Here is a 72,089-nt window from a genome sequence, read left to right as displayed (position 1 = left end):
TGATAGGCAATGATAGGTGGCACTGATGGGCGGCACTGATAGACAGCACTGATAGTTGGTACTGATGAGCACTGGTGGGCACTGATTGGTAGCACTGGTGGGGCTGCAATGATAATCAGAACACTGATAAGCAGTGCCCTGATTGTCAGTGCAAACGTCCCCCGAGGAATGCTGCTTACCAGTTCTCCTCTCCTCATGCGCTGTCAGTGTTGGGAGAGGAATGCTGATAACCGACATTTCCTGTTTACACTGTGAACAGCTGTGATTGGACACAGCATAGTAGAGAACCTACATTATAGGCTCTTTACCGCAATAGGCTCTTTACCCAGGGACATGGCGCACCACTGATCGCCATGCTGCACCCCCCCAGTGGCGAGAATGGAGGACATCATATGACGTCCTCCCAGAACGAGAGTGCTCCCACCTGTCCATCATTTCACTATAGTTTTGGATAAAATGGCAAAGAGTTGCACCAGTGTTTATCAACTCCAGTTCTTAAGGCGCCCCAACAGGTCATGTTTTCAGGATTTCCCTCAGATGAAACAGCTGTGGTAATTACTAAGGCAGTAAAACTGATCAAATCACCTGTGCAAAATAATGGAAATCCTGAAAACATGACCTGTTGGGGCACCTGAGGACTGGATTCTAGAAACACTGGTCTAACTCTTTGCCATTTTATCCAAAACTAAGAAAAACTAAACTAGGCTTTAGATACAGTTTAAGATGCAAAATGTCAGGTGGTTAAACTGTTTTACGCCATAGTTTCATGTAGATAAACATTAAAAACAATTGTTAAGCAACGTGTAACCATGACAATATAAAAAAGAGGGCATTTTACTTTTAAATACATTCATGTTGCCTTCACCATTAATTGGGAGATCTTAAGGATCCGTCGTTTTACACAAAAAAACATAACTGAATTTAGACACCATAAACTGAAAACACTATTTAATTAATTTTTAATATTCAAACCAAACTCATCTGTCCACCCAAGTTTTCATGCTTTATTTTGTTGAGAAATCACTTCGAAACACACCTCCTAGCATTTTTAGCCATGTCATCTTGAGTAAGGGCAGATGATTCATGTATCATTTATTTCCTATAACCACTTCAGCTCCAGAAGGTTTGACCCCTTTCATGACCAGGCCATTTTTTGCTATTTGTCACTGCACTATTTTAACTGACAATTGCAGTCATGCAATCCTGTACCCAAACAAAATTTATAACATTTTTTTTACACACATACAGAGCTTTCTTTTGGTGGTATAGGCAGTCCCCGAGTTATGAACGGGTTAGGGACTGCCTGTTTGTTCTCAAGTCGGACTTGTTCGTAAGTCGGAAGCGCATGCACAGAACGGAGGAGATGTCGTTTTCCGATGTTTTCCAACGTCGTTTTCCAATGTTTTCCGACGTCGTTTTCCGATGTTTTCCGCTGTTTTCCAATGTTTTCCGACGTTGTTTTCCGATGTGCCCGCCGCCTCCCGTTCGTAAGTCCAAGGTTCGTAACTCGGGTACCTCCTGTACTTGATCATCCCTGGGCTTTATATAAATAAATGAAGAGCAACAATTTTGAAAAAAAAAAAAACATTTTTTTTACTGTCTGCTATAAAACAAATCCCATAAAAATAAATAAAAATAAAATAATCTCTTAATACATTTTGTCCAAAATGTATTCTGCTACATGTCTTTGGTAAAAAAAAAGTACCAATAAGCGTATATTGATTGGTTTGTGTAAAAGTTATAGCGTCTACAAACTATGGGGTATATAATGGAATTTTTGTTATACTAGTAATGACGGTGATCAGTGACTTGGTACTGCGATAGTGTCAGATTGCCAGCTGCACTAACTGATGCTGGGGGAACTAACTAACTGCCACTGAGATCGCCAGTGCCATTATTAGTGATCAGTGCTAAAAATATACACTGTCACTGTACTAATGACACTGGGCAGTGATCTAGGGTGATCAAGGGGTTAAATATGTGCTTAAAACGTGTTTATGTGTGTACTGTGTGCAGCTTTTAGTGGGGATTTAGTTGTTTTTATTCCTTGCTTAGCAGGGAATAAAAAAAAGCAATGAGATCCCCTACCATTGGACACAGCTCTGTGTTGTTTACAGAGCTGTGTTCGGGGAAGATCAGAGCCGATCTGGCGGTGGTCAATCATTGGCTGGGACCCGGTGATTGGCATGTGCTGTGAGGAATCACAACACAGCCAGGCCAGGGGGCAGGCCCTCTACCCGGAAAAGCAGAATCACGTATGTATATGTGATTCTGCGCAGCCAGCTCGCACTGTAGCAGTAATGCTACAGAGCGCAGTCAGCAAGCAGTTAATCGATCTGCCCTTACCTCAGGCATACAGGCAGGATGGTGTGCTTAGCTGAGAAAGCCCTCCTCCCTTTCTCCATATGGAAGAAAGAAATGCCCATGAAGACTCCTGGGATGTATGACATCATTTTGGCCTAGGCCAGAAACTACAAAGCAACTAAAGTAATGTAAAAAAACGTTTAAAACAAGTGAATATAATGTACCTTCCTATCTATCTACGAATGGTAGCAGCATAAGGATTAAAAATAGTAAATGTTGATTGAGAGAGTTTGGTTCCACTTTAAAAATAAACTATAACGACTTCAGTTCCATCTTGTAAATTTTTGTTTAGGTATCATTTTTAAACTAAAGCCTTTATTTTTTTTTTCCAATACATATTTTTTGTTTTACAAAGGTTATACAGGCTTCACCCTTGACATGTGATACCCAGAGTACTTCATTTTTTTAAAAAGATGATGAAACTATTTTATTCAGACAATCTGCCTTTGACAGAAGCCTCCTAGAAAAGGGAAGGAGACACTACTCTCACTTATTCAGTTTAAGTTTGAGCTATTTAGCTATATGAGCAGGCTTTTAAAACTTAGATAGAAAAAAACTCTGGAAAACTTGTACAAAAGAGCTTAAACCTGCTGGGTGTAGGTAAAACATAAATAATTCTATGCATTATTTGATATTTACCTGACTGGAAAAAAATATATTTACTCATATTTCAAAATGTTATATAGCTTAGCAATGGCCTGTCTTTCTACAAAGAGAACGACAAGGCAGTAGTATAGTGGTTCTTGCTAGTTATACATTTGTCTAGGAACAGTGAGTGAGATCTGAAGAGGCATTTACATGTAATCATTACAGGGAAGATGGCTGTGGGAACAAGAATGCAAATCATCAATCTCCTTCTGCATGCAATGTCTCTGTTTAATAGCTGATAGTGTCTCCAAAGGGTTTTCCATGCTCCTTGCTTTGTTTAAAATGACATAAAATGGGCCTGGCCTTATCAGTGCCTCTAAATGCATTTTCTGTACTATACCCCACTAGGGAATTTATTCCATTCTAATGAATATGTGCAGGATTGATTTTGAGCTTGGTGTAATTTAATCCATCAATTTAACATTAAATGAATATGCAAAAGGTTCTATTGTGGACATGAAAGAAAAACAGAGGGTGAACATTCCTATTAATTTAAATGTCTCTGAAAAATGGAAGGAACCACCTGCTATTAGTATCTGACAGTGGCCTTAGTGGCAAGATGTGCAACCACTGCCTTCACATATACAATTCACAACAGCCCTGGAAACTCAAACATGACAGTCTTAGAGCTTGTTTTATTATTCATCAAGGCTTAATTTAGTCATTATTCAAATTTTAAAAATTCACACCTTCAACAAAAATATTATTGCATAAAAAAAAAGCTAGAGTCATATATGCGTAACTACACAAAAGAATGTGTGTGTGTATGGAGATGAAGTATTGATTATAGGCAATTGTGTTCTGCCCCACACTGCCATCTGAGGTTTCATAAAATCCCTAACCGCACGTCTTCTGTATCTCCACTCTCTCTTTCCTTCTCATTTTCATTTTAATACTCGTTTTCATTATCTCATTTCTTCAACAGGTGTTGCTGCAAAAATAAAAAAATAAAGGAAAAATTTTACTGCATAAATTATCTTGGTGTTCAGCATTTAAAACAGTAAAAGGCATGGATTGCATGTTAGTATTGGTGCCAATGAACATACGGGACAAGAATATTTCCGCTACCATCTACCATCACCAGGAAAGATGACCTTCAGTAGAAATAAGTCAGGTGTTGACTGGTGTCAAGAGACAAGGTGATTCAGAAAAGTTCAATTAAAATTAAATATGCAGCTGGTGTTAGTAGCAAACATTGAGAGAAAATGTATTTTCAGTAGCCACTGTCTTTCAATTTTAATTAGATAAAAAAAAAAAAATTATATATATATATATATATATATATACAGTATCTCACAAAAGTGAATACACCCCTCACATTTTTGTAAATATTTTATTCTATCTTTTCATGTGACAACACTGAAGACACTTTGCTACAATGTAAAGTAGTACAGCTTGTATAACAGTGTAAATTTGCTGTCCCCTCAAAATAACTCAACACACAGCCATTAATGTCTAAACCGCTGGCAACAAAAGTGAGTACACCCCCAAGGCCCCTTTCACACTGGGGCTGTTTGCAGGCGTTATTGCGCTAAAAATACTGCCTGCAAACCGCCCCAAAACAGCCTCCGCTGTTTGTTCAGTGTGAAAGCCCGAGGGCTTTCACACTGAAGTGGTGCGCTGGCAGGAGAAGAAAAAATCTCCTGTCAGCCGCATCTTTGGAGCAGTGAAGGAGCGGTGTATTCACCTCTCCTAAACCGCTCCTGCCCATTGAAATCAATGGGACAGCGCGGCTATACCGCGGCACTACCACGGCTATAGACGCGCTATAGGAGTGGTTTTAGCCCTTTTTCGGCCGCCAGCGGGGGGTTAAAACCGCACCGCTAGCGGCCGAATACAGCGGTAAAACAGCGCTAGAAATAGCGCTGTTTTACCGCCGACGCCCCCTACCGCCCCAGTGTGAAAGGGGCCTAAGTGAGAATGTCCAAATTGGGCCCAATTAGCCATTTTTTCCTCCACGGTGTAATATGACTCGCTACTGTTACAAGGTCTCAGGTGTGAATGGGGAGCAGGTGTGTTAAATTTGGTGTTATCGCTCTCACTCTCTCATACTGGTCACTGGAAGTTCAACATGGCACCTCATGGCAAAGAACTTTCTGAGGATCTGAAAAAATGAATTGTTGCTCTACATAAGAAGATTGTCAAGACCCTGGCACTGAGCTGCAGCACGGTGGCTGAGATCATACAGCGGTTTAACAGGACAGGTTCCATTCAGAACAGGTCTCGCCATGGTTGACCAAAGTAGTTAAATGCACCTACTCAGTGTCATATCCAGAGGTTGTCTTTGGGAAATAGACGTATGAGTGTTGCCAGCATTGCTGCAAAGATTGAAGGGGTGAAGGATCAACCTGTCGGTGCTCAGACCATACGCTGCACACTTCATCAAATTGGTATGCATGGCTGTCATCCCAGAAGCAAGCCTCTTCTAAAGATGATGCACAAGAAAGCCCACAAACAGTTTGCTGAAGACAAGCAGACTAAGGACATGGATTACTGGAACCATGTCCTGTGGTCTGATGAGACCAAGATAAACTTATTTGGTTCAGATGGTGTCAACATGTGTGGCAGCAACCAGGTGAGGAGTACAAAGACAAGTGCATCTTGCCTACAGTCAAGCATGGTGGTGGGAGTGTCATGGTCTGCATGAGTGCTGCTGGCACTGGGGAACTACAGTTCATTAAGGGAACCATGAATGCCAACATGTACTGTGACATACTGAAGCCGAGCATGATCCCCTCCCTTCAGAGACTGGGCCGTAGGACTGTATTCCAACATAACAACCCCAAACACACCTCCAAGATGACCGCTGCCTTGCTAAAGAAGCTGAGGGTAAAGTCGATGGACTGGCCAAGAATGTCTCTAGACCTAAACCCTATTGAGCATCTGTGGGGCATCCTCAAATGGAAGGTGGAGGAGCTCAAGGTCTCTAAAATCCACCAGCTCCGTGATGTCATCATGGAGGAGTGGAAGAGGACTCGAGTGGCAACCTGTGAATCTCTGGTGAACTCCATGTCCAAGAGGGTTAAGGCAGTGCTGGAAAATAATGGTGGCCACACAAAATATTGATACTTTGGGCCCAATTTGGAAATTTTCACTTAGGGGTGTACTCATTTTTGTTGCCAGCGGTTTAAACATCAATGGCTGTGTGTTGAGTTATTTTGAGGGGACAGCAAATTTACACTGTTATACAAGCTGTACACTCACTACTTTACATTGTAGCAAAGTGAACTCTCTTTAGTGTTGTCACATGCAAAGATAGAATAAAATATTTACAAAAAAGGGAGGGGTGTACTCACTTTTGAGAGATACTTTAATAAAGATAGATAGATAGATAGATAGATAGATAGATAGATAGATAGATAGATAGATAGATAGATAGATAGATAGATAGATAGATAGATAGATAGATAGATATTACTGTATACTCGTCAACCAAGATGCCTGTAAAGATCTTCATTTATACTGATCATGGTATAGCTAGTATTAGTTAGTTGTATTAAACTGGATGTACTCTGCAATGCTTAAGACATTCCACCACTCATCCTCCAGTTCAAATGAGTGTTGGGAACAGGCACCAGCCTTTATGGCCATATGGGTAACTCAGTCACTTTACAGAAAACCTTTTACTACCCCCCTAACAGGCAAAGCACAGGTTTGTTTCAAAATAATATAATGCAAAATACAAAAAGGTTTACATAAATGATTTCCACCTGGACTTATTGCATAGTACCTCCTATGGAAGGTAGTTAATGTGAAATATTCAGCTTGTGATATAGCATATTACAATTCATGCCCTCCAACCCTTGGGAAATATTTCAGTATGATTAGTATCTAAAACCTTTGGTGAAAAGTAAGTGGAGCAAAGTGAAGAAGGAATGAAAGTTCTTGATATAGAACACAGCTGACTGGGTTTGAGTTTCACTTTGTTGATAACTGTACTTTCAACAGGCTGCTAAATAACAGACAGCTGAAATACTTCTTTCACAATATTTTTTTTTATTATGGCTGTTTTTCCTGTAGTAACTCTGATTTTCATTTTGATTGTTGCAGTGTCCAGGAAGTGATTATCAGAGTGCTTTGAGTGATTGCATTCAACTCTGGTTTTTATTAGAAAATATGTCTTTGGATAATGACAAAGAGGTAAAGAATGTACAATGGGTAACTAAAAAACGACAGAAAGAATCCATTACCTGCTAAATAAGTGAACTCATCACACTTTATATGAATCCAGAGGATATATGTCAGCTTTATCAAATAGCTTTACATTTTGGAGTTAAAAATGTACCTCTTGCTATAAATAAGAAATGCTGCTTCAAGGCCCTTCATATAACTTACAGCCTAGACAATGATGGTCTCTTGCTATAAGGTACATTGTAGGTGCTTAACGTCATTAGGGACTGCAGAGATTATTGTTTTCAAACAGACAGAGGCTACCAATAAGACAATATGGTCAACAAAAACTCCCTTGACAGAATGCTGCTGCTCCCATGTACATATAATGATAGATTTTGTGTAAAAAAATGTTTTTTTTGGCCAATAAATACATATATTAGATTTGTTAAATTTAGTATATTCAGAAGTCTAGTTTCTCTTTAACATAATGATAATGAGGTGCCAGGAAATATTTTAAGCATATTTTATAATGGCAATTACCATATTTATATTCATGTTATCATTATAATTAGTTTGAAACAATTATAAACATACATTTAAAACAGTACTATACAGATTATTTTTGAGGTATTTGTTAGTTATTTTTTCAAGAAAATATACATGTATTCTCAGAGTTTTCATAAATATCTTCTTTTTTTAATTTAACCACTTTGCGTCCAACTGTTGTAGATAAATGGCAAGACAGTTCACTCCTGAGAGCAGGAGGGCATTTTGAACCATTCTCCCACAGCCTGTGCGCATCCTCTAGGGTGTGCAGCAGCGCATTCTGTAATCGCTGTGTCCATTGGACACAGCAGATCACAGGTAGGGGTAAAGGGTCACTGAAATTGTCCCGGTACCATGTGATTGATATAACGAATCACATCGATCACACATAAACAAAGGCTGCATGTTGTAGCCAGCACTCTGCTTCCTCTCACAGTTATCAGTTGTGAGAGAAAACAGAGTGTTTTCACAGTGTCAACAAAGCTATCAGCCTGTATCCCTGATCACTACCTACCCCAGTACAGTGTCACTATAATGACACTGTACTGGGGTGGGTAGTGATCAGGGACACTGGCTGGCTGCTCTGATGACACTTTATGCCAGTGCAGCCAGCCAGTGTCCCTGATCACTAGCCACCCCAGTACAGTGACACCATATCAGTGCAGTCAGCCAGGGTCCTTGATCATTGCTAGACCAGTATAGTGCCACTAGACCAGTGCAAGCAGCCACAGTGTTACTGATTACTGCCACCCCAGTATAATGCCACCAGACCAGTGCACCCACCAACAGTGTTCTTGATCACCAACACACCAGTATGGTGTTGCCAGACCAGTGAAGCCAATCACAGTGGCTCTGAACGCTGCCATAGCAGTCATAGTGTCACAAGACCAGAGTAACTAATGTGTTCTTGATCACAGCCACACCACTCCCAGTGTCACCAGAGCAACCAGCAACAGTGTTTCTGATCCTCTCCTTGTAAGTCCCAGTGTCACTAGTAGGGATGAGCTGAACACCCCCGGTTCGGTTCGCACCAGAACATACCGAACAGGAAAAAAAATTAGTCAGAACACACGAACACCATTAACCACTTCAGCCCCGGAAGGTTTTACCCCCTTCCTGACCAGAGCACTTTTTACAATTCGGCACTGCGTCACTTTAACTGCTAATTGCGCGGTCATGCAATGCTGTACCCAAACGAAATTTGCGTCCTTTTCTTCCCACAAATAGAGCTTTCTTTTGATAGTATTTGATCACCTCTGCCGTTTTTATTTTTTGCGCTATACACGGAAAAAGACCGAAAATTTTGAAAAAAAATGATATTTTCTACTTTTTGTTCTAAAAAAAATCCAATAAACTCAATTTTAGTCATACATTTAGGCCAAAATGTATTCGGCCACATGTCTTTGGTAAAAAAAATGTCAATAAGTGTATATTTATTGGTTTGCGCAAAAGTTATAGCGTCTACAAACTAGGGTACATTTTCTGGAATTTACACAGCCTTTAATTTATGACTGCCTATGTCGTTTATTGAGGTGCTAAAATGGCAGGGCAGTACAAAACCCCCACAAATGACCCCATTTTGGAAAGTAGACACCCCAAGGAATTTGCTGAGAGGCATGTTGAGCCCATTGAATATTCATTTTTTTTGTCCCAAGTGATTGAACAATGACAAAAAAAAAAAAAAATTACAAAAAGTTGTCACTAAATGATATATTGCTCACACAGGCCATGGGCATATGTGGAATTGCACCCCAAAATACATTTAGCTGCTTCTCCTGAGTATGGGGATACCACATGTGTGAGACTTTTTGGGAGCCTAGCCGCGTACGGGGCCCCGAAAACCAATCACTGCCTTCAGGATTTCTAAGGGCGTACATTTTTGATTTTACTCCTCACTACCTATCACAGTTTTGAAGGCCATAAAATGCCCAGATGACATAAAACCCCCCCAAATGACCCCATTTTGGAAAGTAGACACCCCAAGCTATTTGCTTTGAGGCATGTTGAGTCCATGGAATGTTTTATATTTTGACACAAGTTGCGGGAAAGTGACAAATTTTTTTTTTTTTTTTTTTTTTTTTTTTGCACAAAGTTGTCACTAAATGATATATTGCTCACACAGGCCATGGGCATATGTGGAATTGCACCCCAAAATACATTTAGCTGCTTCTCCTGAGTATGGGGATACCACATGTGTGGGACTTTTTGGGAGCCTAGCCGCGTACGGGACCCCGAAAACCAATCACTGCCTTCAGGATTTCTAAGGGCGTACATTTTTGATTTTACTCCTCACTGCCTATCACAGTTTCGGAGGCCATGGAATGCCCAGGTGGCACAAACCCCCCCCAAATGACCCCATTTTGGAAAGTAGACACCCCAAGCTATTTGCTGAGAGGCATGGTGAGTATTTTGCAGCTCTCATTTGTTTTTGAAAATAAAGAAAGACGAGAAAAAAAAATTTTTTTTTTCTTTTTTCAATTTTCAAAACTTTGTGACAAAAAGTGAGGTCTGCAAAATACTCACTATACCTCTCATCAAATAGCTTGGGGTGTCTACTTTCCAAAATGGGGTCATTTGGGGGGTTTTTTTGCCACCTGGGCATTCCATGGCCTCCGAAACTGTGATAGGCAGTGAAGAGTGAAATCAAAAATTTACGGCCTTAGAAAGCCTGAAGGCGGTGCTTGGTTTTCGGGGTCCCGTACGCGGCTAGGCTCCCAAAAAGTCCCACACATGTGGTATCCCCGTACTCAGGAGAAGCAGCAGAATGTATTTTGGGGTGTAATTTCACATATTCCCATGGCATGTTTGAGCAATATATCATTTAGTGACAACTTTGCGCAAAAAAAAATAAAAAAAATAAAAAATTGTCTCTTTCCCGCAACTTGTGTCACAATATAAATTATTCCATGGACTCAACATGACTCTCAGCAAATAGCTTGGGGTGTCTACTTTCCAAAATGGGGTCATTTGGGGGGGTTTTGAACTGTCCTGGCATTTTATGCACAACATCTAGAAGCTTATGTCACACATCACCCACACTTCTAACCACTTGAAGACAAAGCCCTTTCTGACACTTATTGTTTACATAAAAAAATAATTTTTTTTTGCAAGAAAATTACTTTGAACCCCCAAACATTATATATTTTTTTTAAAGCAAATGCCCTACAGATTAAAATGGTGGGTGTTTCATTTCTTTTTTTCACACAGTATTTGCGCAGCGATTTTTCAAACGCATTTTTTGGGGAAAAAACACACTTTTTTACATTTTAATGCACTAAAACACACTATATTGCCCAAATGTTTGATGAAATAAAAAAGATGATCTTAGGCCGAGTACATGGATACCAAACATGACATGCTTTAAAATTGCGCACAAACGTGCAGTGGCGACAAACTAAATACATTTTTAAAAGCCTTTAAAAGCCTTTACAGGTTACCACTTTAGATTTACAGAGGAGGTCTACTGCTAAACTTACTGCCCTCGATCTGACCTTCGCGGCGATACCTCACATGCATGGTGCAATTGCTGTTTACATTTGACGCCAGACCGACGCTTGCGCCGTTCGCCTTAGCGCGAGAGCAGGGGGGACAGGGGTGCTTTTTTTTTTTTTTTTTTTTTTTCTTTATTATTATTATTTTTTTATCTTATTTTTAAACTGTTCCTTTCATTTTTTTTTTTTTTTTTAATCATTTTTATTGTTATCTCAGGGAATGTAAATATCCCCTATCATAGCAATAGGTAGTGACAGGTACTCTTTTTTGCAAAAATTGGGGTCTATTAGACCCTAGATTTCTCCTCTGCCCTCAAAGCATCTGACCACACCAAGATCGGTGTGATAAAATGCTTTCCCAATTTCCCAATGGCGCTGTTTACATCCGGCGAAATCTAAGTCATAAAATGCTCGTAGCTTCCGGTTTCTTAGGCCATAGAGATGTTTGGAGCCACTCTGGTCTCTGATCAGCTCTATGGTCAGCTGGCTGAATCACCGGCTGCATTTTCAGGTTCCCTGTTGAGACAGGAGAGCCAGAGAAAAACACGGAAGACGTTGGGGGGGGAGGGGCATTCCCTCCCACTGCTTGTAAAAGCAGTCTAGAGGCTAATTAGCCGCTAGGATTGCTTTTACATGAAAGCCGACCGCTGGCTGAAAAGAATGATACCAAGATGATACCTAAACCTGCAGGCATCATTGTGGTATAACCACTCAAAGTCGTGAATGGCGTACCTGAAGACAAAAAAATGGTTAACAATAAAGCACAGTAAACGGTAAGGTATAAAAAATTGCATACCTGAAAAGCAAACATGATAAAACATAATAACAATAAAACATTGCAGAATAGAATACAGTAAAAAAGAACAGAACAATAGAGAGAGAGAATAGAGAGAGAAAGAACAATAAAACGACAACTATTTTTTTTTTATTTTATATTTTTGTATGTGTTTTTTTTTTTTTTTACACTTTTTTTTGTAACTAACTATTATAACTGTAACCGGTTCCAGGTTCGGGTCTCTCAAAATGCGATGGCATCTTGGGAGACCCTGTGAAAGTGTGCCTAGTCTGTGGAATGCTGTACCCTACGCTAATACTCAACTAGTGCATGGTAGCGTTCAAAATATTCACCAATGCAAAGACCAGGATTGTCAGGACAGGAGGGACAATAATAGCGGGTGTCACGCCTATATCCGCGCTTGCTGCAGACACAACATCTTTTTTGGGGGGGTTCGTTGGGTAGGGGTACTCGGGAGGACATAAAGAAAATGCCTCTCATGCAGCCGACTGCATTTGGTTGGGGATGTGAATGGGGGAAGTACGGGTGCTGCAGAAGCGGTGGGTTCCCAATTAGGATTGGCGAATGCAGCAGGAAGGGCACTATGGGCACGACGGGCCTGTGTTCGTCTTCTTGGTGGCAGCGGGACACTACTTGTGCTTGCCACCTCACCAGCTTGAACTGCACTTATGGGACTCGCCACGTCACCAAGTGTTACTGCAGTGCTGGTTTGACTACGACCGGGGTGTACTAGGCCGCTGGTGCTTGCCAGTTCACCAAAACGCTACCAAAAAAACTGTTTGCGATCGCAAGGATCAGGCCTGACTCTGCGAACGCTGCAGTTATGCGTTTAGTGTTTTGTAAGTGACAGTGATCGATCGATACTGCACTTGGGTGGGCTGGGCTGGGCCGGGCGGAGGGGCAAAACGCAGGTGCTAGCAGGTATCTGGGCTGATCCCGCTAACACTGCGTTTGTGGGAACCCTAAACTGCTGGGGACGCTAGTATAGATCTGATCGGATCAGATATTGATCCGTTCAGATACTATACCACTAAGGGAGGCGTATGCTGCGTGCGTGGGTGTTAGCGGTACTGGCGCTAACCTGACGCTGCCTGGGGCTGGTGCTTGCCAGTTCACCAAAACGCTACCAGAAAAACTGTTAGCGATCGCAGGAATCAGGCCTGACTCTGCGAACGCTGCAGTTATGCGTTTAGTGTTTTGTAAGGGACAGTGATCGATCGATACTGCACTTGGGTGGGCTGGGCCGGGGCGGAGGGGCAAAACGCAGGTGCTAGCAGGTATCTGGGCTGATCCCGCTAACACTGCGTTTGTGGGAACCCTAAACTGCTGGGGACGCTAGTATAGATCTGATCAGATCAGATATTGATCCGATCAGATACTATACCACTAAGGGAGGTGTACGGTGCGTGCGTGGGTGTTAGCGGTACTGGCGCTAATCTGACGCTGCCTGGGGCTGGTGCTTGCCAGTTCACCAAAACGCTACCAAAAAAACTGTTAGCGATCGCAGGGATCAGGCCTGACTATGCGAACGCTGCAGTTATGCGTTTAGTGTTTTGTAAGTGACAGTGATCGATCGATACTGCACTTGGGTGGGCCGGGCAGAGGGGCAAAACGCAGGTGCTAGCGGGTATCTGGGCTGATCCCGCTAACACTGCGTTTTCGGGAACCCTAAACTGCTGGGGACGCTAGTATAGATCTGATTGGATCAGATATTGATCCGTACAGATACTATACCACTAAGGGAGGCGTATGCTGCGTGCGTGGGTGTTAGCGGTACTGGCGCTAATCTGACGCTGCCTGGGGCGACGCATATCACCGCCGGGCGATCAGGGGGCTAAACCTTTATTCGGTAATAAACGGCGGGTGCCCTGACACTATAAAAAATAAACGAACTAACCAGCGTCACTCGTAACAGTTATACGGTGATCAGTGGTGAAAGGGTTAACTAGGGGGCAATCAAGGGGTTAAAACCTTTATTAGATAGTATATGGGGGTCCCTGTCGCTATAAAACGCTGACGGCGAACCTAAATATTTACGTCTCTAACTAGCGTCACCAGCGACACTAATACAGCGATCAGAAAAATGATCGCTTAGTGACACTGGTGACAGGGGGTGATCAAGGGGTTAAAACTTTATTAGGGGGGGTTAGGGGGGTACCCTAGACCTAAAGGGGGGTAATACTCACTGCCCTAACACTGTAACTGTCACAAACTGACACTATGCAGTAATCAGAAAAAAAAAAAAAAAAAAATACTGCTAATGTCAGTTTGTGACAGGGGGGGGGTGATTGGGGGGGGATCGGGGGGCGATCGGGGGTGTAAAGTATGCCTGGCATGTTCTACTGTGTGTGTTTGTGTTGTGTGCACTTACATGTCTTCTCTCCTCGGCGCTGGACGGAAACTGCCAGACCGAGGAGAGATGACATCACATCCTCTGCCTGTGTGAAACTACACACAGGCAGAGGAGGATTCCCATTGGCTGGGAGCGATCGCGAGGGGGGGGCCACGATCGGATGGTCTCCCCCTCGCCTCCCGACGCTCCCAGTCAGATGCCGACCGCCGATGGCACCGGGGGGGGGTCCGATCGGACCCCCCGCCCGCGGGAGGCAGATCACGTACAGGTACGTGATTCTGCCTGCCCGTGCCATTCTGCCGACGTATATATACGTTAGGCAGTCGGCAAGTGGTTAAAGTCTATGGGACATGAACATGAATAATCAAAAGTGCTCATTTTAAAGGCTTATATGCAAGTTATTGTCATAAAAAGTGTTTGGGGACCTGGGTCCTGTCCCAGGGGACATGTATGCAAATTTTTTTTTTTTAAAGCGGACGTTTTTTCGGGAGCAGTGATTGTTTTAATGCTTAAAGTGAAACAATAAAAATGAAATATTCCTTTAAATATCATGCCTGGGAGGTGTCTATAGTATGCCTGTAAAGTGGAGCATTTTTCCCGTGTTTAGAACAGTACCACAGCAAAATGACATTTCTAAAGGAAAAATTGTCATCTAAAATTGTGGCTTCCTCGTGGCGTCATAGGGGGGTGGGGTCACCCGTTTATGTAACTGGGTGGCCCCTCCCCTTCTGCCACGGGGAAGCCATGGGAAAGTCCCGTGGCATCAGAGGGGGCGGGGTCACCCAGGTACGTCACCGGGTGGCCCCGCCCTCAGTTATATAAGAACTGTCATCAGCAAAGAGGCGTCACACGGCGGGAGCCTCCCATTGAGAAGGATAGGTGGTGGATTTTTTTTTCTTTTTCGATCCGTCGGCGGAGCGATACAAGAAGATGAATGGACATCGTGGGACATTTTTATTTTTTTATTTTTTAATAAAGGACTTGTCCCCAAGCTGTGTCTTGTCGTTGTTAACATTTTGACACTTTTTTTGTGAAATGGTAGGGGTACATTTGTACCCCGTTACCATTTCACACAGGGAGGGCCGGGATCTGGGGGTCCCCTTGCCAAAGGGGGCTTCCTGATTCCGATAAGCCCCCCCGCCCACAGACCCCCACAACCACTGGGCAAGGGTTGTGGGGATGAGGCCCTTGTCCCCATCAACATGGGGACAAGGTGCTTTTGGGGTCTACCCCAAAGCACCCTCCCCATGTTAAGGGCATGTGGCCTGGTATGGTTCAGGAGGGGGGGCGCTCTCTTGTCCCTCCCTCTTTTCCTGCGGCCCCTACGCCATTTTTTAAACATTTTTGGTGCAGGGTTCACCTTAAAATCCATACCAGACCCTCCAGGTCTGGTATGGATTTTGGGGGGCCCCTACGGCATTTTAAAAAAAAATTTGGCGCAGGGTTCCCCTAATATCCATATCCGACCCCGAAGGGGGACCCCCACGCAATTTTTTTAAAGATTTTGGTTCGGGGTTCCCCTTAATATTCATACCTGACTCAAAGGGCCTGGTAATGGACTGGAGGGGATCCCATGCTCTTTTTTTCAATTTCAGTTTCATCTATATTGTCAAGACCCGACAATTCATTACAGCCGCGATCAGTTTTAAATGACAATTTTTCCTTTAGAAATGTCATTTTGCTGTGGTACTGTTCTAAACACGGGAAAAATGCGCCACTTTACAGGCATACTATAGACACCCCCCAAGCACGATATTTAAAGGAATATGTCATTTTTATTGTATCACTTTAAGCATTAAAAAAATCATTGCGCCTGGAAAAACTTCCGCTTTTAAAAAAAAATTTAGCATTGATACATGTCCCCTGGGGCAGGACTCAGGTCTCCAAACATTTTTTATAACAATAACTTGCATATAAGCCTTTAAAATGAGTACTTTTGATTTTTCATGTTAGTGTCCCATAGACTTTAACGGTGTTCCGGCGGCTTTTGATTTTGCCCCGAAAAAGCGCATATTGTTCGGTGTTCGCAGAACATCCGAACAACCAAAGTTCCCCCGAACTTATGCTCGGGCCAAACCGTTCATCCATCCCTAGTCACTAGACAGGTGTAAGCCAGTAACAGTGTTCCTGATCGCCGTCACACCAGTATCATAGTTGCCAACAGTCCCGATTTTCCCGGGACAATCCCAATTTTGGGACCCTCATCCCGATTTAATCTTGTCGTGAGTGTTTTCCCGAAGGTTTGTCCAGAGAAAATCGTGAGTGTTTTTCTCAAAAAACAGCAATGGCTCCACAAAAATGGCCGCCATCTCCTCCACGAGTCAGTCAATGAGTTGTTTCCCCTTGTGTTCAGTGCAGGGGAGAGGGGCAGCCAATCCGCTTCTCTCTTCAGTGTAAAAATAGAAAATTCTATTGTACACTGAAGCCTATTGGCTACAGGGATTGGCGACTCCTCCCCCCTCTCCACTGAACACAAGGAAATGTTCAGTCACCGCCGCCGCCGCCAACCCTCTGCTCTGCCCCATGTGTGACAGTGTCCGAGAGCGGCACTGATGGGAGGAGCGGGGCTCGCTGGCTGGAGAAGAGAGGAGGGGCTGCCGGGGAGCAGCCGCGCGTGACATGAGAGAAAGAACTTACTACACACGCTTCCTGCGCTACTCTGCATACTGGCTAGTAATATGCTGGTGCTGTGTCCCTGATGTGCCCCGATCATGTTCCCCCTGAGGTGCCCTGTGCCCTAATGTGCCATGTGCCCTGATGTGCTATGTGCCCTGTGCCCTGTGCCCTAATGTACCATGTGCGATGTGCTATGTGCACCTGATGAGCCCCATAATATGCCATGTGCCATAATGTGCCCAAATGCCCTGATGTGCTATGTGCCCTGATGTGCCCCATAATGTGCCCTGACGTGCCCCGTGCCCTGACGTGCCATGTGCCCTGATGTGCCCCGTGCCCTGATGTGTTATATGCCCTGATGTGCCATGTGCCCTGATGTGCCCCATAATGTGCCATGTGCCCTGAAGTGCCATAATGTGCCCTGATGTGCTATGTGCCCTGATGTGCCATGTGCCCTATAATGTGCCATGTGCCATGTGCCCTGATGTGCCCCATAATGTGCCATGTGCCCTGAAGTGCCATAATGTGCCCTGATGTGCCCCGTGCCCTGATGTGCTATGTGCCCTGATGTGCCCCGTGCCTTGATGTGCTATATGCCCTGATGTGCTATGTGCCCCGATGTGCCCCATAATGTGCCATGTGCCCCGATGTGCAATGTGCCCTGTGCCCTGATGTGCTATGTGCCCTGATGTGCTATATGCCCTGATGTGCTGTGCCCCGATTTCCTATGCCGTGATGTGCCCCGTGACCTGATGTGCCTTGTGGCCCGGTGCCCCGTGTCCTGAGCCTCAATGTCGTGTGCCCTGATGTACTGTGACCTGTGCCCTGATGTGCTGTGCCCTGATGTGCTGTGTCCTCATGTGCTGTGCCCTGTACGCTGATGTGCTGGGCTCTGTACCCTGATGTGTTGTGCCCTGATGTGCCCTATACACTGATGTGCTGGGCTCTGTACCCTGATGTGTTGTGCCCTGATGTGCCCTATACGCTGATGTGCTGGGCTCTGTACCCTGATGTGTTGTGCCCTGTACCCTGATGTGGCCTGGTGTGCTGTACCCTGATATGCTGTGCACTGATGTGCCTTGTATTCTGATGTGCCTTGTGCCCTGATGTGCTGTGCCCTGATGTACCGTACCCTGATGTGTTGTGCCCTGGGCCGATCTGGATGAAGTCCATGGCCACATTTTTGTCCCAGTCCAGCCCTGGCCCCCTCCCCCCATATCACCACCATACCTGCCCCCCCTCCCCCATGTCATCACCATACCTGTTCCCCCCATGTCACCACTATACCTGCACCCCCTCCCCCCATATCACCACCATACCTGCCCCCCCTCCCCCATGTCATCACCATACCTGTTCCCCCCATGTCGCCACTATACCTGCACCCCCTTCCCCCATATCACCACCATACCTGTAGCCCCCTCCCCCCATGTCACCACTATACCCGCCTCCCTCCCCCATGTCATCACCATACCTGTTCTCCCTCATGTCACCACCATACCTGCACCCCCTCCCCCATGTCAACACCATGCCTGCATCCCGCTCCCCCCATGCCTGCACCCCCTCTGGCCTAGTCACCACCATGCCTGCACCCCCTCTGGCCTAGTCACCACCATGCCTGCACCCCCTCTGGCCTAGTCACCACCATGCCTGCACCCCCAAATCACCACCCTCTCTCCACCCAAGTCAGCCTGTAACACCCCAAGTCACCAAGCCTCCACCCACACACCCCTCTCCCCTTGTCACCACTCTTGAGGAGATGTAGCTAGACTGTAGCCAACACTCCATCTGCAGCCAACACTCCGCTGGGGACACCTGATGTAAGAGGCACTCCGCTGGGGACACCTGATGTAAGAGGTACTGTACTGGGGACACCTGATGTAAGAGGCACTCCACTGGGAATGCCTGATGGAAGGAGGCACTCTGCTGGGGCACCTGATGCAAGGACAGACTCTGCTGGGGGCACCTGATGTAAGGATGAACTCTGCTGGGGGCACCTGATGTAAGGACCGACTCTGCTGGGGGAACCTGATGGCATCTGGTGGCAGGCGACATAGCAGGTGACACGCTCAGTGGTCCCACTGATTCTGCATTATGGTGAGTTGAATGATTTCATTTTATATTACAATGTAATAATAGAAATAAAGCGCTTCAATCATCCTGACAACACCATAACAACCATGGTGCCGGGATGATTGAAGCGCTAACACCAGGTGTTTGGAGTATCTTTATCTGCTGATGGTTAAACTCTGGAATACACATTGCTATTGTGGTGTAGGATCTGGGTCTGCTGTCCCTCTATCCCTCTCCCTCTACCCCCCTTTCTCCCTTTCCCTCTGCATCCCTCATTCATCTCAGACTCTAATCACACCCCATTTAGCCACGCCCATGTAAGCAACGCCCACGATTTCACATAAACAACGCCAACTTTTTTGCGTGCACCGCATTTTTTCTTTTTTCTATGCCACGCCTACTAACACATGTCCCGCCCCCCAATTATAGGCTGACTCCGCCTACAGCCAAAAAAGTGTCCCGAAATTTTTTTTTCCAATGTTGGCAACTATGCAGTATCAGTGCCATAAACCAGTGCAAGCCAGCAATGTTCCCGATTGCTGCAACACCAGTAACTGTGACCAAGACTAATGCAGTCAGCAACTGTGTTCCTGATCGCAGCCACACCAGTACAGTGTCATCAGACCGGTTCAGGCAGACACAGTGTTTCTGATTGCTGACACTCCAGTACAGTGTCAAAAGACCAGTGCAGCCAGCAAAAATGTTCCTAATTGCTGCAACACCAGGCCCATTGTTGCCAGACCAGTGAAGTCAGCATCAGTGTTCCTGATCGCCACCACACAGGCACTAGTAAACAAGACTAGTGCAATCGGCCACAATGTTCCCGATTGCAGAAATACCAGTACAGTGTCACCAGACCAGCTCAGATAGCCACAGTGTTTCTGATTGCCACCGCACCAGTCCCAGTGTCACTAGACCAGTTCAGCCAGCAACAATGTTCCTGATAGTTGCAACATCAGTACCAGTGACCCAAGCTAGGGCAACCAGCAACAGTGTTCCTGATCAACACCACACCAGTAGAGTGTCACTGGACTAGTGCCACCAGCAACTGTGTTTATGATTGTCATCACACCAGTTGCTCTGTCACCAGATCAGTGTAAGCTATTAACAGTGTTCCTGATCACCACCACACCAGTGCAGTGTTGCCTCTGCCTGCCACCTGTACTGGCCCTGATCTGTTTATTTCCCACATTTCTGCTTGCTGTCTGAACCTGAATCTGTTGCATCCTATGTGGACAATTGCACTCCTGGAAGCACAGAGATTATTTTGTTTACCCTTTATTCAGCCTCCCATTCTTCTGGCTAGTAATCATAACATTCCTAGGGGCAGCTGTGTACCAGTAGGCTATTCTTACTTGGCTTATAGGAGTGTGGACTCCTTTAGGTGAAGCAACACTAAGCTATATTTCCTGACTACTCATATGGAGGCAAGTATTTCAATAATACACTGTTTTTGATACCGTTGGTTGATGTTTGTGATACACAAAGTACAATGTCCAGTACATATTGTATGCAGTCCAAACATTGAAAAAGTCTCACATGTGGTAAAACTCAAAAGGAGTAGCAAAATGTGTTTTGGGGTGTAATGCTAAGCATGCCCATGCTGTGTGTGAGAAGTATTTCATTAAATTGACAATTTTGTGCAAAAATACATTTTCATTTTCTTTCCTCAATTTCCAAAAACGTGTGGCAAAAAAAATAACTATTCAAAAAGCTCACATTGCCTCCTAAAAATACATTGAGGGGTTTATTCTCCAAAGAAATTTAACAGAATACATTTTAGTCTAAATTTATGGAGAAATATTTTTTATTTGCAGTTTTATAGCAGCAACTAAGGGAACAGTTTTTTTTTTCATTTTTTTTTCCCCTTAAATAGTAAAAAATAAAAAAAAACTCAGTGGTGATTAAATACCACTAACAGATAGTTCCATTTGTCAATATACTGTATCAAATTAATTTTGGTACAGTGTTGCAAGGATGAGTAATTGTCTGTCAAAGTATTACAGTGGTGAAAACTGAAAAATGGCCTGGACAGGAAGTAGGTTTAATATGCAGGCCTTCAAATGGTTAAAGTGAATCTTACACCCATGCAGATTAACCACTTGCTGACCAGCCAACACAGATATACTGCGGCAGGTTGCCTCAGCTGCGCAAATCGGCGTAGGTGTACGTTAGGCTCATACACAGCAAGGGAACACATTTAACCCCTTGATCACCCCTGATGTTAACCCCTTCCCTGCCAGTAGTAGCTTCCAATGGCATCTCATGCTCTCTCCACACTGACCCCGATAACTCGCTTAGGAAATTCCTCAAATGGCTGTGGTTTTCTGCCAACTCAGGCTCTGTCTTTCTTTGGCTGACAATCTTGGGCACAGTTGTTCTCTCCTCACTGTCTCTGCACTGTCATGTCAGAGCCTTTTCTTTTCCTGGGATCCTAGACTCCTCAGACCGCTCTCCTTATTCTCCTCACAGACTTTTTTTTTTTCGGGCTTCAGGATATCCCTCCTCCTCTGTTGGGGCACACAGTCCCTGGTGTCAGCGTGTGTCTCTCTCTCCTCACTCTGGCACCTCAGTTCCTTCCTCTCACACATTCCTCCTCTCCTCACTGTTAAGTGTCACTGTGTCCCAGCAAAGGACTTTTTGAGCCTTGGTATCTCCCCCTCTTTTAAGCAAACTCCTTTCCTCTGTCTCCTGTCAGCACTCTCTATCTCTCCTACCTCAATACTTTCCTCCCTCTCTCCTCTCAGCACTTCCTGAAACTCTCTTTTCTCCCAGTGTTCTCTCTCTCCTTCAGTTTTCTGGAAGGACCAGTCAGCATCTGTCTCCATCTTGTGGCCAAAAGGAGAAATTGCATTACAACAGTCTTTCATTGGTCCATGACAACATGCCTGCTACACTACCATTTGGCCATTAACCATTTAGGCACCACCACAGAGAGCTGGGGAGAGTCCTCGGTCCTATGTAGGCTGTAGGTCCTTACTTACACAGGTTTTCTTCTATTTATTCCTAGGAATTGGCATGGGAATGAAAAAAAGAAATGTAAGTAGATGTGGGGGCTCACATTAAATGAAACTGACTGCTTTACCAGTTTTTTTGGGGGGGAGAGGGAGGAGATACAGTACCAAATGCATTAGTTATGTGTAATATGGTATATCCCAGTACCTGCAGGTTGTTGCTTCTGGTGAAAACCTTCCCTGCAGTGCCTCCTTAGAGTCACCGGATACTGACCTGAGTGGCTGTTTTTTCAGTGTTGGGAGAGTTAACAGATGCCATTACTAGTTAGAAAATTTTCTCCCTCTCCCTTCTGCTTTATCTGCCATTCACAAAACTCGTATTACTATACTCTTCCATAATACATTGCATTCTTGACAGGACCTCCACCCATGGCCGGATTTAGGGGGGTGATGTGGTGCCCCAGATTTCAGCTGCACCCCCCCCCCCAGGCAACCCATGGACTTTGTCCAACAGGAGAAGCTGTCTGCAGTAGCGAACACAGCCCAGCCAACACACTCTCCCCCTCCCCCTTCCCTGCACAGACACAGATCGATGTGCACCGCCTACTCCCACCCCTCTCCTCCTGTCTGCCCCGCGCACACTCCAATTCCCTGCCTATGCTGTGTGTGAGAAGATATGTGGGCAGGAAATTTGCAGCACCGCAGCTGGCAACTACATATTGGCTTCCTGAATGATTCCTCTGCCTGAGCAACCATACACCAGCCTGGGGTGGGGCTGCTCTGCAAGCACCCCACAACTGCATGCAATGCATGCATTCAGCAGGCACTGTGCCCACAGAAAGCAACAGCAGATATAATTCATGCCACAACCACAAAACATCATAGTGGAAGTATGTGTACACCCCAACCCTGTATTGCCAACCATCTGTAAATTTACAGACAGTTTGTATAAAACAGACACTTTTCTCCAATCCGTAAATGTCAGTGGACAGGAAAAAAAGTGCCCGTATAAAAAACCTTTGTCATGGGCCTTGATTTGGGGGCTCATTGCCAGACTCTGATATAAGGGGGGACCTCTGCAGGTCTCTGATGTAAGGGGAGACCTCTGATAGACTCTGACTTAAGGGGAGACTTCTACCAGACTCTGATGTATAGGGGGCACTCTGCCAGACTCTGATGTAAGGGGGGACTCTGATGTAAGGCGGGACCTCTGCCAGGCTCTGATGTAAGGGGGCACTCTGCCAGACTCTGATTTAAGGGGGGCCTCTGCCTGACTCTGATGTAAGGGGGGCCTCTGCCTGACTCTGATGTAAGGGGGGACCTTTGCTTGACTCTGATGTAAGGGGGGACCTTTGTTTGACTCTGATGTAAGGGGGACCTCTACCTGACTGTTATGTAAGAAGGACCTTGATGTGGATGGGGGAATCACTCCCACTGAGATATTGTGTTCTGACAGCGAAGAGACTTTCATGCCACCAGAATACACTGATCAGTGCTGCCAGCTATAGTTGGCAATGCTAAGCGTGCAGAAATTTTCCTAGAGGCTGGTTGTACAGAAGAATTTAATCGTTAAATCCACTTCTATACAACCAGCCTGCCCATACATGGATCGAAATTGAACCGGTCTCTACTGAACCGAAAGAATTTTGATCCATGTATGGCAGCCTAAGACAAAAATATATTTTTTATACATTTTTGTTTACGGTGCATAAAAACATATGTAGTAAAAACGTTTAATAAAAAAAAGTTCCTTTGTCCTGAGGTCTATTTGTGTCTGTGAGACCGTCAGTTGTGCCACAGTATATAGTATTTTGTGGGTACAAGACTGTAGTATAGGTGTGCATTGTATACAGCAGTGTTTCTCAACTCCAGTCCTCAAGGTGCCCCAACAGGTCATGTTTTCTGGCTTTCCTTTATTTTGCACAGATGAGTTGATCAGTTTCACTGCCTTAGTAATTACCACAGCTGTTTCATCTGAGGGAAATCCTAAAAACATGACCTGTTGGGGCACCTTGAGGACTGGAGTTGAGAAACACTGGTATACAGCATGCACACATTCTGTTTAATCTCCCTTCAAGAGCCTCCCACTGGCTAGTTGCAGAACCTATTTCTCTGTTCTTTTCCAGGGCACCCCATATCTTTCATAATCCCAGTCTTGCTCACATTTTGTCATCCTGTTTTGACTTTTTAATTGTAAAGCCAGTCAGATTACTTGTTGAGTATTGTGAATATTGTCAATGTTTACATATTGTTATACTGTTTAAAGGCTAAGTTCACCTTTAAGAGCATAGTATGTCTTGTGCACTGCTGACCCCTGTACACTCCCCCGCTGACCACTCCACCTCTGCCCTGCTGACCACCAATCCTCTGCCCTACTGACTCCCTGTACTGGTCCACAAACTGCTGACCCCTGCCATACACTACCATACTGATCACTGTCCTCTGCCCTGCTGACCCCCTGTACACTGCCCTACAAACTGCTGAACCCTGTCCTCTGCCTTGCTGACTCCCACTACACTCTGGTACTGATTCCTGTTTTTGTACACTGCCCTGCTGACCTCCTATCCTCTGCCCCCTGACATTTTTTACTGCACATCAGACTGGGTAAATCCAGCCGTCCTCCACCATTCATTAACAAAACAAAATGCATTGTGCGATAATAGTAATACAAACAATATGAATGACAGAAAGGACAGAAGAGAGCAGCGAGTGGCACAACTTTCCTCTGTAGTAGTGGCAGCTTTTAATTTTCATAGCTCCAGAAGAAAGCCACTCAGGGTAGTATCCAGCAACTCTAAGAGCCCTTTCACACTGGGGCAGGGGCGGTGGCGGCGGTAAAACGCCGCTATTATTAGTCTTACCCCCCGCTAGCGGCCGAGAAAGGGTTAAATACCACCGCAAAGCGCCTCTGCAGAGGCGCTTTGCCAGCGGTATAGCTGCGCCGTCCCATTGATTTCAATGGGCAGGAGCGGTAAAGGAGCGGTATACACACCGCTCCTTCACCACTCCGAAGATGCTGCTGGCAGGACTTTTTTTACCGTTCTGCCAGCGCATCGCTCCAGTGTGAAAGCCCTCGGGGCTTTCACACTGGAATGAAAGTAGCGGCACTTTCGGGTCGGTTTGCAGGCGCATATTATTAGTGCAATAGCGCCTGCAAACCGCCCCAGTGTGAAAGGGCTCTAAGGAGGCACTACAGGAAAGATTTTTACCAGAAGCAACAGCTTGCAGGTACTGAGATATACAGTGCCTTGAAAAAGCATTCACCCTTTGAAATTTTACAGATTTTGTTATGTTACAACCAAAAACGTAAATGTATTTTATTGGGATTTCATGTGATAGACCAACACAAAATGGCACACAATTGTAAAGTGGAAGGAATATGATGAATGGTTTTAAAATTCTTACAAATAAATATCTGAAAAATGAGGCATGCATTTGTATTCAGCCCCCTTTACTCTGATACCCCTAACTAAAATCTAGTGGAACCAACTGCCTTCAGAAGTCACCTAATAAGTAAGTCCACCTGTGTGTAATTTAATCTCAGTACAAATACAGGTGTTCTGTGAAACCCTCAGAGGTTTGTTAGAGAACCTTAGTGAACAAACAGCATCATGAAGGCCAAGGAACACATCAGACAGGTGAGGGATAAAGCTGTGGGGAAGTTTAAAGCAGTGTTAGGTCATAAACATATCTCAAGCTTTGAACATCTCACGGAGCACTGTTCAATCCATCATCTGAAAATGGAAAGAGTATGGCACAACTGCAAACCTACCAAGACATGGCAGTCCACCTAAATTGACAGGCTGGGCAAGGAGAGCATTAATCAGAGAAGCAGCCAAAAGGCCCATGGTAACTCTGGAGGAGCTGCAGAGATCCATAGCTGAGGTGGGAGAATCTGTCCACAGGACGACTTTTAGGTGTGCATGCCACAAATCTGGCCTTTATGGAAGAGTGGCAAGAAGAAAGCCAGTGTTGAAAGAAAGGACGTAAGAAGTCCCATTTGCAGTTTGCGAGAAGCCAAGGGGGGGACACACAAACATGTGGAAGAAGGTGCTCTGGTCAGATGAGACCAGAATTTGAAAATGCTATGTGTGGCAGAAAACTAACACTGCACATCACCCTGAACACACCATCCCCACCGTGAAACATGATGGTGGCCGCATCATGTTGTGGGGATGCTTTTCCTCAGCAGGGACAGGAAAGCTGGTTAGAGTTGATGGGAAGATAGCTGGAGCTAAATACAGGGCAATCTTAGAAGAAAACCTGTTATGCCACGTACACATGACCGGTCTTGCCGTCGGAATAAGCTCCGAAGGTTTCTCCGACGGAACTCCGACGGAATTCCATTCAAGCAGTCTTGACTACACACGGTCAAACCAAAGTCCGACCAAAGTCCGACCGTCTAGAATGCGGTGATGTACAACACTTATGACGGGACTAGAAAAAGGAAGTTCAATAGGCAGTAGCCAATAGCTTCTGTCTCGTACTTGCTTCAGAGCATGCGTCGTTTTTGATCCGTTGGAACAGCATACAGACGATCGGTTTTTCCGATAGGAATTGGCTCCCTCGGAAATATTTAGAATATGTTCCATTTCTAGGTCCGTCAGAATTTTCGAAAAAAAAAAAAAAGTCAGATGAGGCCTACACACAATCGGAATAGACGATTAAAAGTTTCCGTCTGACTTTTTCTGTCGGACATTCCGCTCGTGTGCTTTAGAGTCTGCAAAAGACTTGACTGGGAAGGAGGTTCACCTTCCAGCAGGACAACGACCCTAAACATACAACCAGAGCTACAATGGAATGGTTTAGATCAAAGCATATTCATGTGTTAGAATGGTCCAGACAAAGTCCAGACCTAAATCCAATTGAGAATCTGTGGCAAGACTTGCAAATTGCTGTTCACAGACACTCTCCATCCAATCTGACAGAGCCTGAGCTATTTTGCAAAGAATAATGTGCAAAAATGTCACTCTCTAGATATGCAAAGCTGGTAGGGACATCCCCAAAAAGACTTGCGGCTGTAATTGCAGCGAAAGGTGGTTCTACAAAGTATTGACTCATTGGGGCTGAATACAAATGCACGCCACACTTTTCAGATATTTGTTTGTAAAAAATGTTGGAAACCATTTATAATTTTCCTTCCACTTCACAATTATATGCCAATTTCTGTTGGCCTATCACATAAAATCCCAATAAAGTACATTTACGTTTTTGGTTGTAACATGACAAAATGTGGAACATTTCAAGGGGTATGAATACTTTTTCAAGGCACTGTACCATATTACATATGGTTAAATAATAGCCTCAGTAGTAGTGACTGCTGTTTAGCTTCACAGCAACAGAAGACAGTATCTCAGAACAGTGTCTGGTAGCTATGAAGGAGGCAAAATGCAGATGATTTCTACCAGAAGCCCCTGTCTTCAGGTAATAGGATACACACCATTACACATAACTAGTTTGATTGGTGCTGTATTGAGGAAAAAAAACTAATGTACAGTATACTGCATATGCTCTTGCATGAAATTTCACAGAGAATTATGTATGCTATTATTTGTTATGTATTCTACTCCTCAGTGTTTTCCACACTGAAAATTATTTCCATGCATATTTTGTTGCTAACATGCCTGGGGTACTGATCAGCTGTATGCCACTTACCCAAATACCACTTTACCTTATACCAATAATTAAGCCAGACAACTTGTTTTGGGTTTTAAATGGCCATAGCATCCTTTTATTACACAAAAACAACCATAACAAACACTTTAATATATAATAAAAAATCGTAATACACAGAAAAAACATACCATAACCTATCTGACTGAAATGAAACTGCATAGGATTTTTGAAGGCACCCTTGACTGATCAACTATCTGTATCTGGCACCACCTTGCCTTTCCACAACCCCCACCAGCTTTGGGACAGTTGTTTGGCAAATTCACCAGCCGATACAGCCAACTATTACTTCTGCCCTTATTAGGGAAGGTACACCCATACCAGACATAGGCCCAACCATCGTTCTCCAAAGAACTTAACCATCCCTGCCTTCAAAAACCCTATGACTTCTGTCTGCTGCTACGACACCGTGCAATCCCGTCTATGATGACACTAACAAAACTGAACTAAATAAACATTCCACTGCCTACTACATCACAAAAAGGGGGCGGGAGGGCGGGAGAATCTTGTCCGTTGCTGTCCCAAAGTGCAAGTGATGTTAGATGAACGCCACCCACCTAGCAACCCCTTACGACCACCGAGTCCACACCCTGTTACACCCTAATATCCTCCAATGGGGTAATACTAATTATTATCCCTCCTTATTATTATCCCTCCTATTAGCTGCACTTATTTTTCTAAACCCCCACCTTACTATAGCCTTTTAGGACAAACACCATCATGTAGGCCCTCCGCTTACGCTGCGCCTAAGCTCCTGGCCTATACTTGCCTGGGGTATTGCTCAAGTATCAGCTGTATACCACTTATCCAAATACCATCTTACCTTATACCAATAATTAAGCCAGGCAACTTGTTTTGGGTTTTAAATGGCCATAGCATCCTTTTATTACACAAAACCAACCATAACAAACACTTTAATACATAATAAAAAATGGTAATACACAGAAAAAACATACCATAACCTGACTGATATGAAACTGCATAGGATTTTTGAAGGCACCCTTGACTGATCAACTATCTGGTACCACCTTGCCTTTCCGCAGCCCTCAGCCGTAACTTATGCCACCTCTGGGACAATTGTTTGGTAAATTCACCAGCTGATACAGCCAACTATTATGTCCGCCCCTTATTAGGGCAGATACACCCATACCAGAGATGGGCCCAACCCATCGTTCTCCAAAGAACTTAACTATCCCCACCTTCAAAAACCCTACGACCTCTGCCATAGACGCCCGGCGTGAAACCTTACGCCTTGACGGCCTGCAACACCCACAGGGCTCGCTGAATACCGGCCCAAGAATCAAAGGTCAATCCCTACTGCACTTAAATGAACCCCGTCCCCTCTCAAGAACAGCCACGGTTCCTTCTCCAACTGTCGGTGATGGATCGCCAAACCTCAATTGTGGACAAAGAATTTCACTACCGCCTTATTAACCTTTATCCTGGCTTTATTAACCTGCTCCACTGACACCGCTAAACGCCAGGACGTCCTAGCCACCATGTCCGACCATACCACAATGGTGTCTGGGAACAGGGATTGTAGCAAATCATTTTTTATGTCCCTGCATAATTCCCTGGAGGCCCGGAGCCCCAAATCATTTCCCTCCACGTGCAGCAGAAGCACGTCCGGGGGCCTATCAAGCCTGGCATAGTGGTGCACTTCTGGGAGAACCCTGGACCACAACATACCCGGGACCCCAATCCACCTGATCCTGACCTGGTCCCTGGGGAAGCCCAACTGCCGGCCCTTGGGCCTAACCTCAGCCCTCTTTGCCCCCCAAAACATATAAGAATGGCCCAGGATCCACACCAAACATTCAGGACCTGCAAAACAAGACAAAAACATAAAATCAACACATACCCCCATTAAAAACCACAACATAGACAAACAGAACACAAAGGAACATAAAACGGACGAACACCACAACCCGGCCCTGACTCACGCTGTGAGTATTCCTGCCAGGACCCCAACTACCACCACAACAGGTGGGGCTGCACGTATAACATGAAACGTTGCAACTCCCAGCACCCAAGCTGACGTACCAGTTTGTCCTCTAGGCCCCAGCGGGCCGCCTCAGTAGCCGCTCCGATTCTAAACGAATGGGAGGAGTAGTCCTGAGTAGTGAAACCCGCGGCCATGAGACTCTTCTTAAAAACTGACCCAAACTGGAACCTAGACAAGGTTGTTTTAGGAAAGGCCCAGGTTCCAACCCCCTGATCTCGAACCACTCCTGAACCCCCCGCACCAGGCACACAGGTGAGCCCCGGATGACTCCCAAAGTAACCCACGCCCCCTTACCACACTGGTCAGTTTTGGACCTGTTGATGAAAAGTGAAACCACCTCACCCCATTGAACCACATCGGCCATATTCAACCCACCAACTCACCAATTCTAAAAGCCCTAAAAAATGCCAATATAAACGCTGTCCTAAAAAGTGTAGTCTCGTAAGCCGATGAGCAAACCTTACCCAGGGTACCGTTGAGGGCGCCTAGCATGCGGAAGGAGACCGGGCGGCGAGCATCCTGCTTGGTCTTGCTCCGTCTGTAGCCTTTAAAAACCCTTCTCACCAACGCATGCTTAGTGACATCCCCAATCTCCGACATCTGAAACCAAAAGGCCAAGCCAGCCATTTTTTGATCCAACTTGGAGATAGATACCCTGTCCTCCACGTTCCTGCCAATGAACTCCAGCACCAAGCACAAATGGTTGCCCTTACTAGAACACCCGCTTACCTCCTTCTCCAGTGCTAGCCACTCCCCCATACCTTCTCGTAAGCGCTTCAAGTGGCCGTGCACACTGAATCCCGAAGCAGGCCCGCTACCGTTCGAAGGCGATGTCCCATAAGTGGTCCAGGCAAGGCATTCCGTGCTGCTCTGCTCCCAGCGCCAACACTCGGAATCTGTCCTACTGCAGGCGAGACAACGCATCAGCCACATTATTGGTCACACCCGGTACATGTACAGCACAAATGTAACAATTCAGATACCAACGCTGAATCGCCAGATGCCTAAGGAAGCGCACCACCGGGGGGAAGACGCAGAAACTTTGTTGATGGCTTGCACAACCCCCAAATTGTCACAATGAAAGCGAACCCATTTATTCCTGAATTCCTGTTGCCAAATTTCCACTGCCAGCCTATGGGAAATAGCTCCAATAGCACCAGATTGCCCAGCAAGTCCGCCTTGTGCCACGAGTCCGGCCATGTGCCCGCACTCCACTGCTACCCCAAAATTGCCCTGTAACCTACCGCCCCGGCCGCATCCGTAGACAGCTCCAAGTCGCAATCAGAAACCATCTCGTCCATCCACAAGGACCTCTTATACTGTTCCAGGAACAGCTGCCATACCTGCAAGTCGTCTTTGTGCTCCTTAGACAAACGACGCACATAATGGTGCCATGCCCTGACCCCTGATGTGGCAGCAGCCAACCGCCTGCAGAAAATCCTACCCATGGGCATGATGAGGAAAGCAAAATTCAGCTTGCCCAGCAAGGACTGCAGGGAACGCAACTGAATCTTATTGCTGCTGAGGGCAACGGACACCGCTGCCTGCAGGTCCTCCACCTTGTCAAGGGGGAGCCGGCATTTCATCAGCACTGTGTCTATCACGATCCCCAGGAATTTTAGCATGGTGACCGGTAGGGATGAGCTCCGTGTTCGAGTTGAACCCATGGTCGACTCGAACATCGTGTGTTCGAACGATATGGGCCATCCGCACCAAATTCAGGTGGCGCGTCACGGCCCATGATTCACTGCGGTATTGCAGTGCATTGCTGGCTGATGATTGGCCAAGCATGCACTCTGACCCGCATGCTTGGCCAATCACAGCGCTGTGTGTACAGAGAGCCGTAATTGGCCAAAGCCAAGGAGGCTTTGGCCAATTATGGCTCAGGGGGTTTAGTACACGCCCCACACTATATAAGGCTGCCTGCACGATGGCCCTGTGTAGTGTGTTCTGGCTTGAGAGAGAGATAGACAGAGAGAGAGAGAGACAGTGTCATTTGATTTAAGTTAGAGTAGGCAGGTCGAGTCAGTTAGCTGCACTTACAGTGTATTGTGTATATATATATATATATATATATATATATATATATATATATATATATATATATATATATATATATATATATATATATGCATCCCAGGTGTAGTGTATATCCCCTTCCCACCGACCGTATGCAGATATGCGTACTCGGCTTTCTGGGGTTATACCGGGATGATGCCCACAGCTGCAGGCATCATCCCGGTACCGTTGTTTCCAGCGGGCGATCGGCTACCCGAGTATAACAACCGATGCGGCTAAAAGCCGCTCGGTTGTTATACCGGAGGAGCGGGAGGGGACATCCCCCCCCTCCCGCCGCCTCCCGCCGCTGTTACCGGGCCTCCCGTGCGATCGGGAGGCCCGGTGTCTGATCAGGTATCTTTGGCAGCTGGGGGCGGGCTGGAACAAAGCTGTGAGCGGCTTCGTTCCAGCCTTCTCGTTGTAAACGCGGAAGCGACGTCATGACGTCACTTCCCGTTTACTCGGCTGCCAATGGCGCCGAATTTAAAAAAGTACACAGTATTCAGAATCACCGTTTTCGGCGATCTGAATACTTTGAAGTGTAAAGGAGGTATGGGGGGTCTTTTAGACCCCCATCCCTCCATAAAGAGTACCTGTCACCACCTATTACTGTCACAAGGGATGTTTACATTCCTTGTGACAGCAATAAAAGTAAAAAAAAAAAATTTTTTTTTAAAAACACAATTTATAAAGTAAAAAAAAAAAGTAAAATAAATAAAAAAAAAAAAAAAAAATCTTTAAAGTGCCCCTGTCCCCGCGAGCTCGCGCAGCAAAGAAAACGCATACGGAAGTCACGCACGCATATGTAAACGGTGTTCAAATCACACATGTGAGGTATCGCCGCGATCGTCAGAGCAAGAGAAATAATTCTAGCCCTAGACCTCCTCTGTAACTCTAACCTGGTAATCGTAAAAAAATTTTAAAGCGTCACCTATGGAAATTCATAGGTACCGTAGTTTGTCGCCATTCCACGAGTGCGTGCAATTATAAAGGGTGACATGTTTGGTATCTATTTACTCGGCGTAACATCATCTTTCACATTATACAAAAAAATTGGGGTAACTTTACTGTTTGGATTTTTTAAAATTCATGAAAGTGTCCCTTTTCCAAAAATTTGCGTTTAAAACACAGCTGCACAAATACCGTGTGATAAAAAATATTGCAACAATCGCCATTTTATTCTCTAGATTCTCTGCTAAAAAAATATATATAATGTTTGGGTACTCTAATTAATTTTCTAGCAAAAAATACGGATTTTAACTTGTAAACACCAAATTTCAAAAATAGGCTTAGTCATGAAAGGGATATATACATTATATAAATACATATATATATATATATATATATATATATATATATATATATATATATATGTATATATACACTGTATTCAGTTTAGCTAGATCCTGTCCTTCTCTTTTTAATATACTGACAGGCAGGCAGGTGTTTTTACAGTATTTCTTGAAGTATTTCCAGTTACTGTATTGTGTACCCCGCACAGTTGCACAGACAGTACAGCTACTTGCAGCCAGGTGCTTGTGTAGGCTCTTTGAAGTATTTCCAGTTACTGTACTGTGTACCCCGGACAGTTGCACCTACAATATAGCTATCTGCAGCCAGGTGCTTGTGTAGGCTCTTTGAAGTATTTCCAGTTACTGAACTGTGTACCCCACACAATTGCACCTACAGTATAGCTACCTGCAGCCAGGTGCTTGTGTAGGCTCTTTGAAGTATTTCCAGTTACTGTACTGTGTACCCCGCACAGTTGCACCTACAGTATAGCTACCTGCAGCCAGGTGCTTGTGTAGGCTCTTTGAAGTATTTCCAGTTACTGTACTGTGTACCCCACACAGTTGCACCTACAGCATAGGTACCTGCAGCCAGGTGCTTGTGTAGGCTCTTTGAAGAATTTCCAGTTACTGTACTGTGTACCCCGCACAGTTGCACCTACAATATAGCTACCTGCAGCCATGTGCTTGTGTAGGCTTTTGAAGTATTTCCAGTTACTGTACTGTGTACCCCGCACAGTTGCACCTACAGTATAACTACCTGCAGCCAGGTGCTTGTGTAGGCTCTTTGAAGTATTTCCAGTTACTGTACTGTGTACCCTGCACAGTTACACCTACAGTATAGCTACCTGCAGCCAGGTGCCTGTGTAGGCTCTTTGAAGTATTTCCAATTACTGTACTGTGTACCCTGTACAGTTGAACCTACAGTATAGCTACCTGCAGCCAGGTGCTTGTGTAGGCTCTTGAAGTATTTCCAGTTACTCTACTGTGTACCCCGCACAGTTGCACCTACTGTATAGCTACCTGCAGCCAGGTGCTTGTGTAGGCTCTTTAAGTATTTCCAGTTACTGTACTGTGTACCCCGCACAGTTGCACCTACAGTATAGCTACCTGCAGCCAGGTGCTTTTGTAGGCTCTTTGAAGTATTTCCAGTTACTGTACTGTGTACCCCGCACAGTTGCACCTACAGTATAGCTACCTGCAGCCAGGTGCTTGTGTAGGCTCTTGAAGTATTTCCAGTTACTGTACTGTGTACCCCGCACAGTTGCACCTACAGTATAGCTACCTGCAGCCAGGTGCTTGTGTAGGCTCTTGAAGTATTTCCAGTTACTGTACTATGTACCCCACACAGTTGCACCTACAGTATAGCTACCTGAAGACAAGTGCAGGTGTTATCATACTAATAATACTACAGGCAGTCAGTTGATTCTGCTAGCTTCAGTATAATCGGTATATATATATATATATATATATATATATATATATATATATATATATATATATATATATATATATATATATATATATATATATACACATACACATATACATACATATACATCCCAGTTTTGTGCAGCTCACTGCAGGCCAGTAGTATGTCTGGAAGGCCAACAAGGAGAGGCAGACAGTTACAATCCAATAAAAGAGGGCAAGCAGGCTCTGTGTCTAGAGGCAACAGTGCTGGTCATGGACACGGTGCATCCTCATCAGCACGTGGCCATGGGACACGCTTGGCCTTTTTTTCGGCAGCTGGCCGTGTTGAGCCGCAACATGCAGAAGACTTGGTCGAGTGGATGACCAAGCTGTCCTCATCATCCTCATCCTCTCACCCAGACTCAGGGTACTTTGTCTGGCAAAGCAGCTGGCAACCCGGCCTCTTCCCTCAGCTCAATGGCATCAGTGACTCCTTCCCTAGCCCCACCATGTCCTCCTGAGGAGTCCCTCGAACTGTTTGACCACAGTGTTGGGTACATGCTTCAGGAGGATGCCCAGCGTTTTGAAGGCTCCGATGATGGTACTCAGCTAGAGGAAGGCAGTAACGTGAGCCCAGACAGAGGGGGTGCCCAAGAAAGACAGCAATCTGGCAGTCAGGTTCCCCCTGCTGCAGCATACTGCCAGGTTTGCTCCAGTGATGAGGATGGAGGGGATGATGAGGTCACTTACTCCACATGGGTGCCTGATAGGAGAGAGGAGGAGGAGGAGGCACATCTCCAACGAGGCAGGATGCCCTCCAGGGGCCAGCCTAAGGGCGGCACACTGACTGCATCACACCGCAGAGCTCCGCATGTGCAGGGCGCTGCTGTCTCTGCGTGTTATTCCAAAATTTCTTTGATTTGGGCCTTTTTTGAGACGAGTGCATCAGATCCCACTATTGGCTATTTGCAACATATGTCTCAAGCATATCTCGCGTGGCCAAAACATCTCCCGCTTGGGCACCACATGCTTGACCAGACATATATTGACCTGCCATGCAGTTCGTTGGCAAGCGTACCTAAAAGACCCACACCAAAGAACAAAGAGGACCTCTCCTTGCTCCTCATCAGCTGCAATATCCAACCCTACTATACCTTCAGTCGTCTCTGAGACCTGCACTGAGAGGAATGAAGGTGCAGAATTAGGTGTGTCACAACCAAGTACTTGGGGGCAATCTGCTATCGGTACACCAATGACAGATTGTACCAGGCAAATTTCCCTGCCCCAGCTGCTGCACCGCCGAAAGAAGTTTGCTCCCAGCCATCCACATGCCCAGAAGTTGAATGCTAGCTTGGCAAAATTGCTAGCACTTCAACTGCTGCCTTTTCAGTTGGTAGACTCTGCCCCCTTCCATGAGTTTGTGGAATGTGCGGTTCCTCAGTGGCAGGTTCCCAAACTTCACTTTTTCTCACAGAAGGCAATTCCGGCTCTCTACCAGCATGTGGAAGGCAATGTCTTGGCCTCGCTGGACAGGGCAGTCAGCGGTAAGGTGCATATTACGGTTGACTAATGGTCCAGCAGGCATGGACAGGGACGTTACCTAAGTTTCACCGCGCATTGGGTGAATCTGCTGGCAGCTGGGAAGGATGCAGGACAAGGTGCAGTAGTGTTGGAGGTTGTTCCGCCACCACACCTCCAAAATGCCAGTACTGGTGATTCCGACACACCTCTCTCCTCCACCCCCTCCTCTTCTTCTTCCTCCATGGCCTCTTCCTGTGCTTTGTCCTCGGAACAAGCGGTGCTCCGTAGGCGTTCAAGGGGCTACGCAAGTACATAGGCAAAAATATGCCATGCAGTGCTTGAGCTAGTGTGCATGGGGGACAGGAGCCACACTGGGGCAGAGATTCTGTCAGCTCTGCAGGGGCAGGTTCAGAGGTGGTTGACACCACGCCAACTTAAGGCAGGAATGGTGGTTTGCGACAATGGCACCAACCTCCTCTCTGCCCTCCGACAGGGACAACTGACCCATGTGCCCTGTTTGGCTCACGTCCTTAACTTGGTGATGCAGTGGTTCTTGGGAAGGTACCCGGGCTTACAGGATGTCCTGAGGCAGGCCAGGAAAGTCTGTGTGCATTTCTGCCGGTCATATAATGCCAGTGCTCGGCTGGCAGACCTCCAAAAGGAATTTAACCTGCCCAAGAACCGCCTAATCTGTGACATGCCCACCAGGTGGAACTCAATGTTGGCCATGCTGCAGCAACTGCACACGCAGCAGAGGGCCATCAATGAGTACCTGTGCGACTATGGCACCAGGGTCGGGGGAGCTTGTTTTTTTTCCCCACGCCAGTGGGCCATGACCAGGGATGCATGCACTGTTCTGTCACCAGTTGAGGAGGCCACGAGGATGGTGAACAGTGACAGTGCATGCATCAGTGACACTGTCCCCCTTGTCCACCTGTTGGAGCACACACTGTGTGGAATAATGGACAGGGCACTTGAGGCAGAACAGAGGCAGAAAGAGGAGGACTTCCTTATCTCTCAAGGCCCCCTTTATCCAGACAATGTTCCTGCGTGCCTGCCAAACACATGGGAAGAGGAGGAGGATTGTGTCAGCATGGAGGTGTAGCCTGGCACTCAGCATCAGCAACAGTCTTTAAGGGATCATTTACAGTCCCAAGAAACCCATGGACTTGTATGTGGCTGGGAGGAGGTGGCTGTGGATCATGTCGTCCTTAGTGACCCAGAGGACTCCGGACTAAATGCCTCAGCAAACCTACGCTGCATGGCCTCCCTGATCCTGCAAAGCCTGCGTAAGGATCCTCATATTCGTGGTATCAAGGAGAGGGATCAATACTGGCTGGCAACCCTCCTTGATCCACGTTACAAGGGTAAGGTTGCAGACCTTATCTTGCCGTCGCAGAGGGAGCAGAGGATGAAACATCTTCGGATCTTCTCTTTGCAGAAAGGTCTGTGCAATGCGTTCCCAGAGACTGGGAGGTTACAAACCCCTGTTCCTGGACAACATGTTGCTGAGGCTTCGGTCAGTCAAAGAAGGAGTGGTGGAGAAGGTGGCCGTCTGACCGATGCGTTCAGACAATTTTTTAGTCCGCAGCCCCAAGGTATGATCGGTTCCAGCAACCATCGCCAGCGTCTGTTTTACATGGTGCAGAATACCTAGGGGCAAGATCTGACTTGGACACCTTTCCCACTGAAAATCCTCTGGGTTACTGGGTCTTGAGGATGGATCACTGGCCAGAGCTTGCACAGTATGCAATTGAGCTACTGGCCTGTCCTGCATCCAGCGTTCTTTCGGAACGCACATTCAGTGCTGCTGGAGGCTTTGTAACCGATCACACGGTGCGTCTTCCACCGACTCGGTCGATCGACTGACCTTCATAAAAATGAATCAGTCTTGGATCACCACCAGCTACCAAGCACCTGATGCTGATGTAACCGAATAATTTTTTTTGAAATATCAGATCCCTTCAAGACTGCCTATGCTGATGCTGAGTGACTATCCTGTTATGCTGAGTGATTATCCTCTTCCTCCACAATGGTCATGCTGATAGCTTGTAAGAACATTTTTGGTTCTGGGCGCTGCCATCAGTGGCTAAGGCCCAATTGTTCAGCCCCTGTTTAACAGGGGGTGTAATTACAATTTTTGATGCAATACTTTGCAGCAGGGCTCATTCCTGCGCTCCAACTAGCGTATCTGTGAGAGGTTGCAGTGTTGTGGCACCAGCACCAGTGCCTAAGGCCCAATTTTTCAGCCCCTGTTTAACAGGGGCATGTAATTACAATTTTTGTTGCAGTACTTTGCAGCAGGGCTTGTTCCTGTGCTCCAACTAGAGTATCTGTGAGGGGTTGCAGTGTTGTGGCACCAGCACCACCACCACAGGCCCAATTTTTCTGCCCCTGTTCAACAGGTGCATGTAAATTACAATTCTTGATCTAATATTTCACAGGAGGGCCCGTTCCAGCGCCCACCAAGAGTAACTGTGAGGACTTATGCCCCGTACACACGGTCGGACATTGATCGGACATTTCGACAACAAAATCCTAGGATTTTTTCCGACGGATGTTGGCTCAAACTTGTCTTGCATACACACGGTCACACAAAGTTGTCGGAAAATCCGATCGTTCTGAACGCGGTGACGTAAAACACCTATGTCGGGACTCTAAACGGGGCAGTAGCCAATAGCTTTCATCTCTTTATTTATTCTGAGCATGCGTGGCACTTTGTGCGTCGGATTTGTGTACACACGATTGGAAATTCCGACAACGGATTTTGTTGTTGGAAAATTTTGAAGCCTGCTCTCAAACTTTGTGTGTCGGAAAATCAGATGGAAAATGTGTGATGGAGCCTACACACGGTCGGAATTTCCGTCAACAAGGTCCTATCACACATTTTCCATCGGAAAATCCGACCGTGTGTACGGGGCATTACAGTTTTGTGGCACCAGCACCACCACCATAACCAAAGGCCCAATTTTTCTTCCCTTGTTCTTTTTTTTTTTTTTTTCAAATTTATTATTTATTTAATCATAGGACACATTTGAGAACATACATAGGAGAAAAAAACATAACATTAAATTTTGAACATCACAATTTTAAGACACAACACTATATCAACCGTACAGTAAGTTAGATCACCATCTGAAATAACTCTCACATTTGGCAGTAGGAAAAAAAAACAAAAAACACAAACCCATATTATCTCCTATACCTTAACTCTATAATCAGCCAGAACCCCTATATACTGCCTTCCCTATAGTCTCAGACCCGTCCCACTTAATTTTATAACATTATAAATTAACAACCAACCTAAACAAAAAAAAAAAAAGGAAGAAAAATAGAGCCACTCCATGGAGGTAACCCTCCAGCGTGCCTGCCCAACCAGGGGGAAGTATAGATAAAAACCTTAGATACCCCTCCTAACTATTCCAGTTGTAATCCAGGAGGGCACTTTCCTTCAAAAAAAGATATTCCACAATGACCAGGTCCTGGAGTTGCGCTCCTGTTGATGTTGAGTGGAAAGAACTAGATCTTCTCATTTACTAATCTCTTTCACTTTACACAACCACATCCCTATTGTCGGAGGTAATGATGATTTCCATGTCAGAGGAACACAAGCCTTAGCTGCATCTAAAAGATGCCCAATAATAGATTCCTTGTATACCTTTACTGGTATGCAAGACGCATGAAGAAGAAAAAAGGTCGGGTCCTCTGGGATCGTATAGTCCGTACATATTTGAAGAATGCGTCTAACCTCTGTCCAGAAGTGCTTTAATTTGGGACATTCCCAAAAGATATGTAACATAGTGCCTTTGTCTTTCTGACATCTCCAACATAAGTCCGAGGAAGCAGGGAAGATTTCCTTCAATCTCACAGGCGTTCTATACCATCGAGTAAAAATTTTGAAATTGGTCTCTTGAATTTTTGTACAAATCAATGATTCATGTGTAAACTTAAGGATATGTTTTAACTGTCCTGTGCTTAAAGATTTACCCAGCTCACTGACACACTTTAAAAAGTCTGTTTCCGCCGGTGAGATCAATAAGCGATAATTAGCCGCTAATGTATGAGCCATTAATCCCACCTCTGAACAAAATTTTTAAAGCATTAAAGGACCTGATATACTATCTTGGAGCTGGAAGAGTACTAATAAAGTGGGTGATCTATAGAGCATTCCAAAATCTTAATCCGAACGTACCCTCCTGTTCCATCAACTCCAGTATTGTCAACCATGCCCCCTCTTTTATATATTTGGACACTTGTATACAGCCCATATTCCGTAAATGTCTAAAAGCTGCGTCATCTATCCCCGGAGGGAAAAGAGGATTCCCCAGTATCGGATATAAGGGGGAAGTCTCCAGTGTTATGTCTGTAGCGCTGATAGATTTTTATCTACCGCTGATAGGTAAATTTAGTGGGTCGCTTATTATAGGATATTAGATTTGCCTCTGTTCCAGCTTGGCTGACATTGCATGCAGTTCCACATTGTGCCGGTGGGTGTCGTTATCACCATCGGCAGGTGTTGGAAACGTGTTGAAGTGAATGAGTGCTCCTCTGTCCCGGAGATAACTCGGAGGAGGTGGTCCTTCGAGTTGCATTCTGGGAGAGGGTATTTATGGGACAGACGCCATGTTCTAGGGTTCATTTTTAGTCACCTGCTGGCCTTCCTGGCCGACAGGTATGCACTAGGAATACCACCTCGTGGTCCTCCATTCCGGAGGCCCGCATCGCTGCGGCGTGTGGGTGGGCAGAGAAGCCTGTCTGGGGCCTACCACAGCAGCGGAGGAATGGTCCTGAGCTGTCAATCCTGAATGAAGAAGCTGGACAACCGAGAAGATCCCCGGGGAGGACCCGTCATGGAAGGATCATGCAGAGTGCTGGTCTGGAGAGGGGCCTGGTGACTCGGTTGGAGGACGCATTCCAAAGTGATCTTACAGTATAGTACTGCCGGGTTGGCTTAAAGGTTCAAGTACTGTATCTGACATTCATCACAAACCAATACATCCTGTGGCAGAGGATCATACAGGTTTTATTCCAGATAAGTCTGTGGCAGAGACTTTTGTTCGTGCTACGTGCTGGCTGCTAGGCAAGTGAGACATTTCTATCCAGGCGGGCAAAGACTGAATCCTACGAAAGGGGGACTATTCAATTACAAGTGTTCAATTACAAAGAGTGTTCTGAAGAATTACAACAGAAAGGTATTTGAGCTTCCCTGCAGCTTTCCTACTACCTCTTTCCTGCTACTTCCCGCTTTATTAAAGCATTGGAAAATCTACTCAAGTGTTTGGTGCTTATATCGTCCAGAGGTAAACTCAACGGAACCCTAGACCCGGAGCCGGTGAAACAGAGGTGTCGAGAGTGAAGGTAACAAGCCCGCTTAAACCAGCAGCTCCACCGAGAGTTATTGCTACATGTCCATGGAGGGAAGCAGGGTCGAACAGATTTTGACCGTATTACCTATAAGAGGATGTTTAGTTAGTTCTTTAGGCAAGTAGTCACAACACCAAGAAGCTCTTCCCAATGGGATGGGTGATTGGGCGCATTCGATCTGCACCCAAAGTTTAAAGTCTATATGTCTATTCCAATCAATTACCCTGCTCAGGTGGATCGCTTGATAATATTTGCGTATATCTGGCACTGCTAATCCCCCATATCCCTTGAGAAGTGTTAATTGGTTGCGTTGTAAACGAGACTGCTTATATGCCAAAATAAAGTCAAAAATTACTTTCTGACTTTGTTTAAAGTATATAGATGGGATAAGTATCGGTAATGTCTGTAGCAGATAAAGAAATTTGGGAAGAACACTCATCTTAATGATATTGCAGCGCCCAAGCCAAGAATGAAGGCCCGTTTTCCATTTAACCAATAAAGTCTTCACTTTTTGAAGTAATGGGGGGAAATTTAACTCAAAAATCTTAGTTATGTTAGGTGGCAGCAGCGTACCCAGATATGTAAGCGCTTTGTCGGTCCATTTAAACTTAAAGTTTTGTTTAAGTTGCTCAATTGATGTCCGAGGGCAATTAACCCCCATTGCCTCCGATTTAATAAAGTTGATACGAAGATTAGAAAGTGAACTATACTTCTCAAACTCCTTCATCAAATTTGGGATCGAGATCATAGGATTCGTAAGAGAGAAAAGCATATCATCCGCATAGGCCGAGATTTTATACTGGCCTTCTCCTATCTGTATTCCTGTGATATCTCAATTTAAACGTATTGTGCAAAGAAATGGTTCCAATGACAGGGCGAAAAGGAGTGGCTATAAGGGACATCCCTGGCGTGTCCTATTTGAGATCTGGAAAGTATCTGATAATACTCCATTGGCCCATGCCCGGGCCGCCGGACAAGAGTAGATAGAAGTTATCCACTGCAACATTTTACTCCCAAAACCTTCATGACGTAATACTGCCAGCATGAAACTCCAATCACCCTGTTAAAGGCCTTCTCTGCATCTGTGCTTAAGAACACGCATTGTGTCTGGTTTTTATTCACTACCGGTAAAAGATTCAAGACTTTGGTAGTGTTGTCTCTTGCTTCTCGTGTAGGGATAAATCCCTCCTGATCCAAACGTATCAGTTTGGGATGTGTTGTTAAATCCGATTTGCCAGAATTTTAGTAAAAAGTTTAAGATCTAAATTAAGCAGAGAAATCGGTCGATAGCTTCCACAGGAAGCCGGGTCTTTTCCTTCTTTCGGTATTACCGAAATATGGGCAAGCATAGTATCCTTTGTTAGTTTTGCTGACGCGCCCAAAGCATTAAATAATTTGACCATATAATGAGCAAGAGAAGGAAATAGATTCTTATAGTATTGGGCTGTCAACCCATCGGGACCGGGTGCTTTAACAGTTTGGAGGCCCTTACTGCTCCCTGAAGTTCTTCCAATGTTATGGGATTTTCATACGAAAGACTCATTACGAAAACTTCCTACAGGTCTGTAATGTCACTTTGGCCTTGAAGTGAAGAAGATCCGAAATTTGTGTTCGTTTAGCAATAAAATCTTTTTCTAGAGAGGGGGTTAGAACCTGTTTATTACGAAGCTCTAAAGTACCGTAGTCAATTCTTCAAGCAAAAGTTTTAGCTGTTCCATACATTTCTGTTTGATCCTAGCCCCATGTTTAATTAACACCCCTCTAATAACCCCCTTATGTGCCTCCCAGATAATTCCGGGATCACAGTCTGGGGTATCATTGGTGCTAAAATAAAAATCTAACTTCTTAGTTACATCCTCTAGAACATCTTTGTCCTGAAGGAGGCTCTCATTCAGTCTTCAATGAGTAGACCTGGTCATCCGAAAATTATGTAGATCATATGTCAGAAAAATAGGAGCATGGTCTGACCAAGTTATCGAGCCTAACGAAGCAGCTCGTACTGAATGAAGTTGTGCATGTGGGACTAGAAAGTAATCTAAACGGGAGTATGATTTATGAGATAAGGAATAAAAAGTAAAGTCTTTTTCTGTGGGGTGAATTAATCGCCATATATCGATCAATTGACTCCTATGCAAGATTTGAGCAATACGGTTACGCACTCCAAATGGAATAGATGATAATCCAGAGGAAGTATCCTCTGCTGGAATTAATGGAACATTCCAGTCTCCTCCTATAATCAACTGTCCTTCTGTAAATTCCATCAGTCGCTTGAGCGTTTTACCTATAAAAGCCTCTTGATGTTCATTAGGAGCATACAAGGTCGCAAATGTAACCCCAACATCACCTATTTTGCCCTTCACAAACCAGAAACGTCCTCTAGGATCCTTGAACAAGTCAATAAAAAAACCACGGTATCCTACAGGAAAGGAGGATAGACACCCCCCTTGACTTTGTCCTTTGATTTGTAGAATGATAAACCGTCGTAAATAGTCGACTTTTTAAAATAGGTATTTTATCATTTCTAAAATGCGTCTCCTGTATAAATGCAATATCTGATTTAAGACGCTGCAGATCACGCAGGAGTATCCGCCTTTTTCCGGCGTGTTTAAACCCTTAGCGTTGAGCGAGAACACTTCGAGGGCCCCCAAGGTGGGACCTAAAAAAAACCCACAACCACCTAAAGAAAAAAGCACTATGTTGCTAAAACGCTCACCGGTTCAACCCGGTAATCGAGCGTCTACCTATTTGGGACTGTGGACGGAAATAGCCGCACCACCACCATCACCAAAGGCCCAATTTTTCTGCCCCTGTTCAACATGTAATTCTTGATCTAATATTTCACAGCAGGGCCCGGTGAGGGCTTACAGTGTTGTGTCAACACCAACACCTAAGGCCCCAATTTCTGCAGAGTATATAGGGCAGGTCCCTACTTTCAAACATCCAATTTACAAACGACTCCTACTTGCAAACGGAAGGAGACAACAGGAAGTGAGATGAAATCTACCCCTAGGAAGGGAAATTCTCTCCTGTAAGAGCTAATATGGGAAAAACGTTTCTCCTTTCCACTGATGCTTTATCACCAATCCTTGTTTCACTAAAAACCCCAAATTTTCTAAAAACATTTGTCATTGGGACAGAAAGGGAGGTGAAATCTTCTGAAGAGGAGCACAGACAGCAAAACAAATGTCACAGGGGTGATAACGCTTCCCTATGTTTTCCAAAAAGCTTAAAATAGATTTTTTGGCTGGAGCTAAACACCTTAAAAATGTACCAGTTCAAAATTATAAACAGATTCTACTTAACAACAAACCTACAGTCCCTGTCTTGTTTGCACCGCCTGTATACTGCTGTTCAGAGTATATGGGGCCTGGGGGCCCCACGCCTTTCCTTTTTTTAATTTGGGTGCAGGGTTCCCCTTAATATCCATACAAGACCCAAAGGGCCTGGTAATGGACTGGGGGGTACCCATGCCGTTTGTCTCACTGATTTTCATCCATATTGCCTGGACCCGACATTACATTAAAGCCGCAAGCAGTTTTAAATGACGTTTATTCCTTTAAAAATGTCATTTTGTGCAGGGACTGTTCTAAGCACGGGAAACACGCGCCACTTTACAGGCATACTATAGACACCCCCCAGGTACGATATTTAAATGAATATTTCACTTTTTTTTTTTTTTTACTTTAAGCATCATTAGAAATCACCACCACCCATTCCAAGAATGAGCTGAAAGCTTCGAAGAAGGAACAGGAAACAGCACAGCCCATGGGCAAGCAAAGATCCACAAAATAATGACCCTCCCACATGCAGCCCAACAAGTGGAAGCTGCTAGGATGCACTGAAAGAAGGCGGAAAGCCGACTCAATATCAGTTTTCGCCAACAGAGCCCCCTTGCCGAACTTACGAACCCATGCAACTGCCTTGTCAAAGGATGCGTAAGAGACAACGCAAAACTCTGTCAATCGCATCATTGACCAAAACGCCTTTTGGATAGGAAAGATGATGGATCAAACGGAAGGAATTGGGTTCCTTCTTGGGAACCACCCCCAACGGAGAGATAACAAGCTCGTCCAAAGGGGTGCATTGAAAGGGCCTGCCATCCTCCCCAATGCCACTTCCTTAGCCAGTTTCGCAGACACCACCGAATGGTGATGTGTGGACAGCAAATTAGTGGGGACAGGGGGAACACTGGCTAAAGTGCAAGGGATCACGAAACCCGCAGAAAAACCCTGTAAAAGAAGATGCGCCGCCGCTTGGTCAGGATACCTACTTAGAAAGAGAGCCATCCTTTCCACCTTCACTGGAGTCCTCCCTCTTGCCAGCCTCACCGGACTTACCTTTGTTTTGCTTGAAGCATTTTGTGGCAAAAACAACAGGATCCCCCGAATCTGCAATTCCCCTCATTGAACTGCCAACAGAAACCCTTACGCTTTCCGGCCGATGGTGACGAGGTTCCTGCACCACCACCAGCCCCCCCTTGAAAGGGGGTGTTAGTGGCCCGCGCTTGAGTCATCAACTTCATCAAGTAACTGATATCCTTGTGATCCAACCTAATGGATGGCCTGAGTGCTTTTCGCGGCCTGAATTGTTCATCGTAACGCAACCAGGACACACCCCCATACACTCTCTGGGCCTCACCAATCGCATCCGCATAGCAAAAAAGTGCCGAGCACTGCTCGGGAGACTTTTCGCCAATCACACTAGCCAGTATATTAAACGCTTGGAGCCAATTACCAAACGTTTTTCCTCCTCTTCTTTCTTACTCTTGTCCGGCTTGACCTTATCCAAGTTGAATTTTTCTAGGGGCAAAAGGGAAAATATCTCCACATACTCAATGAGCTCCCAGCGGTCCCTCGAAGCACACGCAGGCTTCGCATTTTGCCGCATCTGCCAAAATGCACACACCGTCCCCCATCGCCTTCTTGCTTTCATCAGCCGTCTTGTCTGGAGCATGCGACGGAGCCTCCTCAGAAGCCGTTGCCACTACTTGCTGCCCAGACCCTGACGGAGGAGACAACGATGCCAACACCCCACCTTCCTGCCCCGCAGGGCCCACTGGTGATCCCAGGCTGGCCGCCACCGCAGATGGTGCCACTGGAGCTAGCGCAGCCGTCTATGCAGCTGCCGAGGAAACCACCCCCGCAGGACCTGCACCTGTTTCGCAACGAGCAAGCACCTCGCTGAACCCGGCCATAAATGTCTGCAGGAAGCTGGTGACACTACCCCCTGTGGCTTACGCCACTGGCACCATCTGCTGAGGTACTCCTGCCACTGAGCCCCCCCTTATAGCCTGGCTCTGCACTGTACTACCGAGCCCCCCCTTATAGCCTGGCTCTGCACTGTACTAGAGCCTCCCTTCAGCCTCCCCTCGGCAGCTAACTCTGAACAGTCCCAGAGCCCCCCCCAGAGACTGAGCCTGACCCTGCACTGTAACAGAGCCCCCCTCCAGAGACTGTCCCTGTACAACCATCCCCAGACCGCCAGTAAGCACAGTGCACAGCTCCCCCTCCGACCGACCGACCTCCTCCAGCAGCCCGCAACCACTCGATCTTCTTCCCGGTGACTGGCACTGACCGATGACGTCACTACAAAGGTAAGTCCAGTGAGGCTGGCAAGAGGGAGGACTCCAGTGAAGGTGGAAAGGATGGCTCTCTTTCTAAGTAGATATCCTGACCAAGCGGCGGCGCATCTCCTTTTACAGGGTTTTTCTGCAGGTTTCGTAATCCTTTGCACTTTAGCCAGTGTTTCTCCTGCTTGTTTCTCCTCCCTCGCTGTGCTCTCTGCCTAGATGACCTGACAGGAGTAGTGCCCGGGTCCCGCTGTGGTGTACACACAGCAACGGCTCCTCCACGAGTACCTCCGCTTCTCCCGCTTGCAGACCCGGCTGCCCCAGGCATCCGGCCAGCACTGGGTGATCTGGCTCTCCCTCGCAGGGCCACTCTAGTGGCGGGCAGGGGACCCGCTGAGACGGCCACATGGTCCCGCACATCAGAAGAGGGGGGTAGAGTGGGCAGAGAACCCACGCTTCCCCCTGGGGGCACACCTAGGAAGGGGATTTCTCCCAGCCCCGCCAGCCGATCGAGAAGGCGGTCTCTTGGCCGCGGAAGCTGAAGTGTCCATAACTGGGCTTCCAGCGTGGCGATAACCCCTCAGGATCAGTTCAGGGCTCAGGCGCACAGGAGGCCGTGACCTCCTAGCGCATGGAAGTTCAGGGGCAGGTGCAACAGTCACTTGCCTTGACCCCGGCAATAGTCCAGAAAGCTGTGCAGGCAGCCATTGCAGCCCATTGGCAACTGCCACCACGCGAATGTTTGCCAGCATAGCCTCGAGATCCTCCATCCCAGATTTTAAGCACTGCAGGACGTAGAGAATCTTGTCCGTTTCTGTCCCAAAGTCCAAGTGATGTTAGAAGAATGCCACCCACCTAACAACCCCTTAGGACCACCCAGTCCACACCCTGCCCCACCCTAATATCCTCCAATGGGGTAATACTAATTATTATCCCTCCTTATTATTATCCCTCCTATTAGCTGCACTTATTTTTCAAATCCCCCACCTTACTATAGCCTTTTAGGACAAACCCCATCATGTAGGCCCTCCGCTTATGCTGCACCTGAGTTCCTGGCCTATACTATACATATGCATGTTAGTCATACTAACAAATGCGGTCCTTTTTATTGCACCATAACAGAAGTGACTTTTCTTTAACAGAAAGGTAATGCTTTAATAGAATTAAATTGAAGAAAAGCCTGTGCAGTGATTGTATTACCAATGTATTATATATAATATCACTTTTTTTCAGTGCAATTGAAATGTGTTATCTGACTTGTACCTTCAAATTGTATAAGCAACACCCGTGTTCTTGACTAATCCTGAATGCAAGTACAGAGGTACACTGTGAGCAAGTGATGACTGAAATGGGCTTATTGCCTGGAAATGTTAAGGCCATACAGCCACAACAATCCTTTTTCCTGGTTCATTTCTTATACAACACAATTCTCCAGCATTAAGCCATGCTAAGCCAGCACCGGTGACCTCATATTTTTTTTTTTCCAAATATGTTTGCTAGTATGTGATCAAGGCCACACATTTTCACAAAATGTAGACTGGCTAGTAGGACTGAATGTTGTAGATTTTTTTTAGATTTTTTCTGTACGTATGCAATGAATTCTCCTACTATATGCACTTTTATTGTTAGTTGTAAATTGTGCAAATCTAGTAGTAGAATTGACTGAATTTGGAGTTTTGCAACCTGAAAACCTATAAAAATACATCTTAAATATGGGACTCTGTAAAATATTCCAAGAGACTGCTATCACCACATATGCATTTTGCAACCCTCACTAACAATCCCTCTTCCTCCCAGGATACAATGAGTCACATAGAATAGGTATATAACTCCCGCGGTGTCAAAATCAAAACTAATGCCGCATACACACGAGCGGACTTATGGCAGACTTGGTTCGGAGGACCGGAGTCCATCGGATAATTCGATCGTGTGTGGGACTTTTTTTCCCAAAAGTTCGACGGACCTAGAAATGAAACATGTTTCAAATCTTTCCGACGGACTCTTGTCCGGTCGAAAAGTCCGCTCGTCTGTATGCTAGTCCGATGGACAAAAACCGACGCTAGGGCAGCTATTAGCTACTGGCTATTAACTTCCTTGTTTTAGTCCGGTCGTACGTCATCACATACAAATCCATCGGACTTTGGTTGATCGTGTGTAGGCAAGTCCGTTCAATCGGAAAGTCAATTGGAAAGTCCGTCGAAAAGTCCGCCAGACCTAGTCCGTCGAAAATCCGCCCGTGTGTACGCGGCATTAGGGTACACTGCGGCAAACACCTGGTAAGCTGATCCTTGACAGAAAAAGGGAGTGAATGGATAAATGATAGTGTTGTGCTGTGTGAGATAAAGTGCTAGTGCAATAAAATAAAAACAGTAAAAAGCTGACTAAGTGTTATGGTGCCACGTGGGAAATAACACAAAAAAAAACTTACTATAAATAATGAACATCAATATACATTGGTGAAAACCTAATCATAAGAATCAATGGAACCAATAAGGTATTTAAACAAGTGAATCAAAAATAAAGAAACAGTCCCATGTGCACTACTGAATAGATATCTTGAATATAGAAGTGAAATCCAAACAAGGCTGTGACAGTCTAACGATTAGAATATGCAGTCCAAACAATGGTCTAACAGCTTTTTCAAAATGAATAGTAGATGCCTCCATCGTGAGTGAATAACAAAAGCCCGTGCCTGGCCAATCCTCTGTGATAGCACCGGTGTGTATACAAGCCCCTCACCTTACTGCCGTAAGGTTACAGCATTTATGGATCACAAGCAGCGATCTTCAGGGGGTCCCTCTTTGTTGTTAGTAAAGCTTCCTTCACTAGTATACTCGGTATGAGGAGATGGGAAACAGGGAAGAGAGGTCCCAATAGCGTAATCCCGTTTTAAAAATACATTTTATTTGAAAAATCGGCAACAATTCACGAGTGCCGAACTTGTATACTTCTGTCCAATCAGGGTATCGCTTATTGCTCCAATCCCCCCCAAGGAGGGATTCGTTTACACGGTCTTGGGTTTTAGTGCCCCTAAAAATCCTTCTGAAGCTTTACAACTTTATTTTTAAAAATATTTTTTTCTTTATTCTGCATTTTCCAAAAACTTGTGGCAAAAAAATTAAGTCTTTAAAAGACTCCCCATGCCTCTTAGAAAATACCTTGTAGTGTTTGCTTTCCAAAAAGTGGTTACTTTGTGGGTGTTTCCACTGTTCTGGTGCTCTAGGGTCTCCACAAATGTCATAGGAAGTCAAGAAATTAGATGCATAATTTATGCCCCTGGAACATCTGAAGGTGCTCTTTGGATTTTGGGCCCCTCTATGAATCTAGGCTGTATAAAATTCTCACACATGTGGTATCCCCATACTTGGAAGGCAAGCAGAATGTGTTGTAGGGCATACTTGTAACTATGTCTATGCAGCGTGTGAGAAATAACTTAAAATGACAACTTTGGCAAAAAAGAATTTTATTTAATTTCTTCCTTTTCCCCAAAAAATTTGACAAAAAAATGACAACTTCAAAAAACGCACCATGCCGCTTACTAAATACATAGGAGTGTGTGTGTTTGTACAGTCCTGGCATTTTAGGGCCTCAAAAAATTAAAATGGCAGTCAGTACATCGGGATTGATCAGTTTTCAAATATGAATACTATAGTTTGTGGACTATAACTTTCACACAGGCTAAATAATATGCACTGATTTGGGTTTTGTTTACTAAAGAAATGTAGTAGAAAATACATTTTGGACTACATTTACGACAAATGATTATTTATTTGCAAAATGTTATAACAGATAAGAAAAAATATTTTTTACCAACATTTTCAGTCTTTTTTTCATTTATATAACAAAAAATAAACAACCCAGTGGTAATTAAATGCAAACAAAAGATAGCTCCATCTGTCTCAAAAATGATAAAATTTTCATTTTCAAAGCGTGAATCTGAAAAATGGCCTAGGCAGGAAGAGGGTAAAAGTGTCTGGTCTTAAGATGGTTAAAGAAACCTCTCCCAACTGTATTGTATTTTTTATTTTTTTTTCTTCCTTTGTCCAGCTCCAAATGCCCTTTGTGAACAAAAGCTGGCTTATTAACCTTGAAAATAGCCAGAATTTAGTATCAAGATTTACCCCCATAGACTTTAATGGGGTTCTCAACTAAATTCGGAATGTGTGGATTTTAAGTAGGATTCGATGATCCCCACACATTGAACCTGAGCATATTTACTAATTTCTATGTACCAACTTCCTGCAGTAGCTGTATACTGTATTTGGCACAGCACACCCACCATCCTTCTTTGGATATGCTACTGCCTTTAACAGCATGTGCAGTCTATATTAATGCACTTGTATGAAAAAAGGTTTGTTGAATGTTCACTTTAGTATATGTTCCTTATACTATTTAGTGTAATAAACAATTTTTACTGTTCACAGCACAGAAGCTTCCCCCATCAAAGCACATTGTTCATATCAATTGTAATGTATGCTTCATCCATTGATAGTGTTATTAAGAAGTTTGTACCTCTTAATAACTTACTAGCTTACTAGGCAGGAGGACATACCTATGCCATATTGTTTACATTTTTTGCGCACCACCGCCACATACGCAACGCCACTACTCTAATCACAAAAATCACCAATATAAAAAGTCTAGTCCTGTGTACATTGGTGAGCCCAAGATCTGAAAGAAAATTGAGAATTTTTATTAAATCATCTGGCTGCAGCAACAGAAAGCTGTGATTGAAGTGTGTGTGTGTGTGTGTGTGGGGGGGGGGGGTAAGGGGGTGTCATTGACCACCAGTCAGTGGGTTTATGTTTCAGGGAGTTACAGTGTCACTAATGATGTGGGATTTTTTGAAGGAAAGGGGGGGGGGGTTAAAATGCTGCTGACCACAAATGACTGGGGTGGGGGTTAAAATGCCACTGACCACCAATGATTGTGGAATTGTTTTCGGAGGTTTTTAAAGTGCCACTGACCACCAATAATTGTGTAATTGTTTGGGGGGGGGGGTAAGTGTTTGGGGTTTATTCATAGCACCAAGCCGTTTCACACAATGTATTTTACCCTTTCAACTTTTTTTCTTTTCAACTTCCATCAATAACAAAAAGATTTGCACTTGGCTTTAGTAAGCAATATTTAAAGTCTCATATATTAGACTTCCGAAAAGAGTACTATGCCCTTCCTGTACTAAGCAGCTCTAGAGAAACCATTGTGAATGAGGAGGTAGCATCTCTTTAATCATCGTCACTGCTGACTGCCCTAGCACCCGATTTCAGAGAGACAGAGTGGGGCTCCATGATATGGGGTCTAGCACTTGCATTCCTTATCTCTGTTCTACCTCTGTGTTTTTAATATGGTTTTAATACTGGTTTTTACATGACCAGGGCACCCCTAACCTTCTTGTACTAAATTGTATTGTAAATGTACTGTCTCTCTTTATTTGCAAAGCCTTGCACAAACTGTTAGTGCTATATACAGTATCTCACAATAATGAGTACACCCCTCACATTTTTGTAAATATTGTATTCTATCTTTTCATGTGACAACATTGAAGAAAGTATACTTTGCTACAATGTAAAGTAGTGAGTGTACAGCTTGTATAACAGTGTAAATTTGCTGTCCCCTCAAAAAAACTCAACACACAGCCATTAATGTCTAAACCGCTGGCAACAAAAGTGAGTACACCCCTAAGTGAAAATGTCCAAATTGGGCCCAAAGTGTCAATATTTTGTATGGCCACCATTATTTTCCAGCACTGCCTTAACCCTCTTGGGCATGGAGTTCACCAGAGCTTCACAGGTTGCCACTGGAGTCGTCCTCCACTCCTCCATGACATCACAGAGCTGGTGGATGTTAGAGACCTTGCGCTCCTCCACCTTCCGTTTGACGATGCCCCACAGATGTTCAATAGGGTTTAGGTCTAAGCTTCTTTTGCAAGGCAGTGGTCATCTTGGGGTCGTTATCATGTTAGAATACTGCCCTGCGGCCCAGTCTCCGAAGGGAGGGGTCCATGCTCTGCTTCAGTATGTCACAGTACATGTTGGCATTCATGGTCCCCTCAATGAACTTTAGCTCCCCAGTGCCGGCAGCACTCATGCAGCCCAAGACCATGACACTCCCACCACCATGCTTGACTGTAGGCAAGACACACTTGTCTTTGTACTCCTCACCTGGTTGCTGCTACACACACTTGACACCATCTGAACCAAATACGTTTATCTTGGTTTCATCAGACCACAGGGCATGGTTCCAGTAATCCATATCCTTAGTCTGCTTGTCTTCAGCAAACTGTTTGCAGGCTTTCTTGTGCATCATCTTTAGAAGAGGCTTCCTTCTGCGAGGATAGCCATGCAGACCAATTTTGTCTGAGCACTGACAGGCTGACCCCCCACCCCTTCAACCTCTGCAGCAATGCTGGCAGCACTCATATGTCTATTTCCCGAAGATTACCTCTGGATATGACGCTGAGCACGTGCACTCAACTTCTTTGTTCGAACACCCCCCGGTTCGGTTCGCACCAGAACCCGCGAACGGACCGAAAGTTCGCACGAACGTTAGAACCCCATTGACGTCTATGGGACTCGAACGTTCGAAATCAAAAGTGCTCATTTTAAAGGCTAATTTGCATGGTATTGTCCTAAAAAGGGTTTGGGGACCCGGGTCCTACCCCAGGGGACATGTATCAATGCAAAAAAAACTTTTAAAAACGGCCGTTTTTTCGGGAGCAGTGATTTTAATGATGCTTAAAGTAAAAAAAAAAAAAAAGTGAAATATTCCTTTAAATATCGTACCTGGGGGGTGTCTATAGTATGCCTGTAAAGTGACGCGTGTTTCCCATGTTTAGAACAGTCCCTGCACCAAATGTCATTTTTAAAGGAAAAAATCTCATTTAAAACTGCTTGCGGGTTTAATGTCATGTCGGGTCATGGCAATATGGATGAAAATCAGTGAGACAAACAGCATGGGTACCCCCCAGTCCATTACCAGGCCCTTTGGGTCTTGTATGGATATTAAGGGGAACCCCGCACCCAAATTAAAATAAGGAAAGGTGTGGGGCCACCAGGCCCTATATACTCTGAACAGCAGTATACAGGCGGTGCAAACAAGACAGGGACTGTAGGTTTGTTGTTAAGTAGAATCTGTTTGTAATTTTGAACATTTTTAACGTGTTTAGCTAAAGCCAAAAAATCTTTTCTAAGCTTTTTGGAAAACATAGGGAAGGGTTATCACCCCTGTGACATTTGTTTTGCTGTCTTTCCTCCTCTTCAGAAGATTTCACCTCACTTTTTTGTCCCAATGAAAAATGTTTTTTGAAAATTTGTGTTTTTTTGTGGAACAAGGATTGGAAAGCATCGGTGGAAAGGAGAAATTGTTTTCCCATATTAACTCTTACAGGAGAGAATTTCCCTTCCTAGGGGTAGATTTCATCTCACTTCCTGTTATCTCCTTCCGTTTGCAAGTAGGAGTCGTTTGTAAGTTAGATGTTTGAAAGTAGGGTCCTGCCCTATATACTCAGCAGAAATTTGGGCCTTAGGTGTTGCTGTGGCCACAACACTGTAAGCCCTCACAGGGCCCTGCTGTGAAATATTAGATCAAGAATTGTAATTACATGCCCCTGTTGAACAGGAGCTGAAAAATTAGGCCTTAGGCACTGGTGCTGGTGCCACAACACTGCAACCCCTCACAGACACTCTAGTTGGAACGCAGGAACGAGCCCTGCTGCAAAGTATTGCATCAAAAATTGTAATTACACGCCCCTGTTAGACAGGGGCAGAAAAATTGGGCCTTAGGCACTGGTGCTGGTGCCACAACACTGCAACCCCTCACAGACACTCTAGTTGTAATGCAGGAACGAGCCCTGCTGCAAAGTATTGCATCAAAAATTGTAATTACACGCCCCTGTTAGACAGGGGCAGAAAAATTGGGCCTTAGGCACTGGTGCTGGTGCCACAACACTGCAACCCCTCACAGACACTCTAGTTGGAATGCAGGAACGAGCCCTGCTGCAAAGTATTACATCAAAAATTGTAATTACACGCCCCTGTTAAATGTTCTTACAAGCTATCAGCGTGATGATTGAGGAGGAAGAGGATAATTACTCAGGGATAGTCACTCAGCATCAGCATAGGCAGTCTTTGAAGGGATCTGAGATTTCAAAAAAAATGATTCGGTTACATCAGCATCAGGTGCTTGGTAGCTGGTGGTGATCCAAGACTCATTCATTTTTATGAAGGTCAGCCGATCGACCGAGTCGGTGGACAGATGCACCCTGTGATCGGTTACCACGCCTCCAGCAGCACTGAATGTGCGTTCCGAAAGAACGCTGGATGCAGGACAGGCCAGTAGCTCAATTGCATACTGTGCAAGCTCTGGCCAGTGATCCATCCTCAAGACCCAGTAACCCAGAGGATTTTCGGTGGGAAAGGTGTCCAAGTCTGATCTTGCCCCTAGGTATTCCTGCACCATGTAAAACAGACGCTGGCGATGGTTGCTGGAACCGATCATACCTTGGGGCTGCGGACCAAAAAATTGTCTGAACGCATCGGTCAGACGGCCACCTTCTCCACCGCTCCTTCTTTGACTGACCGAAGCCTCAGCAACACGTTGTCCAGAAACAGGAGTTTGTAACCTCCCAGTCTCTGGGAACGCGTTGCACAGACCTTTCTGCAAGGCCTCCCGAAGATGTTTCATCCTCTGCTCCCTCTGCGATGGCAAGATAAGGTCCGCAACCTTACCCTTGTAACGTGGATCAAGGAGGGTTGCCAGCCAGTATTGGTCCTTCTCCTTGATACCACGAATACGAGGATCCTTACGCAGGCTTTGCAGGATCAGGGAGGCCATGCAGCGTAGGTTTGCTGAGGCATTCGGTCCGGAGTCCTCTGGGTCACTAAGGACAACAACGTCCGCAGCCACCTCCTCCCAGCCACGTACAAGTCCATGTGTTCCTTGGGACTGATCCCTTAAAGACTGCTGCTGATGCTGAGTGCCAGGCTCCACCTCCATACTGACACAATCTTCCTCCTCCTCCTCCTCGTCCTCTTCCTGTGTGATCGGCGGGCACGCAGGAACACTGTCTGGATAAAGGGGGCCTTGAGAGCTAAGGAAGTCCTCCTCTTCCTGCCTCTGTTCTGCCTCAAGTGCCCTGTCCATTATTCCACGCAGCGTGTGCTCCAACAGGTGGACAAGGGGGACAGTGTCACTGATGCATGCACTGTCAGTGCTCACCATCCTCGTGGCCTCCTCGAATGGTGACAGGACAGTGCATGCATCCCTGATCATGGCCCACTGGCGTGGGGAAAAAAAAACAAGCTCCCCTGACCCTGTCCTGGTGCCATAGTCGCACAGGTACTCATTGATGGCCCTCTGCTGCGTGTGCAGCCGCTGCAGCATGGCCAACGTTGAGTTCCACCTGGTGGGCATGTCACAGATTAGGCGGTTCTTGGGCAGGTTAAACTCCTTTTGGAGGTCCGTCAGCCGAGCACTGGCATTATATGACCGGCGGAAATGCACACAGACTTTCCTGGCCTGCCTCAGGACATCCTGTAAGCCCGGGTACCTGCCCAAGAACCGCTGCACCACCAAGTTAAGGACGTGAGCCAAACAGGGCACATGGGTCATTTGTCCCTGTCGGAGGGCAGAGAGGAGGTTGGTGCCATTGTCGCAAACCACCATTCCTGCCTTAAGTTGGCGTGGCGTCAACCACCTCTGAACCTGCCCCTGCAGAGCTGACAGAACCTCTGCCCCAGTGTGGCTCCTGTCCCCCAAGCACACCAGCTCAAGCACCGCATGGCATCTTTTGGCCTGCGTACTTGCGTAGCCCCTTGAACGCCTACGGAGCACCGCTGGTTCCGAGGAAGAGGCCATGGAGGAAGAAGAAGAGGAGGGGGTGGAGGAGAGAGGTGTGTCACAATCAGCATTTTGGAGGCGTGGTGGCGGAACAACCTCCAACACTACTGCACCTTGTCCTGCATCCTTCCCAGCTGCCAGCAGAGTCACCCAATGCGCCGTGAAACTTAGGTAACGTCCCTGTCCATGCCTGCTGGACCATGAGTCAGCGGTAATATGCACCTTACCGCTGACCGCCCTGTCCAGCGAGGCATGGACATTGCCTTCCACATGCCGGTAGAGAGCCGGAATCGCCTTCCGTGAGAAAAAGTGGCGTTTGGGTACCTGCCACTGAGGAACCGCACATTCCACAAACTCACGGAAGGGGGCAGAGTCTACCAACTGAAAAGGCAGCAGTTGAAGTGCTAGCAATTTTGCCAAGCTAGCATTCAACCGCTGGGCATGTGGATGGCTGGGAGCAAACTTCTTTCGGCGGTGCAGCAGCTGGGGCAGGGAAATTTGCCTGGTACAATCTGACGTCGGTGTACCAAAAGCAGATTGCCCACAAGTACTTGGCTGTGACACACCTAATTCTACACCTTCATTCCTCTCACTGCAGGTCTCAGAGAGGACTGAAGGTCTAGTGGGGTTGGAAATCTCAGCTGATGAGGAGCAAGGAGAGATCCTCTTTGTTCTTTGGTGTGGGTCTTTTAGATACGCTTGCCAACGAACTGCATGGCAGGTCAACATATGTCTGGTCAAGCATGTGGTACCCAAGCGGGAGATGTTTTGGCCACGCGAGATACGCTTGAGACATATGTTGCAAATAGCAGCGGTGCGATCTGATGCACTCGTCTCAAAAAAGGCCCACACCAAAGAACTTTTTGAATAACGCGCAGAGACTGCAGCGCCCTGCACATGTGGAGCTTTGGGGTGTGATGCAGTCAATGTGCTGCCCTTAGGCTGGCCCCTGGAGGGCATCCTGCCTCGTTGGTGATGTGCCGCCGCCTCCTCCTCCTCCTCCTCCTCTCTCCTATCAGGCACCCACGTTGAGTCAGTGACCTCATCATCCCCTCCCTCCTCATCACTGGAGCAAACCTGGCAGTATGCTGCAGCAGGGGGAGCATGACTGCCAGATTGCTGTCCTTCTTGGGCACCCCCTCTGTCCGTGCTCATGTTACTGCCTTCATCGAGCTCAGTATCGTCATCAGAGCCTTCCAAACGCTGGGCATCCTCCTGGAGCATGTACCCAACACTGTGGTCAAACAGTTTGAGGGAATCCTCATGAGGACATGGTGGAGCTAGGGAAGGAGTCACTGATGACATTGAGCTGAGGGAAGAGGCCGCTGCTTTGCCAGACAAAGCACCCTGGGCATGGGTGAGAGAGGATGAGGAGGATGAGGACGGCTTGGTCATCCACTCGACGAAGTCTTCCGCATGTTGTGGCTCAACACGGCCAGCTGCCGAAAAAAAGGCCAAGCGTGTCCCATGGCCACGTGCTGATGAGGATGCACCGTCTCCACGACCAGCACTAGACACAGTGCCTGCTTGCCCTCTCTTATTGGCTTGTGACTGTCTGCCTCTCCTTCTTGGCCTTCCAGACATACTAATGGCCTGTAGCTGCACTAAGCTGGGATAGAACACCTGTAATTTTCTTCAGGTAGCTTTATATACTGTAACCAGACAAGCCTGCCTGTCAGTAGGAAGATAACAGGAACGGATCTAGCTGAACACTGTGAGCAGGACGCACTGTACTAAATGTAAATAGTCTAGCTGCCTGACCGTGGTACTAATAGGATCAAATAGAACACCTGTAATTTTCTTCAGGTAGCTTTATATACTGTAACCAGACAAGCCTGCCTGTCAGTAGGAAGATAACAGGAACGGATCTAGCTGTACACTGTGAGCAGGACGCACTGTACTAAATGTAAATAGTCTAGCTGCCTGACCGTGGTACTAATAGGATCAAATAGAACACCTGTAATTTTCTTCAGGTAGCTTTATATACTGTAACCAGACAAGCCTGCCTGTCAGTAGGAAGATAACAGGAACGGATCTAGCTGAACACTGTGAGCAGGACGCACTGCACTAAATGTAAATAGTCTAGAAGATAACAGGAACGGATCTAGCTGAACACTGTGAGCAGGACGCACTGCACTAAATGTAAATAGTCTAGAAGATAACAGGAACGGATCTAGCTGAACACTGTGAGCAGGACGCACTGCACTAAATGTAAATAGTCTAGAAGATAACAGGAACGGATCTAGCTGAACACTGTGAGCAGGACGCACTGCACTAAATGTAAATAGTCTAGAAGATAACAGGAACGGATCTAGCTGAACACTGTGAGCAGGACGCACTGCACTAAATGTAAATAGCAGGAACGGATCTAGCTGAACACTGTGATCAGGACGCACTGCACTAAATGTAAATAGTCTAGAAGATAACAGGAACGGATCTAGCTGAACACTGTGAGCAGGACGCACTGCACTAAATGTAAATAGCAGGAACGGATCTAGCTGAACACTGTGAGCAGGACGCACTGCGCTAAATGTAAATAACAGGAACGGATCTAGCTGAACACTGTGAGCAGGACGCACTGCACTAAATGTAAATAGTCTAGAAGATAACAGGAACGGATCTAACTGAACACTGTGAGCAGGACGCACTGCACTAAATGTAAATAGCAGGAACGGATCTAGCTGAACACTGTGAGCAGGACGCACTGCACTAAATGTTAATAGCAGGAACGGATCTAGCTGAACACTGTGAGCAGGACGCACTGCACTAAATGTAAATAGCAGGAACGGATCTAGCTGAACACTGTGAGCAGGACGCACTGCACTAAATGTAAATAGCAGGAACGGATCTAGCTGAACACTGTGAGCAGGACGCACTGCACTAAATGTAAATTGCAGGAACGGATCTAGCTGAACACTGTGAGCAGGACGCACTGCACTAAATGTAAATAGTCTAGAAGATAACAGGAACGGATCTAGCTGAACACTGTGAGCAGGACGCACTGCACTAAATGTAAATAGCAGGAACGGATCTAGCTGAACACTGTGAGCAGGACGCACTGCATTAAATGTAAATAGTCTAGATAGAAGATAACAGGAACGGATCTAGCTAAACTGAATACAGTGTATATATATATATGCAACACCTGGGATGCATATATATACACAATACACTGTAAGTGCAGCTAACTGACTGACTGTTCTGCCTAATCTATCTAACTCAAATCAAATGACACTGTCTCTCTCTCTCTCTATCTCTCAGCACACCGGAACACACACTACACAGGGCCGCCGTGCAGGCGGCCTTATATAGTGTGGGGTGTGTACTAAATCCCCTGAGCCATAATTGGCCAAAGCCACCCTGGCTTTGGCCAATTACAGCTCTCTCTACTGACGGCGCTGTGATTGGCCAAGCATGCGGGTCATAGTGCATGCTTGGCCAATCATCAGCCAGCAATGCACTGCGATGCCGCAGTGAATTATGGGCCGTGACGCGCCACACGAATTTAGCGCGAACGGCCCATATCGTTCGCAATTCGGCGAACGGGCGAACAGCCGATGTTCGAGTCGAACATGGGTTCGACTCGAACACGAAGCTCATCCCTAATCACCAGTATGTATATGTATATGTGAAGATCATACATAAAAGAGAAAAAAGTCAAAATGTACAGTGACATAAGGATCAGGACCAGGGTGGAACCAGCCTAACCCCAGATCACTCCAGACATACATATCCATAAGCCAATATGGGTTGTAGGAAATATTAAATACACCCCAGGAGTAAATAACAATGAAAGTCAGCATAAATAAAATCCAATAAAAAAGATAAGGCGACAAAGTTATCCGGGACCAGTGGGAGAGTAGGAAGACCAAACTCTTTTCAGTCCCATGCATCCCAAATTGTACTAAATTGTGTTAAGGTGTCACCAGTTACAGCAGTGAGATACTCCATTCCCCTAATATCTGCAATGTTTAGTAGTTGGGATTGAGAAGGCTGGTCTTTGGATAACAACTTGTAGGAATGTCTCTTCTGGCTGCAGTTAACATGTATGAGCATAATGTTATAAAGTGCTTGGGGAAGCCATAGAACAGGGGCCAATGGGACGGGCATTTTAAGTACTTTGTGAATAAACATTACAGAAGCCCAAAAAAGCTGAATATGAGAGCATTGCCAAAATATATTATATTCTGAGCCTATTTCACAGCTGAATCTCCAGCAAAGCCCCGATATCATTGGGTTATGAGCATAGAGCACCTCAGGGGTTTTATACTAGAACATTACGACCTTGAGGGTAATCTCTTTCTGCAAACACAACATGAAGATTTAGAGATTGAGTCCCATATTTTTGCCATTGATTTGAAGGAATTGAGCTATGTAGAATGTGTGCCCACTTAAGCATTTATAAATGATAATCTGCGTAGAGTGGAGAGTCTTCATGAGGATTATATAAATAGAGGATATTAAACGTAATTTATACGCGATCTTGGGAACAAACAGATTCAAATTTAGTCAGCCTTTCCAAGGTTACAGAGCGCGATAAATAGGAAAAGTAGTTTTATTCTGGAAATTCAAAAAAAGTGTTTGGGAGTGTGTTTCTTAGAATGGAGTTCTTCAAAAGAATGTAGTTTATGAGGTACTGGGTTTACAAGATGTCAGAGTTGAAATATACAGTAGCTGCTCAGGCTCATGGCATCATACTCCTAAGGAGAAACTGTCCAGTATTGCTTGGTTGTATAGGACATTAGACAAGTGAGGACATGGTAAAGAGAGAAAAAACCTTACATGACATTTATTCCAGATCGAGTATGTGAACAGCATAGGAGCTAAATATAGATGTTTAATATGACCATTGACAGTAATCCGGTTAGACCAAATTAGGTATCATGGATGGGAGGGATAAAAGGACCCTATCTCGATTTCTTATCTGTTAGGTGCATATTGAGTGGACCAGGAAGTAATAGCACACAGATGTGTTGCGTACAAGTAATAAATATGGGATAGTGCAAACATTTCTCCTACTGGTGTCAAGATTGATACAGTTAAATAATCATGTGCTGAAGTATAAATATAAAGGTACTTTCTTGGTATCTTTATGTATCACTATAAACACAATTTCACCAATAATACCCCCCCTCCCCCTTCCCTCCCTCCTCCCCCTTCCCTCCCTCTCCTCCCTTCCTATTAGTATATATCTTTTCTCCTGCAAAATTGGTGTACGTATGTACGCAGGTTCTTTTTTGCGTATACGTTTACATGCATTTTTAGTGATTTTTATGTATTTTAATGATGGTAACTTTTTTGTACTATTATTGATACCGTAAACGTCACTGATGATACCCACATGAGAACCTTAATATCCAAAGGGATGGTTATCCTGGAGGGAGATGGGAGTTCCGGATCTCAAGGGGCATCTCCTATTCGCTCCACCAACCACGATGATGACCATCAATCAAAGGAAACCGTGTGGGAAGGATGAAGGTATCCAAATCTCATATCAGGTCCCAGGGGTATGGGGAGAGAAAAAATTGGAGCGCGCCAAATAGTGTGGATCAAAAGATATATTTATTGGATCAAACCAATATACAAAACAATTAAGAGCGTGATCACGTAGTAAAATCAAGTGTAGGGAAGAGTGTACCTTGGCCGACGCGTTTCATCCAATTGGACTTCTACAGGGGCATTAAACTGTTCTCCTACACCACTAAAATATATATGTATAATACACAAATAATACAGCCAATGAAAATCAATGAATCAAGTCACAAGGTGGTTTGGCTGGTGATAGTGCAGAGAGGGGTCAGCTGGTAACCAACATGCAAATCGAGGATTACACTGACCAATGAGGGAATGACCCAAATATCCCCAACCAATAGCCTACTTGTTCATAAGGGTCATGTGTAAATGAATCAAACATTAGCGGCAAACACTGCATGTAGAAAGCCCGCAAAAACAGAATGTTAATTACTGTTGTGGGACTCTCTGCCCAATCCGACATCCAAAAGACAGACACATGCGCAGCGTAATGATACGGCGCGCACGTATGTCAACAAAAAATATGTGACACCGCCTCTCAGCTGCGGCCACGTGACTGAAGGCGTCGGCAGTGCAAGAACACATGCGGCGTGATGACAAGTCCCGCAGAAACAATAATAAAAGACACGTGACTGCGTCGTCAGACGGCGGTCATGTGATCTAAAAGACGCCAATGACGTGCCTCCACAGGACGGCCCGGCATGTGTAATGCGACGGTAACGTCCATCACAGAGGCACGTGCCTGCGTTACAAGCCCTGGCTGGGTGACACTCGGAAACAGCCACCGAAGATCTCAGCTACTGTGCACAGGTGTCACCCAGGCAAAACCCGCACACATGGCGATATGTCTAAAAAAAGAAAGTGAACATAGCCACTTAAATTATGTCCAGCCATGACAGGGATATCGAAGTGAGTTATCCCATCTAATTGACAAATAATTCAAGATGGTAATGTAAATAAGATCCCAACTCCTAAGAAATACCAAAAAATATGAGAGAAGCTTAAATGGACACTGGACAAATAAAATTATGATCAGATGAATACAAAATCCTGAATAAAAAATGCATAAGCATTGCATATATAGAAGACATGACACGTGTAAAAATACTCACATATATGTACAAAGGAGAAATGTACAAAGTGTTAATAAAGTGCTATATCTAAAACTCCAAATGGTACCAAGTCTAAAGATAAAAAATTTACAAAATGGCAAAAAAATTAAAATAATCAGAGGACCTGATAAAATACGATGGATAACCAAAAATATATCAATTTTATACGGACAAATCGTGTGTTGTCCAAAAACACTAGGCCCGATTAATGAAAGAGTTGATGTCCCATTCGACATTCATCCTGTAAGGCAAATAGGACCGCAACTCAAATATCCAATAAGTCTCAAGTCTAGAGACACCACGGACACGGGATTCGCCCCTCCAATTGGGGACGTATTTATCAATCACTAAAAACTGTGTGCCTGTGGGGTCTCGATTATGATGTGTCAAATAATGTCGAGGGACTGTATGGTTGGTTTTGCCCGCCTAAATATTGGCGAGATGTTCACCTACTCGAACAGAGAAAGTTCTTTTAGTACAACCCACGTACTGTTTTTTGCACGGACATGTTAAAAGATAAACTACATATTGAGTGGCACAAGTGGTGAAATGTTTCATAGGATATGTCTGTTGCGTGACCATGGATTGGAAGGTCTCAGTTTTGTGTCTACCGCTAGTATTGTGAAGACATACCCTGCACTTCCTACAAGGAAAAAAACCTTTACAGTCCTGAAAGAAGGAAATGTTTCTGGGTGGGTCAATGATGTTGGGAGCAACTTGTCCCTGGATGGATCGGGCTCCCGTATAGACAACTCCAGCCTGTTCAGGAATGGCAGGTCCCAAAAATCTGTCATTTCGAAGGACACCCCAGTGTTTTTTAAAAATACTGCAAATTTGTCTGGCTTGGACTGAATAGGTGGTGAAAAATGACTACTATGATTTGTCATCCCTGATCTTCTTAGAATTGACTTCTAATAGGGATTTTCTATCGATGGATGTGATCCATTTGATCTCAGCATCCAATTCGATGGAAGTATAGCCCTTTTCAATGAATCTACTCCTGAGGGTTTGGGATTGGGTAAAGAAATCAGCTGTACATGTACAGTTACGTCGCAGTCTGAGGAATTGGCTGCGAGGGACTGATTTCAGCCATTGTGGATGATGCCAGCTATCCACTGGAATGTAACCATTGCGGTCCATAGGTTTGAAAAATGTCTTGAACTCAAAACGTCGATTATGAACACTGTTCTCCGGGTCCAAGAAATGTACAGAGGTGTGACTACCCTTATAGGACAACCGTATGCCCCGATCATTAGAGTTAAGAGAGGAAATTAATTCTTCCAAAGAGGTGAGGTCCCCCTTCCACAGGAGGAGGATGTCGTCTATGTAACGGGCCCAAAGAGCCACTTCGGGTCTCCTGGAGGCATAGACGACATCCTCCTCCCACTTGGCCATGAAAAGGTTGGCCAAGCTGGGGGCAAATTTGGCCCCCATGGCCACACCCCTGGTCTGTGAGTAAAAAGTATCCTGAAACCAAAAATAGTTATGTGTCGTGGCAAATCTAAGAAGGTCCATCATAAATTACGCTGTATCAAAGGTAGAAAAGCATTTTGGGACAAATAATATTCTACTGCAGCAAATCCTAGGTCATGAGGAATACAGGTATACAAGGCCAAAACATCGGCCGTCACCAGGATCATACCTTCCTGGTATGTAATTGATTCCAATACTCTAATGGTGTCACCCGTATCTTTGATATAGGAAGACATGCGGCATACCAGTGGTTGCAAGTGGTGATCGATGTATTTACCTATCCTCAATGTGACCGAGTCAATCCCGCTGACTATAGGTCTGCCAGGGGGATTGACTGGGTCTTTATGTAATTTGGACAGATAATAAATGGCTGGAATGCGTGGTGCTACAGGTATAAGGTAGCTACTTTCTTTTTTGTCTAGAATTGCCAGAGATGAACCCTCCCTGACAAGCTGTGATAAAGCTCTTTTGTAAATGGTGGTGGGGTCCATATAGATGCAACTATAGGTGGCTGAGTCCTCAAGAATTTTGTGCATCTCACGAATATATTTTTCCTTGTCTAGCCACTTGACGACCGCCTCACGTCTATATACGTGAGCAGAATGGCACGGGCAGGCAAAATCACGTACCCATACGTGATTGCCTTCCCGCGGGCGGGGGGTCCTGTCGGACCCCCCCCCGGTGCCAGCGGCGGTCAGCATTTGGCTAGGAGCGATGAGAGACGAGGGGGAGACCATCCGATCATGGCCCCCCTCGCGATCGCTCCCAGCCAATGAGGAACATCCCCTGCCTGTGTATAGTACACACAGGCAGAGGATGTGATGTCATCTCTCCTCGGCTCGGCAGTTTCCGTTCTAGCGCCGAGGAGAGAAGACATGTAAGTGCACCAACACACACACACACACACACAGTAGAACATGCCAGGCACACAAAACACCCCCGATCCCCCCCCGATCGCCCCCCGATTCCCCCCCCAATCACCCCTCCCCCCTCCCTGTAACACTGACACCAAGCAGTATTTTTTTTTTTTTCTGATTACTGCAGGGTGTCAGTTAGTGACAGTTACTGTGGTAGGACAGTGAGTGTTACCCCCCTTTAGGTCTAGGGTACCCCCCTAACCCCCCCTAATAAAGTTTTAACCCCTTGATCACCCCCTGTCACCAGTGTCACTAAGCGATCATTTTTCTGATCGCTGTATTAGTGTCGCTGGTGACGCTAGTTAGGAACGTAAATATTTAGGTTCGCCGTCAGCATTTTATAGCGACAGGGACCCCCATATACTACCTAATAAATGTTTTAACCCCTTGATTGCCCCCTAGTTAACCCTTTCACCACTGATCACCGTATAACCGTTACGGGTGACGCTGGTTAGTTGGTTTATTTTTTATAGTGTCAGGGCACCCGCCATTTATTACCGAATAAAGGTTTAGCCCCCTGATCGCCCAGCGGTGATATGCGTCGCCCCAGGCAGCGTCAGATTAGCGCCAGTACCGCTAACACCCACGCACGCAGCATACACCTCCCTTAGTGGTATAGTATCTGAACGCATCAATATCTGATCCGATCAGATCTATACTAGCGTCCCCAGCAGTTTAGGGTTCCCAAATACGCAGTGTTAGCGGGATCAGCCCAGATACCCGCTAGCACCTGCGTTTTGCCCCTCCGCCCGGCCCAGCCCACCCAAGTGCAGTATCGATCAATCACTGTCACTTACAAAACGCTAAACGCATAACTGCAGCATTCGCAGAGTCAGGCCTGATCCCTGCGATCGCTAACAGTTTTTTTGGTAGCGTTTTGGTGAACTGGCAAGCACCAGCCCCAGGCAGCGTCAGGTTAGCGCCAGTCGCGCTAACACCCACGCACGCACCGTACACCTTCCTTAGTGGTATAGTATCTGAACGCATCAATATCTGATCCGATCAGATCTATACTAGCGTCCCCAGCAGTTTAGGGTTCCCAAAAACGCAGTGTTAGCGGGATCAGCCCAGATACCTGCTAGCACCTACGTTTTGCCCCTCCGCCCGGCCCAGCCCAGCCCCCCAAGTGCAGTATCGATCGATCACTGTCACTTACAAAACGCTAAACGCATAACTGCAGCGTTCGCAGAGTCAGGCCTGATCCCTGCGATCGCTAACAGTTTTTTTGGTAGCGTTTTGGTGAACTGGCAAGCACCAGCCCCAGGCAGCGTCAGGTTAGCGCCAGTCACGCTAACACCCACGCACGCACCGTACACCTCCCTTAGTGGTATAGTATCTGAACGGATCAATATCTGATCCGATCAGATCTATACTAGCGTCCCCAGCAGTTTAGGGTTCCCAAAAACGCAGTGTTAGCGGGATCAGCCCAGATACCTGCTAGCACCTGCTTTTTGCCCCTCCGCCCGGCCCAGCCCAGCCCACCCAAGTGCAGTATCAATCGATCACTGTCACTTACAAAACACTAAACGCATAACTGCAGCGTTCGCAGAGTCAGGCCTGATCCCTGCGATAGCTAACAGTTTTTTTGGTAGCGTTTTGGTGAACTGGCAAGCACCAGCCCCAGGCAGCGTCAGGTTAGCGCCAGTCACGCTAACACCCACGCACGCACCGTACACCTCCCTTAGTGGTATAGTATCTGATCAGATCAATACCTGATCCGATCAGATCTATACTAGCGTCCCCAGCAGTTTAGGGTTCCCAAAAACGCAGTGTTAGTGGGATCAGCCCAGATACCTGCTAGCACCTGCGTTTTACCCCTCCGCCCAGCCCGACCCAGCCCACCCAAGTGCAGTATCAATCGATCACTGTCACTTACAAAACACTAAACGCATAACTGCAGCGTTCGCAGAGTCAGGCCTGATCCCTGCGATCGCTAATGCCCCGTACACACGGTCGGACTTTGTTCGGACATTCCGACAACAAAATCCTCGGATTTTTTCCGACGGATGTTGGCTCAAACTTGTTTTGCCTACACACGGTCGCACAAAGTTGTCGGAATTTCCGATCGCCAAGAACGCGGTGACGTCAAGCACGTACGACGAGACTAGAAAAGGCCAGTTCAGAACCAAGCGAGGCACCCTTTGGGCTCCTTTTGCTAATCTCGTGTTAGTAAAAGTTTGGTGAGAGACGATTCGCGCTTTTTCAGACTCGTGGCTTTCAGATCGTTTTCTGCCGTTCAGTTTGTGCTTGTGGGTTTGTATCTGCTCTTCAGTGCGTGCAGTCAGTTCATATTGGAGTTTTCTGTGCGATCTTGTCCGCTCGTTGCTGTTTTTCAGGTCGCTCTTCACAGGCCTTGCTGTTCTTCAGTGCGTTCTGTTACTTCGTTCTGAGCAGCCGACCGTTTTCTAGCCATGTTGCGTATGCGTACTCCTCGTAGAGTTCGTGCTGTGCGGGGGCTTGGTGTTGGGGTCCTGACCTTGACACAAGTCCAGTCCATGAACAGGGTGGGGAGGAGTTCATGGACCAAGAATTGGTTGCTTCAGCGTGACCAGTTCTGTCATATGCCTTTGCTCCGTGAGATCCATGAGAATAATCCTGATGATTTCAGGAACTTTCTCAGGATGACGGACCCCGTATTTCACCGTTTGTTGGCTTCGCTGACCCCCTATATCAGCAGGCAGGATACCTGCATGAGGCAAGCCATCACTCCGGAGCAGAGGTTGGTCGCTACCTTGCGGTATTTGGCCACAGGGAGAAGCCTACAGGACCTCAAGTTCTCGACAGGCATCTCCCCCCAGGCTCTGGGGATCATTATCCCAGAGACCTGTTCTGCCATCATCCAGGTCCTACAGAAGGAGTATATGAAGGTAAGATTTTTATCCTTTTATATCACATTTTATTGTATTGAATGTTTGATAATATATTGTATTTCTTTCCTCATTCCCTAATTACCATGATTGTATTATGCTGTGAATGTCCCCTTTGTCCTCATGCATGCTGTATTTTTATGTAATTATTATTTTAGGTCCTTCATACATATTTGCCCTTCAATAACCTCCCCAGCATGGTGTCTCCTGCCCTATATTCACCTCATGTAGTTACTTAACAATGTATTTTATCAGCTCCATAGTAGTGCTTTACCCCAAACACCCCCTAAAATGTTTTGAAATGTTATTTTTGATTTAAATTCAGGCAGAGGGCCAGAGGCTTTTTTTTGTGGTGTCCCCAAATTTTTTGTAACCGTCCCTCCCCCAACTGCTAAGTCATCTGATCCCAATTCTCTATCCTCAATCATCTATCTGCTGACTTTGCCAAACCCATACACACTATACCCATCTCTTTAGTGCTCAGATTTATGGATGAATTCCCCAAAGCATGTAGTGCAAGGGCCTGCCTGTATACTTTCCAATGGTACTGTTTAAAGTTCTTGTATCCTATTATGATCTTGATAGGTAATAGCAGAATGTCCAAATGTGCTCAAATGTGTACAGTGTGTATTTATATCTTTGTATTATGACACTTCTTACCTGTCCAGTGGGCTGCCAATAGTGTAACTAAGGAGGGGCTGTTCCAAGTAATACCCTGTATTTAGGCATTCATCTCTCAATGAAGTGAAGAGGGTTACCTGTCCAAGAGTTCCCCCCCCCTATAATGTTAGAAAGGGCCCATGAGAGGGGGGGGGGAATATGATAGGTGTACCTTATACTTTGTTGTTGTTAAATTCCCCTTAATAAATGCTATCTGGAGGTTGACCCATAATGTTTGTGTCTAATCTGCTTGCCAGGTTTCTGTGAAAAAATAGTAATGTTTATTGTTTTTTCCTCAACAGTTTCCTTCCACGCCACAGGAATGGCAGACTGTGGCCTCCCACTTTGCCCAGCGGTGGGACTTTCCTAACTGCGGAGGGGCAATTGATGGGAAACACGTCCACATCGTCCCACCACCCAACTCGGGGTCGTACTATTATAATTACAAGGGGTTTAATAGTATAGTGATGTTGGCGGTGGTGTCGGCTAATTACGACTTCTTGTATGTGGACGTGGGGAAGAATGGCCGGATGTCCGATGGTGGAGTGATCGCCCAGACGGAGTTCTACAGGCGTCTCCAGAATGGCAGCTTGGACTTGCCACCTCCAGAGGACAATGTTGAAGGTCTCCCATTTGTGTTCGTTGCTGATGAAGCATTTGCGCTGGGGGACCACCTGATGCGGCCATTCCCGATGAGGACCCTCACCCCGGAACAGAGGGTTTTTAATTACCGGCTGGCCAGAGCCCGAAGAGTGGTGGAGAACACATTTGGAATCCTGGCCAGCCGGTTCCGATTATTTATGACACCCATCCATATGGCGGAGTATAAACTGAACCATATAATACTTGCCTGCTGTGTTCTCCATAATTTTCTACGAAAACATTCAGCCAACTATGCTGGCTCAGTTGGGCCTGAGGCCGGAATCCCAAATACATCAACAATGACAGCACTTGAAAGCGGCCGTCCTGGCTTGCCCTCCCTGAATGCCCGTGATGTCCGGTTACGATACCTGGAGTTCTTTGCGGGTAGGGGGGCTATCAATATGCCAGACAATATGTGACACCTTTTTCAAATAAAAAACAACCAAAAGAAATTCTTGGTGGACATTTACTGCTTGTGTTTGTTTTAGCTGACCCTGACAGAAATGTGTTGAGTGCAGAAAATGTCGTGATTGGGTAACCTTATAAAAAACAGTGTTGGCTGGTACTTCCTAAATGCAAAAACACATTTCACTACAAGTGCACTTGCAACTGCACTGAACCTGCACTTGTAGTACAAAGAGGATTTGCCCTTAGGAAATAACCCCCATTTGTGCATAAAACAACAATTACATCACCCCAAAAGTGTTGTAGTGTTGAGACAATAATCCACACATTCTTGAGTAAGGCACTTTTTTATACCTGCACAATCACATGCGCATTTACCAAAGGTTTTTAAAACAAATCAACATGTTTGTTGTATAACAATGTTTGCAGTAGCATTATGAAAAATCAAAATATCCATTTCAGATAAAACAGGCCTGTGTAAAACCAACAAGAAAGCCAAAAAACTTGAACTTACAAAGTTCACATTAGGTAAAACCTGAAGGCTATATCAGACATCAGTATTTAGGAACTGGGTTTGATATAGCGTTCAGATGGGGGGAAATCACCCCTGGAAAAGCCAAATTTGGAAGATGCACACCAATTTACAAATGTCCACATGTGCTATCTGCCATCATGGGGGATCAAGGGACGTGTTTGGGGGGAGCAAGCCCTTCCTCAACGCTACTTTATAATTGAGGAAGGGGTTGCCCCCCCAAAACGCGTCCATTGATCTCCCGTGATGGCAGATAGCACATGTTGGCACACTGTGTGCATCCTCCAAATTTGGCTTTTCTAAACATTGAAAAAAGTTTGGTACGATAAAACAGGTGATTTTGTGGGGTTTAAATTCGCCCCAAAACATCAATGATGTTATTATTTTTTTTAATAACATCACTGATTTGTTGATGTATGTTTTGCAATTGGAGATTACACCCCATGATCTCCCCGATGAGTATCTGGGCACTTTCAGATGTAAAGCGTTCTGGATCCCTCACATCACGATCACCTAAAAAGAGATAAAGAACAAAAAAAAAGGTCTCAAAAATCTGCCACCATCCATCTCTTTTACCTGAGTCTGTGGTCGCAGACACTCACCTGTTGTGGTGCCAATCTACACCACGTCTTCTTCTTCCTCCTGCTCAGCTTCTTGGGTTGGTATTTCCCCTTCTTCCAGAGGGGGGGGGTCTCTGGTCTCCTGGGATGAGGGGTGTCCGAGTCTTTTCTCCCCTATGTAAAACAAAAATGGTATACTTAGCACACAGATATTTGATGGCAGAACTATAGAAATAGGAAACATTGCTTGGAAGTGGGGTACAATTGTCTATTTTAGCCGAGTTCCAAGATGTATATTTTTTATTGCCCTTTGTCAAGCTGCAATACTTTACCTGTTTGGTACAAGCTTCACAGATGGAGACCCCCCTATAGTATACACTGGAGCACCTGTGTGGCCCCCTAATAAAAATGGTGTTCTTGTGTCCCACACTAGTGCTCCAGTGTCCAGATGTGAAAACAGCTGCTCAGTGTCCTCTCCTTACACACAATCTAGTTTGCATTTCATTCTAGTAACAAACCCATCTACACAAACAAATATTTGGCATCCAAGTAGGCCCCCAAAAATGTGTGAAAATGCATACGGCCTAAACAATGGTGTTCTAGAGGCCGAAAGAAAAATGTTTGATACGAACGAATAATGTGCCCATGAACATTAAAGTTGACCTTTGGAAACGTTACAACTAATCAAAGCATATGGAGCAGAACGAAC

The sequence above is a fragment of the Aquarana catesbeiana genome, linkage group LG05 (genome assembly GCF_042186555.1).
Source record: "Aquarana catesbeiana isolate 2022-GZ linkage group LG05, ASM4218655v1, whole genome shotgun sequence".
Classification (NCBI taxonomy): Eukaryota; Metazoa; Chordata; class Amphibia; order Anura; family Ranidae; genus Aquarana; species Aquarana catesbeiana.
Note: the sequence above shows the minus strand (reverse complement) of the source record.